Raw genomic sequence first — 72,089 nt, 5'->3', positions numbered from 1 at the left:
GGGACAACATCCCATGTATGATTATCCTGAAGAGCTTGAAGTTCATCAGCCATCGCCACACGCCAACAATCATGTTTAGCTGCCTCAGAATATTCGGACGGAATAGGAATGGAAGACAAAGTAGTATGAAGAGAGGTATGGGAGAAACCATACCGATCAGGCAGACGAGACACTCTGGTCGAACGGCGAGGAACTGTGAGAGTGTCCGGATCACCCGTAGAAGATGCAGTCAAAGCAGGCTCAGATGGCGGATCAGGCTCAAGAAGGGGCAAAGTAGGATGTTGTCTTTCATAGACAAGGCCAGATTTGAAGCGAACAGAAGAAGAAGCCAAGTCATCAAAATTAGGCAAGACATGCATCTCAGGCAAAGACTCAACATGAGAAGAAAAGAATGACTGATTTTCAAAGAAAACAACATGATGAGAAATGCGAAATCGGTTAGAGCATGGATCATAGCAAACATAACCTTTGCGCAAAGTACTATAATCCATAAAAGCGCATTTAACCGATTGAGCAAATAGTTTATGACGCTCATGGGAAAGTAAATGAACAAAACAAACACAGCCAAAAGTATGCATATCAAGGTAGATAGGATGTCGCTAATAAAGATGAAAGTAAGGAGTTTCAAAATTCAGGACACTCGACGGCAATCTATTAATTAAATAAACAGCCGTAGACAAGGCTTCGACCTAGAATTTAGAAGGAACAGATGATTGAAGCAATAAAGTACGAACAACATCCAACAAATGTCGATTTTTACATTCAGCGACACCATTCTGCTGAGGTGTATAAGGACAAGAACGTTGAGAAACAATGCCACGTTGTTGAAGAAAATCATGAAACTCACGAGACATATATTCACCACCTGAATCAGTCCTTAGAATTTTAATGCGAGAAGAAAATTGAGTCTCAACATAAGCAGTGAATTGTTGGAAAACAGAGAAGATCTCAGATTTAGAACGAAGAAAATAAATCCAGGTATACTTCGTATGATCATCAATGAAAGTAACAAAGTATTTATAATTGGCATGCGAGATAACAGGAGAAATGCCCCACACATCACTATGAATTAAATCGAAACAACGTTCAGTATGACTACCATGAGAAGGAAAAGAAAGAGATTTACTTTTACCTAATTTGCATGTGGAGCAATCAAAAGAAAGATGAGAAGAAAAATTATCTTTATTGCCCAACAAACCAGAATTTATTACATGGGATAAAACAACTGAATTAGGATGACCCAACCGTTTGTGCCATACTTCATACTTATTGTTCATAGTGTGACAAGAAAACGAAATAACAGCAGGAAGGGAAAAATGTAGAGGAAATAAATGTCTAACTTTAGGCCCCTTCGAGAGTATCTGGCTCGACACCTGATCCTGCACAAGACAACCATCACGAGAAAAACGAACATCATAGTTGTTATCAACCAACTGTCGAACAGATATAAGACTAGTAGAGAGCTGAGGTGATACAAAAACATCCCGAAGAGTAGAATCAACATCCCCAATAGCATGAATAGGTAACTGACTACCATTAGCAATCTGAATGTGTGATGAGCCATTATAAGGCCGAACATTGCTAAGAGTATCAGAAGAGCTAGTCATGTGATTAGACGCACCCGAATCAACAAGCCATGGGAAGGATGTAAGGGAACCATTACCTTACAGCCCTAAGGCTAAAAATGCTGAAATAATCATCTGCTGGACCATCTCTGTAGTAAGAGTAGAAGAATCTCCCGCATTAGCAGAAGAAGAGGAACCCACAGTAGCCTGATAAGCATTAGCCTGACGATTCTAGGGACGAGTAGGACAATATTTAATAATATGTCCCGGCTTCTTACAGTAGTTGCAAGATTTTCTTGCACAGTGGGCAGCAATATGTCCGTATTCCTTGCAGCTAAAGCATTGAACGTTCCGCATGTCCCGTCCCTTGCCTTTCCCGTGAGCAGCATAAGCCACAGCATTAGGTATCATTTTGTCATGCTGATAAGTGGCCTGGGTGGCAAGACACTACTCCTCACGAAGTAACTCCCCAAAACAAACATCCAAAGAGGGCACAGGATCACGGTTCATCAAATTGGAGCGAGTGGCCTCAAATTCAGGTTGTAACTTCATTAAAAACTTATCATGCTTGCTTTGCTCATGAACGGCCTGCACAACAGAGAGAGAAGCTTCCAGGACCTTGGCATAAATCATGTTAGTAAACTCTCCCCAAAGAGTATTAAAGCCAGAAAAATAATCTTGAATAGAGAGATTGCCCTGAGTGTAACTGGCAATCTCGTATTCTAATTGAAAACGCCGGGCAGTATTGTCCTGATTATATACTTTTCGTAAGTATTCCCACATAGATTGAGCAGTCTTATAAGGCCTTAGATTGAGAACAATAAGGGGATCAACAGAGCCTAAAATCCATGTCATCACCCTAGCATCTTTAATCATCCATTGAGCCAACTTAGGAAGCTCAATAGGAGCGGGATCACTACCATCAATATGACCCCATAAATCTTTCCCCAAAACAAATAAGCGAAATTGAAATTCCCAAGCAGAATAATTCTTACCCGTAAATTGCACAGTAAAAGAGTCTAAAGACATGATGCTCATAAAATGGAATCCAGCCAAGAAAAATACTGCACGTATCTACTAAGCACCAAAATTTGAAAATTGCCGAGAAGCAAAGAAAAGGAATTGCCGTGAATCAAACAAACCAAAGTTGTCCAGAAACCAAAAAAATAAACTCACAGAAACTGCCGAGAAGCCCAACTCCTACACAGAAACTGCTGAAAACTACCACAGAGATTTTCGAGAAGCACAAATCTGTCACAGAAACAACCGAAAGCTACAGAACTCCAAGAAATATCACAGGCCAGCGACAACGACAGCAAGAAAACCAGCACAGATAGTGCCGACGGGATGAAAACTGGCACCCACCACCGAGAAAAAAAATAATCGCAGCCCAGCCACAAGCAAACAACTCACAGAAAGTGCCGACAGAGTCAACACTAGCCTCCAACCAGAAAAAAAAAATCCCACGAGAATGAACCAGAAATATTTCTTAAGGTTTGGCTCTTGATACCATGTCAAGTGGATTCAATACCTCCTTAGTGTGGATTTCCTTTCATTATATAGGCACAAGTGTGCAAGATACAAGGCTGGAATCAAGGCTAAATTACAGGAATTAAATCTATTTACAAGAAAGGAAACTATGACTATGTACAAAATCTGTCTAAGTATGGAATGTCTGCTATCTAAATAAGGAAGTAGATATATACAACTCATAATAGATAAATAAGGCAAGTGGAAACGTATCATGCTATCAGAAATGATAATTTGGAGCAAGAAAACATCTATGTTAGTTGCTTTACATGTGAGAAACTAACCCCTCTATTCCAGTTTCTGTTTTGGTATCTTGCGTAGCAAATCATCTCATATTTCTCTGTTTTCTTCAATGTTTACCTTTATACTAGTTAGTCCTTTATATTTGGTTGTTAAACCACTCGAATATGTGAAGTGAAAGTGAGTCTCCGCCTTGCACATAATCATTTTTGTTCACCTCCTTAAGTCAACTATTCCATGTGTAAACCTTAGCTAAGGTACTGACTTTGGTATTTACCTTATATTCCATCTTGTATTGGTCTCCACTCCTAACCCTACTCCTTGGCCCTAATCGTCTCTAAATATAGAAAACCATGTCCAGCTAGTCCTATTATGTGCCTTTCTCTTTATTTCCTCCAAGCTGCCAAGTGCACTACCATATACACCAACCACTTTTATCTAGGTAACTCTCTCATCTAAGTTGTGGTTTGACTTTTGGCTGTCTCTATGCTATGAAGTTGATGGTAATGGACTGAAAGAAAAGGTGGGTTATAAGCAATAAGGCTCATGAATGGGACAATTGTTGGATTGGACAGATTTGATATGAATGATGTATTTTGGAGGAAGGGTATTGAGCATTTTGTGGTCAAGTTGAATGGATGCAGATGTTGTGACGGACCATGAAGTTGGATACTATGTTAGAAATGTGACCTCAAGAGGGTCACAAGCTGTGGCTCTTAAATTAAGGAAATGATGATAAAGGAAGTATAGAGGATGGACTCGGATCATAGAGCATGTCTTAGTGGAGGAAGTGTAAGTAAATGGTAGTATTATATAAATTCTAAGTTTAAGTTGCTTATGCACTTAAAAAGGAAATAAAAGGAAGTAGTTATGAATGAATGTAGGTTGTCATTTGACACGCACATGAATAGACTGCATGAAATGAAAATGACATGGAGTCCAGCCTTCCAGGTAAGTATTATGTTCATACTTATATAGAGTTTTCTAAATGATATGAAATGAAAATGAAAATTTTTTCTTATGATGCTTTATGAAATGAAATGAAATGATGTTTTATGCAAGTATGCTATGTGTGAATGTGTAAAGGTATAAGTATGTAAAGGCCTTCTTTGGCAGCCCCTATTTTTGCACCCAAAATAATAAGTTGTATGCATGTGAACGGATGTTATACATAGTATCTATTGTCTTTATTTTCATGAAAAGAAATGTTGAGATTTAAGCTTGGTGCTTTAAATTATGTTTAAAAGATGCGATGAAAGTGTATTTAAATAACGCCATAAAATGAATTTTAAATGATGCCATGAACTGATGTTTAAGACGATGCTTATGCGAATGCTTTAAAGGATGTTTTAAATGATGATGTTTAAGCTCATGCTTTTAAATGATATTTATGAAATGAATGGACTGATGAGTGTAAAGAATGAAAGGAAATGACTAAATGAATTAAAGGAAAGAAATGAATGTTTTAATATATGAAAATACATAACGGCTATGACTGAATGAATGATGGTACCAATGGACTAGATAGATTGCAATGTCGGGTAAGTAGTACTGGTAGTACATCCACTGTTACCCCTTGACTGAAATGGATTCCTAACCTGAGGCCCACGGGTGGAGTCGGGTCCAAAAGAATGCTAATTCCAAAAAAGCTATGTGGCAAACATTTATTGGAGGGTTGTTATTAGAGGGATAGTAGACTGACCGGTGGAAAGATATTCTCTTTAATTTTATAATATTTTTATTCAATTTTTTCTCCCATTTCTCAAAATCCCATAAAATATATGTACTCCAACTATTTCACTACTATTCACAAACTATCTCAATACTACTCACATATTTTTTGTCTTATCTTATCTTATATGTATAACCAAATGAGAATTTAGTCAAAGTTGGTAGGTGGTTTAGGACATCTTTTTACAACTTTTGAATAAAGTAATCTAGTTTAAAACATCATTTCTTAACTATCAAATACATTAATCAATTTAATGCGCAAGTTGCAAAGGCTCTCTGATCATAAACCTTCTGTTCATATTATAAATTATTATTTTCCTAATTGAACTTTTCACATTCAAACTATGTATCACCATTTTTGAAGTTTCAAATATAAATTACGAAAAAACTGAATTGGTCCAAATTGGTGAAATGGCACATTCTTGACAATAATTTTAAATAGAAGGTACAAAGTAATTAAAACGTTTGTGTACTTTATTTTCCTGTGTTTACTAAAATCTTTCGTTAGGAAAATTAAGATCTCCTACAATTTTTTTTATCCAAACACTTTTTACCATTTAAAAAGAGATCTTAGACATGATATCACGTGGACTCAACTTCATCAAATGTTTCACGTACTATTTAATATATATATTTATATATATAACAAGAATAAAGAAACCACCGAATAAAGAATGACGATTACATGATTAAACGTGCCTCATGTCCTACCAAGACTGTCATTTATTACATGATAGTAAAACTGTGCCCAGATCATGTTCGTATATATTTCTAAAGTAAGTCAAACTCATTTAATGTTTCTTTTTAATCTTTTTCATTGATAGGGATGAATCTAACTTCATAAAAAAGAACGTTCAAGAGGTTTCAAGGATGGTAAATTGTATGTACTTAAATGTTGCTTTGCATTCCGTTGGACTAGAGTCTTGTTAAGTACTCCCTGGACTACAAAGAGCTGTAACTACCGAAATCAAGACAACACCACTGTAAGATAAAGGATGGAAACCGAGAAACGATGGAAGAAAATGGAAAGCTCATTCATTCATAGCCATGGGTCTGTTCGAGGCAACCCTTCCTCCAAAAGTCTAGAATATTCTGATAATGTTTGTCTGAATGATGGCTCTGCCATTCCATTCTCCTTACATGTAGTGCTAACAGTCTAACGGAAATCGTCTCATATGAAAATAAAAGATAAAACAACAGTAAATGACAGAACAAAAGCAAATGTGATAAGCATCACAACATTCCCCAAACGCAGTGCTTCAACAGGTTCATGCGTGCGGTCTCCTATGTCCAGAGATGCATTCGGCTCCCCAAACGACGTCGTCCTGCAGCAGAGAGTTAAAGTGTTTCGGAACTCTCCAAATCACTCCATCTCCTTCGGTCTTCAGCTCCCTCGTCCAAGCCCCAACCCTCTCGGTCAATCACCACCTCGCTGTCCTCCATCCTGCCGATCGAGGGGTTCCTTACAAGTCTCCCCTCTTAGAGCACCTTGCCCACAAGGTGCGGGTATAGGTGCCTAAGATTCCACAGACTTTCCCAAGTACTATCTTCGATGGGTAGTCCATTCCATTTCACCAGGATCTCGGTGATGGGTCGGTTCCCGTGGCGTCGCATGCGGTGATCAAGGATGCTCTCCGGCTCCGGAAGGACTTCCCCATGTGTATCAATGGGAGGAAGTGTCGACAGAGGCTGAACGTGGGCACCCACTTTTTTCTTCAAGCATGAAACGTGAAAAGTGGGGTGGATCCGTGCTGTGGTGGGCAGATCCAGGCGGTACGCCACCGTTCCGATCTTTTTCGTGACTAGGAAAGGCCCGTACCATCTCGGTGAGAGGTTGAGGTTGCGTATGGATTTCTGTCGGTAAGGTTGTAGGCGCAGGTACACCCAGTCGCCCTCTGAAAATTGTCTTTCCACCTGTTTCTTATCTGCATAATGTTTCATGCGATGCTGTGCTTGTTGTAAATTTTGCTTGAGTAGTTGAAGGGTCTGTTCCCGTGTGCGTAGTAACTGGTCAACTGAATCATTAGCTGATGTACCTGGCACATAAGAACGGAGTGGGGGAGGGGGGTAGCCATACACGGCTTCAAAGGGGGTGAGTTTAGTAGATGCATGATATGACGTGTTATACCACCATTCGGCTAGGGCCAGCCACTGTGCCCATTTGGTTGGTTTCTGTCCTGCATAGCACCTGAGATATCCCTCCAAACACTTGTTAAGAGCTTCAGTTTGGCCGTCACTCTGGGGATGATAGGCTAAGCTATAATTGAGTGAGGACCCTTGGAAGGTAAAAAGAGCCTTCCAAAAACTACTCATAAAGACTGGATCCCTGTCAGATACGATAGACTTAGGTAGTCCATGCAACTTAAACACATTATTCATGAACAATTCAGCCAGCGTGGAAGCTGTGTACGGGTGGCTCACGGGTATGAAATGCCCAAATTTGGTGAGGCGATCAACCACCACCAATATCACCTCGAACCCCTTTGACTTCGACAACCCTTCAATGAAGTCCATTGAAATGTCCGTCCATGGCTGCTGTGGAATGGGCAGGGGTTGTAGTAACCCTGCTGGGTGAGTCGTCTCGTTCTTATTAGCTTGGCACACTAGGCATTCTCTCACCAGCTTCTTAATGTCGCGCTTCATGCCTTCCATAGGAAATCCCTTTTGGCCCTTTGGTACGTTTTTAGATACCCGGAATGCCCCGCTAAGGGGTCCGTGTGAATATAGTGCAAGATTTTGGTCTTAAAATCAAAGTCTGGAACAATTACAATTCTGCCCTTCTTTAGCAACAAGCCCTGTTTTAACTGGAAGCCCTTTGTTGGGTTTGAGTTGCTCGAAATTCTGGTAATCAGATCCACCATCTCCACTGAGTCTCTATAACTGGCTTTTAGATCCTCAATCCATTCAGGGTTAGGGAGTGAAATCATGGCCAGCACTCCCGCTGGGCTAAGCTGGTCTTCCATTTTTCGAGACAGGGCGTCGGCTACCTTATTCTCTTTTCCTTTCTTGTACGAAATAGTGAAGTCATAGCCGAGTAATTTGGTGAGCCACTTCTGCTGAGTTACCGTTGCCACTCTTTGTTCCAGGATATATTTCAAGGCCTGCTGGTCCGTCTTAATGATGAAGGCCTGGCCCAATAAATAAGGCCTCCATTTCTGAACTGCTGTAACCACCGCGAAAAATTCCTTCTCATAGGTGGAAAGCAATAGGGCCTTGCCTTTTAAAGCTTTGCTCATGAAGGCAATGGGCTGGTTGAATTGCATTAGAACTGCACCAACACCCTTTCCACTTGCATCACATTCAATAGTGAAAGGGTGTGAAAAATCTGGTAGCCTTAGGACTGGGGGCTCGGAAACAGCCTTTTTGAGCTCCCCAAAAGCCTTCTCTGCATCTTCAGTCCATATGAATGCATTCTTCTTAAGCAACTGAGTGAGTGGGGCTGCAATTAAGCCATAGTGTTTGATAAACTTACGATAATAGCCCGTTAAGCCCAAAAACCCACGCAGAGATTTCAGAGTAGTGGGTGCTGGCCAATCCAGCATTGCTGCCACTTTCGAAGCATCAGCTTTAACTCCCTTTGAACTGATAACATGCCCCAAGTAGTCAATCTCCTGTAACCCGAATTTGCATTTTGACATATTAGCATAAAGTTTGTGGCTGTTCAGCACCTCCAAAACCTGATGAAGGTGACCCAAGTGTTCCTTCCATGACCTGTTATAAACCAGAATGTCGTCGAAAAATACAAGCACAAATTGCCTCAAAAATGGACGAAATATGGTGTTCATAAGGCCCTAAAACGTGGATGGGGCGTTGGTCAATCCAAAGGGCATTACGAGGAACTCGTAGTGACCTTCATGTGTTCTAAAAGCTGTCTTAGATACGTCTTCCAGGGCGACTCGGATCTGGTGATAACCCGAGCGCAAATCCAGCTTAGAAAAAACTATTGAACCATATAACTCATCCAATAACTTGTCAATAACAGGGATGGGAAACTTGTCCTTAACTGTCTCCATGTTCAATGCCCTATAATCCACACAAAGACGCCAACTACCATCCGCCTTCCTTACTAACAAAACTGGTGATGAAAAAGGACTGTTACTGGGTCGTATTACCCCAGTAGAGAGTAATTCAGAAATGATTTTCTCTATCTCGGCCTTTTGATAATGCGGGTAGCGGTATGGTCTGGTTGAAATAGGCTGAGTGCCTTCTTTTAAGATGATTCTGTGGTCATGAGCTCTAAAGGGGGGCAACCCTTTAGGTGTCGCAAAGACTTGCTGAAAGTCATCCAAAATCTCCTGAACCTCCTGAGGAACTGTAATGGGCTGGTTATCCAGCGTATTACATACCAGTTTTAATAATATTCCCCGCCCACGCCTTAAGGATTGTAAGAGGACTTTATGACTACCCTCCAAAGATAACCCGGAAGGGCTCAGCCCCTTCAAACAGATTTTCTTCCCCTCATATTCGAACAACATTGTTAAAGCAAAAAAATCCCAAATAATAGGGCCCAACGTCATCAACCAACTCACTCCCAAGACAATGTCGCAACTCCCCAAAGATAAAACATAAAAAGAAGGGTTAATTTGTGTACCTTGCAGGTTGGTTCTCACACTACTACAGTAACCTTCAGTTTGGATGATGTCGCCATTAGCTATTCAAACTTTCAGCTGTTGGGTTGTATCTACCTCGATCTTTGCCTTCTCTGCTACTGATGTGTCAATAAAGTTATGAGTGCTCCCTGAATCGATTAGGATGACCACTTGTGCTTGACCGATTCTTCCTAGGAGCCGCATGGTATTATTACCCGGAGTGCCAAAAATGGCATTGAGTGATATCTCCGGTTCTTTTTCCACTGTTTCCAGTGGTGCTGTTGCTGAAGTTCCCCCTAACTCCGTTACCCCCAGCGCCTGTTCTTCTTCCAATACAGTCCCATCTACCTGGCCTTCCTCCTCAGCCTGCATTACGTAAACTCTTGGGGCTTTGCATACTTGAGTTGGATTCCATTTTTCATCGCAGTGATAGCAAAGGCCCTTCCGACGCTTCTCATCCATTGCGGCTGATTGGATTCTTCTCTTGGGAGTAATATAGCGAGAGTTTCTAGAAGTGGTGTCCACCGGTTGGCCAAATGATTGAAAATTTCCAGTTTGGGCAAACCCAGATCTGGGAATGTTTCTTGCAGCTGAGAGGTATTCCTCTTGTATCTTGGCCAAGCCAAAAGCGGCGCCCATATTAATGGGGTTGAGCATCCGTATCGGTAAACGGATCTCATCCTTTAATCCGCTCATAAAGCAACTGAGCTTATGATGTTCGGGCAAACCCCTTAAGCGATTTGACAAGGCTTCAAACTGTGACTTATAGGCAGCTACTGATGAGGTTTGCTTGAGGCGTGTGAGGGCCTCCATAGGGTCATCATATGACGTTGGTCCAAAACGCATTAACAAAGATCTCACAAAGGTTTCCCATGATGTAAATTGGCCTGATTCAACACCATCTTGATACCAAACCAAAGCCTCGCCCGCCATATTATGAGAGGCCATTAACAACCTTTGAGAAGGAGGTGTTTGATAAAAATCAAAATATTGTGTAGCTTTAAAAACCCAACCAGCTGGGTTATCCCCCCCAAAGTGGGGAAAATCCAAACGGACCCCCCTTGTGTTTAAGCCCCTATTAAGAAACTGGTCTTCCTCACGACCCATGAGGTGTCTATTGGCATGTTCATTCTGATGTTGTATTATTGTGCGTAGCATATCATTAAGTTGAGTTACTGTTTCATTTATTTGATCTAACCTGCCATTGACCTCGTGCATGGCTGCTTCTTGTGACTCAACCTGCCGTTGGAGGGCATCTTGCTGCTGCCTGGAGCGTGTATTCTCTGCCATCAGGATGAAGGCTCTGGATACCAAATGTTAAGTACTCCCTGGACTACAAAGAGCTGTAACTACCGAAATCAAGACAACACCACTGTAAGATAAAGGATGGAAACTGAGAAACGATGGAAGAAAATGGAAAGCTCATTCATTCATAGCCATGGGTCTGTTCGAGGCAACCCTTCCTCCAAAAGTCTAGAATATTCTGATAATGTTTGTCTGAATGATGGCTCTGCCATTCCATTCTCCTTACATGTAGTGCTAACAGTCTAACGGAAATTGTCTCATATGAAAATAAAAGATAAAACAACAGTAAATGACAGAACAAAAGCAAATGTGATAAGCATCACAGCATTCCCCAAACGCTGCGTTTCATTTATCTTCAACAGGTTCATGCGTGCGGTCTCCTACGTCCAGAGATGCATTCGGCTCCCCAAACGACGTCGTCCTACAGCAGAGAGTTAAAGTGTTTCGAAACTCTCCAGATCACTCCATCTCCTTCGGTCTTCAGCTCCCTCGTCCAAGCCCCAACCCTCTCGATCAATCACCACCCCGTTGTCCTCCATCCTGCCGATCGGGGGTTTCCTTACAAGTCTTGTGTAAACAACATCAATATGCTTTTTAAGTATTGGGATAAAGGATACACACGCATGGTAGGGATCTTTGGAATTGGCGGAATCTGTAAGATGACTATGCCAAAGAGACGTATAATCTCATTGCTGATCAGTTTGAAGGTAGTTGCTTTCTTGCAAATATTAGAGAAACTTCTAAATGGGAACTTGGTCTATCCGATTACAAGAGACAATTCTTTCTGAGATAATAGGAGATTCATGTTTGAAGATTCACAATGTTGATCAAGGGATCACTGTGATAAAATAGAGGCTACAATTAAAAAAAAATAGAAAAACTAATATTAATTTTAGCAAGTGTTGAACTATATTAGGAAACTTATCTACAGCATTTGATACAACACCTCTCACTAGGGTACAGAGCAAATAGAAGGCATACTGATAGATATGCCTCCAAGGGACCTACATAATGGGCCACATGAGTCCCAACGTGCTCGCAAAGATGAAGAAACTGAGAATATTTATAAACCGCAAGGCAAGTTTTTGCGGCATATTGAATTATCTCTCTAATGAGTACTTGATTGACACGAATGTTCTTTGCCATCCAATTTTCATGGATGGAAAATCTGTGATCTTAAGAATGGAAAGAAGCATGATTAGAGAGATTCTATGGTATGTATTTTTATTTTCAATGTGTAGATCTGTCTTCTTTTAAGGTATGCTGCAAATTTCCTTTAATAGTGTAATTTATTTGTTTAATTTTCTTCTTTTTAAACATAACTTAAAAAGTATGAATTTCCAGAACTGTAAATACTTGACAAAAATATCAGATCTTTCAAGGTGCCCAAATCTAAAGCAATTGATTCTCAAAGGATGTAAAAATATAGCTAAGGTTATTCATGATTAAGTTGGATTTATGGATAAACTTGTTAAATTGAATTTTGATAAATGTTCCAGCGTAAAGGATTTGCTAGAAAGCTTCAAGTTGAGATTTCTAGAATTATTTAAACTTGGACGTTGTACAAGCCTTAAAACTTTCCTGAAATTGAGTAAGAAAGAAAACATTTGAACAGTGTCCACTTAGAAAGCTCCTCGATACACAAACCTCATTGGGCTCCAATTGTTATATTTATGAATGGGTGCAAAAGCCTTGTGTGTCTTCCAATAAACATTTTTCAATTGGAACTTTTAGAGAAAGTTGGCGCCATTAATTGTCCAAATTTTGTAAATCTTGTAAAGGAGGTGGGGCATAACAGACAATCCATTCCATTTATACAGGAAAATGAAATTTCATCAAGTATGACATGTATACAGAGTATTGTTTCTGCATCTGCAAAATCAAATAATTTATTTAGGACCTATAATTTCTTCCATTGCCTTCCCAAGAGTCTCCACCTCCTCTTCTTTAACCTATCAATGGAGTTACGAAACATGCATGCTTGAGCTTCCGAGATAAGGATACCAGCAACAACTTTACTGCTCATCTTTACAGTGCTTTGCATAAAAAAATAAATAACCACTTACATAGATTATAAGATTAGAAGACGTGAAGAAATTTCACCTCAAAGTTTAAAAGCCATTAAAAAGCCAAGGCTTTCCATCATTTTATTTTTTAATAAATGTGGGCCCACATGGTATTTTGAAGAGCTGAGGAAGATCCTAGAGTATAAACAATCAAAGCAACAAATGGTTCTACTAGTATTTTACAAAGTCGAGCCAAGACAACAGGAAAAAAATAGTTTGGAAGAAGCGTTGGCTAAATATGAAGACAAGTTGAAGGGTACTGCGAGAGTCCAAAGGTGGAAGCTAGCCCTAAAATAAGTGACCGATCTATCCGTTGGCATTTAAGGATCAATGGGTAATTGTAACAACACTTATCCCTCTATCTATCTATTCATTTATTTACCCATTAAATTGCATAAATGGTGAAATTAAAGCGGGAGGTACAAATTAAGTAAAGTTTATCTATAGTACTTTAGAATGCAAATCAATACTTTCTGAAAACCGACCCTCGGTTTGGTTTTGTACAAAAATCGAAACCAATCGATCACCTCATTTTGGGGGAGGAAACCAGCCGGAACCGATCATCTAAGGGGGTGAAACTGGCCGAAGTAGTTGTAGGCTAGTTCACAGTTGGTTCATCAATTTTAAGTAGTTTGGGTCATTCATTTTGGGCCTTTTTAAAACCCAATTCAATCTCGTTTTGGGCTCAATTAATTAGTTAAGATCACCAAAATTTTGGGCTTTTTTTTACTGAATTTTTAAAATTAATTTTAAATATTCAATTTCATTTTAATTTTAACATCATTTATACTATTAGTAACTAATAACTAGTAATACTACTTATAGTCTTATATACTAATTACCAGATAACTAAAAATAAATAAATAAAAACTTAACTACATGTTTAATACACATTACAAACAAAACCAAATTGTCTTAAGCAAATAAGCAACAATTGTTCCAAATAGATTCCAAATAAAACCAAATTGGGTCTTGGATGGGAATTCCAAGACTCGCAGTTAGAATTCTGAATTAGGTCTCGAATTTAATTTCACAGTGCAAAAATTTGCTCCAAAAGTTTTTAGTCCCAGTCCATACACAATAAACAATTTAGACAACAAATTCAAATAAAATGGAACATAAAGTGATATAATGATAAATTAAAAACAACAAAACCGAATACACTAAAAATGGAAAAAAAAAATACTCTACCAGTGTGAGTAGATAAACTACAATGTGAAGGGACCCAAGTGAGAACAATGTGACAAAACGTCAAAAACTGAAAATCATACCTCAAAAACCAACAACTGAGGGTGGCAGACTCCATGGGGCTATTTTTTAAGACTTTGAAAATGACTGTTTGAGGGGGATAGAATTGGAGTGGACTTATATTTGTCGGGGTTGCGCCTTCTGACCACAGAATTGGAGTGGACTTATATTTGTCAGGGTTGCGCCGTTTGACCAAGGTTGGAACAGTGGGGAGGTGGAGGCTAGAGAGGGAAAGCTAGAGGTGGAGGGTTGGACTGTTGGAGGCTGCGACTTGAAATGAAGACGAGAAGAGAAGAGCCAAAGGAATAAGGATGCATGGGTACCCTAGGATGAAACGCGCCGTTTCATTTAGGTTTTTTTGGTCTTACAGACCTAAAACAACATTGTTTTAGATATGAATATATGAATATATCTTTATATAAGTAGTCGGCCGGTTCAACAGTTTTTTGCAGGGTCGAACTGTTGTTGGACCGACTAACGTTGGTTTTGGATAAATGGTACCACCGACCGACCGGTTCATTGCCAGTTTTGGCCAGTTCCTTGTGGTGGCGGTCGGTGGCAGTCGGCGACATCAGTTTTAGTATAGCCCTATTTTTTAACACAAAAATGCGAGGTATTGAAAAAAAATTACTACTGCTTAAAGAAAATAGTGAACAAAGAATGACAACATACATGGCTTTGCTTCTCCACTATTTTCAAAGTTCCATTTCTTGTCCCTTTCTTAAATCTTAAGTATAGAGTCTGATAAAAACTACTAAAGAAATAGGGAGGCCATTCATGTCAAAAGATTGGAATTTGAGAACAAAGACAGTTTGTAGTCCAATCCCTACCACCAATGGAAATTAAGAATGCAACAACTACTACCATGCAAGTTGTTACATTTTCAAAAGACAAATGCTACTATGTTGTTCTTGCTATGCCACTCACTTTGCTCCATTGACATTGTGCCACGTACTTTATTAAAAAAATATAAACATAAGCATAAAAGGGATAGATGAAATCTAGAGTTTCAATCTTTCTCTTTTTGTCTTTTCGAACTCTGTTTTGTTCTAAATATGTTTTTTTGTTTTTAATAAACCACATGGCACCTTGGTGCCAAGTCAATGGGTCAAAGTGAGCGGTAAAACTAGGGCAGCATAGTAGCATTCTGAAGTCGACAAGGATATGATTGTCTTTTCACAATTCATAAGTTTTTAAGCGTTGTTAGTGATCATTTCCTTTATGAATGTAACTTTCTTCATACCCGTCCAATAATTTCTTTTATTACATGAGAATAAAATTCTAAATCATCTGCCCATGTCTTTAACAAGAGCAATTCTAATTCATGATTTTTCTTTTAATCCTTTGCAATGGTAAAAGCGAATCTAAATTTATTCAAGAGCTTGGTCCAGAGGTCTTAGAAATATCGATCTTTCTAATTTATCAATATTTTGTGACCAAATCATTTCTGTCCCAAAAGATATCAACGCTAAAACTCATCTTTTGCAGCCAATTTTACCTCATTGCAACTTTTTGCCGCTAAGGGTGCGATTTAGGTAAGCAAACAATTGTATTTATTTTTGTAGAGACAATAAAATTCTTTTGCAGCATTTTATTCTCGACGCAATTAATTTAGACATAAGAAATCAATTTCGACACCTTTGTGTCTTTTACGACAATATTATTTTTGCTGCTAAATTTCATTTTTTATATTTAGTTATTTGCGATGATTATTTAACTATTTGCGGCAAAAATCACAATTAGTTATAAAACAGGGGGAAAACAATTATCCTAAAGTTTAAATCTTTTTCATTTCTTCATTGCCCCCTCTGAAACCCCGACTGTTCCCTCACTCCCTTTGCTCCTCTCATTCTCTCTCACCATCTCCTCTCTCTCTCTCTCTCTCTCTCTCTCTCAAATTGCCTTATGCTTCCCTACCCCAGCCAATTCCATGGGCCATTAGCCACAACCTTTCAAGCACCTTCGACCATATGAATGGATTGTTCCAAAGGTCTCAGAAATATCGATCTTTTTTATTTATTGATATTTTCATGGATGTTCGATCGACACTACAAGAATATGGTGTCGGGTAAGCGACCAAATCATTTCTATCCTCAAAGAAATCGACGCTAAAACTCCTCTTTTGAGGCCAATTTTACCTCGTTGTAACTTTCCACCGCTAAGCATGCAATTCAAGTAAGCAAATAGTTGTATTTATTTTTGTGGCGACAATAAAATCCTTTTGCAGTGTTTTATTCTCGACGCAAAACTTACCTCATTTACTATCATTTTATTTGCATCGATTAGGAATTTGTGACAAAATATACATTTTGCAACAAAAATAACATCGTTGCAATTAATTTAGACAATAAAAAAAAAATCAATTTCAACACCTTTGTGTCTTTTACAGAGAAATTATTTTTGCCATTAAATTTCATTTTTGTATTTGTGACGATTTTTTAACTATTTTCGTCAACACTAAATCGCTACAAAAAGATCACAATTAAATACGATGGAGTTTCATTACATACAATCAGTTTTATATATACTTTGTACACTTTATTTTTACATATATTTTGCATACTTCATTCGTATGATTATTTTTAATATAAAATAATTATTTTATATTAAAAAATTTGATGGAACTAATCGTATTAATAAAATATACAGAAAATACGTCGAGTTAGAGTTTTTGAATACAAACAATGGGAAAACCCTAAGTCCTAAAGTTTAAATTTTTTTCATTTCTTCTTCGCCCACCCTGAACCCCCGACGGTTCCCTCACTCTCATTTCTCCTCCCATTATCTCTTGCCATCTGCGCGCTCTCTCTCTCTCTCTCTCTCTCTCTCTCTCTCTCGGCCTCCCTGCACTGCCTTATGCTTCCTAATCCCAGCCAATCCCATGGGCCATCACTCACAACCTTTGAAGCAGCTCGACCCTATGAATGGAGAGCCAAAATTTCTTTCTTTTCCTGCTTTCCTGAAGTAGGGCAAAGGTTCCAAGACTCTCAAGGGGGAGATGCTTGAAGCCATTGCGCCTTTAGATCGCGGAGCAGATGCCACTGTCGAAGACCAGCAAAGCTGATCTGGTGGGATTGAATTCTTCTACTCTTACTTTTGGTTTGTTCTCTGGGTTATTGCTTTCTTTGGAAAAAGATTTTTGTGCTTTTTCGGTTACTTTGTTGTTTTTAATGTGTTAAAGTTGTGTTTTGGTTGCCGTTTGGAACTTGTTTTGATTATTGTTTGTTTGGAGATTTCGTCTATAAGGGTTTTGAGCTTTTTTGGTTCGTGTTGATTTTATTTTGTTTTGGAACAATTGTGGTTCCGGATGCTTAACTCCTATTACTTTGATATATAAGTTTACAGTTTAATTTGAAGACGTAGACATGTTATAGCATAACACAAGTCACCAACATTGTGCCCTTTCAAAAATGTTGCGAAATAAAGTCTAAATTTTTTCAAGTTCAATGGGTATTATAAGGCAATGGCCTGATTGGAATGCCCGTATTCTGTCTATTGCGTTGCGGGATAATGATTGAATTTTACTGACTTAGAACAGATTATACCATCTGTTCTTTGCTCTACAAGGCAGTGCATTGAAAAGCAATTCTTTTGTTATTTTTTTTTTAAAAATTTGATGCAGAGAAAGCAGGATGAAGTACCACTGGAAGCTACCCTCTGCAACAACAACAACATCAAAGCTTTTTGCCCTGGTCAGTGTTCCCATGATCCCGTGATTACAACTCTCTTCTCATCTTGCTTCTTTCCTTCCAATTTGATAACATCGGTTATTTATACCTATTGCCAACTTCCGGAGTGCTTGTTTTCTACTTTTTATGTTTTCTGGTTTCATTAGAGGTCGTGATAAATGCTTATGAGTTATCACCAAAGCATGGGAACCGATCTTTTCTAAACTGATTAGGTGGCATAGACTAGGCCAAAAAATAACATAATTGCTATTCTAACACAAGTGAAAATGTTTTCTATCACTAAAACGTACCCTTTTTGCTCCTTTTATCCCTGCATCTTCTAACACAAGTGGATTGTCATATATATCATCAAGGAAGCTTATGGATATCATTTAGTAAACTCTGATCAACATGGAAGATGCTTTGAGAAGCTTTAGTACACTATGACCCAATTTACTGATTGTTTTTTCTTAAAGCATTTCATACTTTCTGAAGAGCATGAGCACCTCTTTCCAAGAATATAATGATGCTTCCTCCTTCATTCCCCCCTCTGGAGAAAAGAATTTTCAGGAAAAATGTTTGCTTTAGAATTTCTTAGTTTGTTTTGCATAGCCAGAATGTTGCTTTCATTTTTAATGGTTTTTACATGTATGATAACAATGAGTTTTGTATAGTTATATTAATTTGAGCATTTTTTGAAAAGGTGAGGATTCGGTCTTGGATGAAATTGTGTGAACAAAATAGGCTAGGTATCCTTTGATGGAATAGTCTTTTTAGTTGAGGATGATTCACATTCTGTAAGTAGCAGTGAGCAAAGCATGCCAAATCAAATTTTTATGTTGTAATGTGAAATCGAATTGGGCAATTAATTATGTGATTCTACTCGAGGGATCAAATAATATAGCATATATTTGTGATTAGATATGTGATTAGATAATCTAGCACCATCTATGTGCATGCTAAATATGCTTTGAGATTCTGAAAAGATTTTGCTCTTTGCAAGTTGAGAGTCCCTGGATGCTGCGTTCATTGCAAAAGAATGTGGCAGCTATTGGAGTTGCACTCCAGGCTTTGTACTGGTTATGATGTTTGTAGGGTGCCTTTTGCGCAGGTGAACCATTCTCTCTCCTCTTGCTTCTTTCCTTCCAGTTGATAACATAGCTACATATGTGGTTTAAGAGATCTGAGTTTCTTGGATCCATATTCGTCTAAAACATCTGCCTAACTCAGGAAAATACCGTCTTTTCAGGAACTTTAAAGAAAGTATTAGGAGATAGAGTACCATTCTTGTCATGGGAATCGTGAGATCTTCATGAAAAAAAGTTTGCTTCTCCTAGAATAAGCTTTTTGAACTTTAAGCTAGATGTAATTGCATATTTGTAGAGAATATTACAAACCCAACCACACCTCCCCCCCAACCCCCCCCCCCCCCCAAAAAAAAACTCACAAGTTGGGGATGTTTCTCTGTAATTGTCATGTCTTGGTTTCTATGTAATTACTAATTATAAATTGTTTCTAATTTTTTTATATTTGTTATTGCGTGCTTCCTTTTATCAAAAGTAAAAAAAATCTTACAAATGGATATAGAAGAAATTTCTTTTATATTCATTTGTAAGATTTTTTTTTTTTTTAGTTTTCAAGGGTTTTTTTTGTGGCAAAATTATTTCGCCGCAAATTTTATTTGTGATAAAAAGGGGAGAAAATGTCTTTTTGGTCACATTTTTATTTGCCATGGTATATTCGCCACAAATAGGTTTTTTCCAACCAAAATTCAGTATTATAACTAAGATTTGCTAGTGAGAAAAACTAGCCCGAAAATTTTTTACCAGCAATAGTTAACCATGGTTGGTATACATTTGTGATAACAACGAAGACTATTTGTGGCAATATAAATAACTGCAAATTGTCAATGTTTTTGCGACATTATTACTATTCTAATTCCAAGATCATTACATGTTTTTGCAACATTATTACTATTACTATAATAATTCATGATTTTTCTAAACTCACAAAGATCGATCTTCAACCTTGAGCATTGTGGACTTGGAGGAGGCTGATAATGATATAAAATGAAGATTTGGATTTAGAACTTGGACTTGGATGTGCATAGTCATAGATGAGACCAACCTTTCTGCAGCATGGGTGGGATTTAGTTGGTGGTGGGCTCTTGGTGGGGTTTGTGTCATGGTGACGAGTGCAATTGACTTTGAAACTTCATTAAGTGGCGAAGAATCAGTCGCATTGCCACATTTGAATTATGAAGGTAGCCTCTTATCAAAATCAGGTCGCCTTATGGCACTATATTTCTTAATTTGTAGTTTGGAAGATCTATATCTATCGAGGAGTGACGTTATTAGTCTTCCCACATGCATCAAAAGTGTTGTTGGACTAAAGCACCTTGTGTTGACGGATTCCAAAAGCGTAAAAAAATTTCCAATTCAATACCAACAACTTAAGAGCACTTAAATGGATTGAATTGCTTGATTGCTATGAAATGTATGTGAATAAAGGGAATCATGTGGCAAATCCTTTGTTGACTGAGGTCTCTCTCTCTCTCTCTGTGTCTCTGATGTTTCTTTCTTTTGATACATGTTTGTGTATGTTTTGATTTATAATTTTATAGTTGAAGCTTTGTGACATATGTTTGGAATTGGCGGCGTTTTATTTCTGGGAAATACGATTCCTGAGTAGTTCATCCACCTTAAGGAGGCTTCAAATAATACTGAATCATGTGAAATAAATATTGATGGGAGTCTATATTTGGATGAGATAAGAGGAATTGCTCTGTGTCCTTCTCACTTGGACCTACTTATCTCTCAAATGAGCTAAAGAGTGCTTGATTAGCCTGAATATCCTATACATTTTTTGCCATTCAATTTCATGGGAAGAAATTCATTGTTGTTAGAATGCATCATTGTGTAATTACTAATTAAGGATCTGAGAGAGACTGAAGGTACAGTGGTCATTTTCAATATCTATTTATTTTTTGAAGTTTGAACCATGTACATTTCTTTTATGCTAATTATAAATTTCTATTTTTCTTTCTTCTTTTTTTTTTTAACAGGATTTTTAAAACTTGACAGTTACAGATTTCTCTGATTGTCAATTTCTAACAAGCATCTCGGACCTTTCAAAGAACTCACATTTGAAGGATAAGACTCATTTAGTTGAAGTTCACCATTCTATTGGATTGCTCAATGAGCTTGTTCCTTTCAATCATAATCAATGCAATAGCCTCAGGAATCTTCCCAGAAGACTGAAGTTGGATCTTTAAAATCACTTGACCTTGAAGGTTGCTCAAGCCTTCAAAGCGTTCTTGAATTTGAATGTTCAATGGAAACTTTAGAATACATTAACCTTTCCTACTCTGCGTTCAAAGAAATATCTCCATCTATCAGGCATATCATTGGTCTTCGGGTTTTATATCTAGGAGGTTGCCAAAACTTTTTGCATATCTCAAATTACATTCTTCAGTTGCAGCAGATGAAGACACTTTCTTTGGAGCTTGAATATGAAAGAAGGTGGAGGGTAAAGGACAGTGCGGTATGCATTTTGCTTTGTCTACAAATGAATATGAAACTTCATCAAGTGGAGAATCACTCTCGTTGCCACATTTGAATACAAATCAGGTCTCTTTAAGGCAATATAATACTTTCGTAGTTTGGAGGATACTATTAGTCTTCCCACATTCATCATAATTGTTGTTGGATTGAAGCACCTTGTTGACGGATTGGCTGCAACTTTAAGGAATTATAAAGCATCAATCCAATATAGAGCAGGTGTGTTAATGGATCGATGCATCTCATTGGAAAGCTTTCCAGAATATAAAGAAGTTCCAAGTCAAAATCAGCAACTTAAGAGCACTTGGATATATTGAATTGCTCAAATGTCATGACACGTCTGTGTTTTTTTTCTTTTTTACATGTTTGTGTGTGTTTTGATTTATAATTTTTTGGTTGAGACTTGTGATATATGTTTGACAGGGACATCTAAATGACTATTTTGGCGGCATTATTCTTTTGGGAGATACGATTCCTGAGTGGTTCAACCACTATAACGAGGCTTCAAATAATACTAAATCATGTGAAATAGATATCGATGGGAGTGATCTACATTTGGATGAGATCAGAGGAATAGCTCTTTGTGTTGTTATTAAAGCAGATTTTGAAAGCTCTACATTCCATCTCTTCCATTTTCGAGTGTTGAGATCATTATTAACTGTGCACAAATAATATAATAGCTCTTTGTGTTGTTATCATAGGGAGTTCTAATTTGCTCTAGAGGCTTTTAAGCCAAACAGGAAAGGTCTAAATCTTGACACAGGGATTTCAGAATCTGGAGATCATGTATGGTAGAAGTACTTTGCTCTAGATTAGCCTTTTAAGCTAATGGGTAAGATCTGAATGTTGAGTTTTATTGTAATTCAAGCTCATCATACATTAAGAGTCGCGGAGTCGATTTGCTACATAAGCATGCATGTAGAGAAAGCAAAAGATCATTAAGATGTCCTCTATCTATCAACATGATTACGACTTGAATCTAATTGCCATCAACAACACAACATGAATGATCAATCTACCAGTTTTTCTTCATTCATTACCTAAAATCCTTGTTTTGTTATTTATTAACTTTCAAATTGCGCTCTTAAAACTAAAATATACAAAGCTAGTTTTGATCTTCACATGGGACCCCGTAATAATTCCTCTTTTGCTCCAAAGTTGACAACTCAATATGGTGGTGTGAGGTCTATATGTGATCCTACTTTGTGTTGGCATGCATATTAAATCTGTATACAAAATACTAAAATAGATGCACTCTTTATTTTTCCTTATTTCTTAGGAATATTGCTTGTCATATATACCACCATTTGCTCAGAAGCACACAGCTTGATCTTGGCCATTTTTACTTGAGGATGGTGAAAGCTAATTAGTCTAGATAGGTGGCACGACCCTCTTGTATGGAAATTCTATTATTGAAGACGTAGTGTCATGTGGATATTGCGCATAATGTTATAGTGCAGGAACATGATCTCGAAGATATTGTTCTAATCAGAGATTAGGTAGGTTCAACTCTAAGATCTACAAATTGCCTTCATGGAACATGTACCATAACCAATAGGGTGTTGATCCTATTGGACTTTGATTCATTTTGAGCTTTTTATTTCAGCATGCTTTTGGGTCTAAATAATCATATAATGTTTCGTCTGTTGAATTTACATCATTTTATAAATTTAGTACTGATTTAAAAATTATCAAAACTAATGAAAATTCTTCTATTCCTTTCTATTCCATTCCCTCCTATACTCCCAAACGAAGTAGATATGATCATGATCTTCTAAAAATATTGTAAATAAAAATGTGATAAAAATTATGATTATCGTAAACAAAGTAGGACATATACATGGTTTTATTTTTCTTGAAGTGTTGAACCATTTCACTATTATTGATATAATTCTCATAGTATCTCATTATCCAAACATGTCCTAAATTTAAGAGAAATATAGTTCTTCCTCTTACATTTTTGCTCTAATCATACATGTTTCAAATTAAATGAGTAACTACTAAAAATGCATCACCTCAATATACACATGAAGTATGATGCACTTTCAATTAGAAAGTGATATCAATTGCAATGTTGGTGGAACAATCTAAGGTTTAAAATTGAAAGTTATTCAGATGAAGCAATCTTCAAAAGTGGTGGTCGGAGTCCATCTGATATACAATAATGACGATTTCATGGATCGTATTCAATCTTTAAAAAGATCGATGCCGAGATGATGGTGATCCACATATTCAACTTTCAAAGAGATATTGAGATTTGAAGCCACCTTCAAAAGTGTCAAATATATATATATATATAACTTTACTTGAATTTGCATCATAGATAGATGAGACCGACGTTCAACATTTTTTTCAATACTAGTCAAAATAAATGAAATTGCAAATTTTGAATAGATTAATATATGGTTATTAAACTCAATGTGAATGGTTCTTAATTTGTTTGTGGATCCATTTCTGGGTACACGAATATTTAGAGGAATATTGATGTGGAAGGGATGTTTATGGCTCAAACCAAACTAAAACATGAAGTTGGTGACATGAGGTGAGCGGTATAAATGTAAGTTTTAGCCATGATGAGATGATTGCATATGGCAATCCAGATCGGGATTGAGGAAAATTTTACATTATTTATTGGGCTTATAATTAGGAAATTCATATTTGGGCCTAAAAAACAACCCACCCAATAATAGTATAGGAACTTTGCTGATGAGTACATAACGTACCTTCAAGTTAGTGGGAGTGGAATTATTTCTTAAGATGATATTTTGCTTTCAAACAATAATTTAGATTTGCTTTCAAACAATATTTTCTTTTTCTTTTTTGTTTTCCTTATTGTTAATTAAAAAAAAAATTATCTCTCAGATATTTGTCTGTAGAGGTTGAGTCATTTCTATTTATAAAAGATGAGGTTGAGTCTCTATTTAGGCAGAGTAATGTCTCTTAAACTTTGTTTGTAAAGAATATCAATAATATTGAAAACCAAACTAATAAAAAAAAATAGTGTAAAATAAGAAAGTACGCGTTAACTAAGAGTTTAGCTTAACATTTATTTTTGTTCGATTCAATTGTTAGATTAATGTCTTTTATACCATTAAATAGATAAATAATAATAATAACAATAATAATTGAATGAATGATTGACTGACCTCAAGAAGCCGCCCACCACTATGATATATTTTTTTGATAGTGATAGGTTTATATTACCTGCATTTCAAGTTTTTTTTTTTAATTTTTTTTTTCATTTTCTTTTAAATATTTTTTTAACATCTTTAATTACTAAAAAAAATTAAAAAATATATAACTTTACTAATACTCACTTCTTTAATCATTAAGTAAAATTAAAAATTAAAAAAAAAATTAAATGTAATAATGGAGTAATAACTCCTATCATTTTTTTTTTTCCTTTTGATTGTTTTTATTTTATTTTTGATATTGAGAGATTTGGGGAAGGGGATGGAATCTAGGACCTCTTATAGAGGCCAGGTCTTATACATTTGAGCCACATACTCTTGACTTATAAGAAATCCTATAATTTATAAATTAATGCTGAAGAATTTTGTGGCCACCTTCTTTGACTAATGCATGGGTTGTTTGTAACAATTCGTTTGAAAGCAGATGAGGAAGTTGCTCATCATTTTCTTTCACTGAATTCTTTGTATTTGGCCCAATAAGATCACCATCGGGAAAACTGAAGTATTGTATATAGTCAAATTTATTAGGTCATGATTTAGACTATGATCTATTTTCTTAACAAAGGACTCAATTTTATACATGAAGAGAATTATCTAACTACTTTATCTATACCTAACCAAATTAAAAAAAAAAAAAAATCAGGATATTCCTATCGAAATTATAACAAATAATAAGAGGAAGTTCCCATGCCTCTAATTTTACTGTTATGAAAAGGCAGAAATATTAGGAGCTTCTTTTAACTCCAATATTAATTAATATATTAATTATGCCAATTCAAATGACAACCTTTTATTCTGATCTTTCCTTTTTCCACATATATATATATAATGCATGCTACTATATATTTCTAACTAAATATATATAGTTCGTCTCTAGTACTTTTGTCTGTAGAGATTGAGTCTACTTTTTTATAAAGAGTGAGATTGAGTCTCTATTTAAGTAAAAACTTATGTCTCTTAAACGTTTATCTGTAAAAACTATCAGTAATAGTGAAGACCAGACTAATCACAGAAGAAAATAGTGTGATAATGGTGCTTTAAATATAGTATTTTAATTTATGATGTCATATTTGATATGAAGAGATCTTAAAATGTATCCAATCAAATATATAATTTTTTAATCAATGAATAGTAACAGTTTTCACTCGTAAAAAGAATATATATGATTAGAAATGATTAAAAATAAAATTATATTTTTGTCAGATTAATATCTTTTATATCATTAAATGGATAAATAATAATAATAATAAGAATAATAATTGAATGATTGAAAGATTGACCTCGAGAAGCGGCCCACCACCATGACTATGGGTAAAACAAAAGGAAGTTGCTGATGAATTTTGTGGCCGCCCTCTTTGACCAACGCATAGGCTGTTTGTCTCTCCAAAAGCATTCTCGTTGGGCCGGGGCTAATGTAAATGTAAATGTAAATTTATCTAATAAGTTTTTTAAGTGATATATATTAAAATAAACCGTTTTATAGTTACGTAATAATAAAATAAGAAAGAAATTAATATAAATAAAATAAACCAGTTGTACCACTAATTATTATATATATATATAAATGTAATTGGGTTTATATAATTTATAATGGATTTGAATTGTAAAATATTTAAAAGGAAATTAGATAAAAAAAATTATAAAAGATTAAATTAATAATATTTTATTATTATTTTGGCTAATTGATGGATAATTCAATGTAAAATTCTTTTAATAATATTTTATTTAACTTTTATTTCATCTCATCTATATAATCAAACGAAACCTTGTTGTAAGTCTAAGAATTTAGGTGCCGCGTGTTAATCACAATCGTTTTTACACCTAAATTTTTTACTTCCTGATTGTTGCCTTCAAGTAGTAGAGAAATTTTATCTCAAGATAAAGTAGTACTTGTAGTCACACTAACATTTGCTGCTCATAAACACACTTGGTCTTGCCCATTTTCACTTGAGACTGGTTGTTGGAGGTAAAATTAGTGTTGTCCACCAAAAGCTTTGTAGAAATTAAAGTTGAAGAAAAAGAGGAGAAGGCTTGCTAAACATACATGATCAACAATGGTGAAAGCTAATCAATTTAGATAGGTGGCACGACCTTGATAATACATGGAAATTCTATTATAGGAGATGTATTGTCAAATGCAGGATATTGCACATAACGTTTCAGTGCAAGGACAACTCAAAGATATTATTATGGAAATTACATTGCAGTGCAGGGACAACTCAATAGCGTTCAAGACGTAAAATAAGGGGAAGACTTGTAGACTTGAAGAAAAAGAGGGGATAGAAATTACATGAAAATTCTATTATCAGAGATTTATTGTCGGATGCAAGATATTGCACATAACATTCCAATGTAGGGACAACTCAATAGCATACAAAACGTAAAATAAGGGGAAGACTTGTAGACTTGAAGAAAAAGAGAGGATGAAAATTACATGGAAATTCTATTATTAGAGATGTATTATCGAATGCAAGATATTGCACATAACATTTCAATGCAGAAACAACTCAATAGCGTACAAGACGTAAATTAAGGGGAAGACTTGTAGACTTAAAAAAAAAAAAAAGAATGGAAATTACATGGAAATTATATTAACGGAGACGTATTGTCGGATGCAGAATATTGCATAAAACATTCCAGTGCAAGGACATCTCAGAGATATTATATAGAAATTACATTCTAGTGCAGGGCAACTCAATAATGTACAAGACGTAAAATAAGGTGAAGACTTAAAGAAAAAAAGTGGATGAAAATTACATAGAAATTCTATTATTAGAGATGTATTGTCGGATGCAGAATATTGCACAGAACATTCCAATGCAGGGACAGCTCAATAAAATATAAGACGTAAAATAATGGGAAGACTTGTAGACTTGAAGAAAAAGAGAGGATGGAAATTACATGGAAATTCTATTATCGGAGATGTATTGTAGATGCAGGATATTGCACATAACATTCCAATACATGGATAATTCAATAGCGTACAAGACGTAAAATAAGGGGAAGACTTGTAAACTTGAAGAAAAAGAGAGGATAAAAATTACATGAAAATTCTATTATCGGAAATGTATTATTGGATGTAGGATATTGCACATAACATTCCAATCAAGGACAGCTCGAAGATATTATTATAAAAATTACATTCCAGGTACAACTCAATAGTGTACAAGACGTAAAATAATGAAAGACTTGAAGAAAAAGAGGAGATGAAAATTACAAGGAAATTCTATTATCGGAGATTTATTGACGGATGTAGGATATTGCAATTTGCACGTAACATTTTAGTGCAGGGACAACTTGGAGATATTATTATGCATGGACTTCGATTCACTTGAAAAGCAACCAAGGAAGTTGCTCATCATTTTCTTCCACTGAATTCTTTATATTTGACCCAATGAGATCACCACCAGGAAAATTGAAGTATTGTTTATAGTTAAATTTATTAGGTCATAATTTAGGATGTGATCTATTTTCTTAACAAAGGATTCAATTTCCAACTTTACACACCAAGAGAATTATCTAACTAGTTTAGCTATAGTACCCTAATCAAATAAAGTACATCAGGAGTTGTTTGATTTCATGATGATATTATAAATTTGTAAATAATAGTAAAATATATAAACTATTTAATTTCATAAAGTTTTAAAACTATCTTCAATTTCACGTAGAGTTATAAAATAGATATAAAAGAGTTATAAAGGAATTCTTTTTCATTAACAATATATGATTAGAAATTAAAATAAATAAAAATATTTCACTTGTTTTAATGTCCTTTTCAACGTCGAATATATCGATGATGAAATATATATATATATATATAATATAAAAGAAAAGAATGAAAAAAATAAAGAGAGAGAATGATTGGCCTCGGGAAGAGACCCACCTTCGTGTAAAAATTAGGAAGTCGCCAGGAGAAGTCTGTAGTCATCTTCTTTGCAAGATTGATAAGACTCGGACAATGATACATCACCAACTATTCTATAATTTATCTATAATTTTATGTTAAAAAATTATTATTATTTTTTAATTCAAAATGATTGTCTTAGCAACAATTTAAAGTACAATAAAAAAATAATTTTTTAATATACAGTTGTAGACCAATTGTAATATAGTTGGAATTATATCATTTTCCTTAAAGACTCGTACCGTATCGATCGGAAGGGCTGAAATTTATTGTGTTGGAATAATAACTAGTATAGCAGAGATTTGCATTTTGTATCAACTTGTTGGTAAAAGAAGACAAAGGACTGATTTATATTAATGCAGGCTGATACGGACGTATTTTGTACACTGGCCTGCAAATGGCCCCTACCAACCTGCACCACAAAGATAAGGGAGATTCTATGTGGTGAGAGAGACTTTTAACACAAAGATAATGAATGATGGACCCCGAGAAGAGGCCCACCACAGTGTGTACTGGAGAAGTTTGGCCGTGTTAATCTTTCAACAAGCCATACGTTTTCTTGTACAACTGTCACGCATTCTTTACGCCAACAAAAGGGAGTATTTTTGGGTTTGTAGTTTTCTCAAATGGCCCCTACCAACCTGCAACACAAAGTTAAGGGAGGTTCTATGTGGAGAGAGAGACCTCTAATGTCTAAAGTCATTGATCAGGATTATGTATAGAATTAATAATTAATATTTCAAAATATAATTTAAAAAACAACCTAATTCCCGATAAAAAAAGAAAAAAAAACAAAGATTAAAAAGTAAAAGGAGCAACAATATTTCTCCTAAATTCAAAATCATGTCCTTGACCACAAGAAGTGGCCGACCACAATGGACGGATAAAAAGGAAGTACTTGCTGAAGCCTGAAGAAGTTTGTGGCCGCGTTCCTTTTATGAATTGGAGATGTATTGTAGGATGCAGGATATTACACATAATATTCCAATATAAAGACAACTCAATAGTATACAAGATGTAAAATAATGGGAAGACTTGTAGGCTTGAAGAAAAAGAGAGGATGGAAATTACATAAAAATTCTATTATCAGAGATATATTGTCGAATGTAGGATATTGCACATAATATTCCAATGTAGGAACAACTCAATAGCTTACAAGACGTAAAATAAGGAGAAGACTTGTAGACTTAAAGAAAAAGAGAAAATGGAAATTACATGAAAATTCTATTAATGGAGATGTATTGTCGGATGCAGAATATTGCATATAACATTCCAGTGCAAGGGACAACTCAATAGCATATAAGACGTAAAATAAGGGGAAGACTTGTAGACTGAAGAAAAAGAGAGGATGAAAATTACATGAAAATTTCATTATTAGAGATGTATTGTCGAATGCAGGATATTGCACATAACATTCTAATGCAGGAACAACTCAATAGCGTACAAGACATAAAATAAGGGGAAGACTTGTAGACTTAAAGAAAAAGAGAGAATGGAAATTACATGGAAATTCTATTAACGGAGATGTATTGTCGGATGCAGAATATTGCATATAACATTCCAGTGCAAGGACAACTCAGAGATATTATATAGAAATTACATTCCAGTGCAGGGCAACTCAATAGTGTACAAGACGTAAAATGATGGGAAGACTTGAAGAAAAAGAGGGAATGAAAATTACATGAAAATTCTATTATTAGAGATGTATTATCGGATGCAGGATATTGCACATAATATTCCAATGCAGGAACAGCTCAATAGCATACAAGACGTAAAATAATGGGAAGACTTGTAGACTTGAAGAAAAATAGAGGATGGAAATTACATAAAAATTCTATTATCGGAGATGTATTGTCGGATGCAGGATATTGCACATAACATTCCAATGCAGGGACAACTCAATAGCATACAAGACACAAAATAAGGGGAAGACTTGTAGACTTGAAGAAAAAGAGAGGATGAAAATTATATGGAAATTCTATTATCGTAGATGTATTGTCCGATGCAGGATATTGCACATAACATTCCAATGCAAGGACAACTCAATAGCATACAAGACATAAAATAAGGGGAAGACTTGTAGACTTGAAGAAAAAAAGAGGATGAAAATTACATGAAAATTATATTATCATAGATGTATTGTCGAATGCAGGATATTGCACATAACATTCCAATGCAGGGACAACTCAATAGCATACAAGACATAAAATAAGGGGAAGACTTGTAGACTTGAAGAAAAAGAGAGGATGAAAATTACATGGAAATTCTATTATCGTAGATGTATTGTCGGATGCAGGATATTGCACGTAACATTCCGGTCAATGACAGCTCGAAGATATTATTATAAAAATTACATTCTAGGGACAACTCAATAGTGTACAAGACGTAAAATAAAGAAAAGACTTGAAGACTTGAAGAAAAAGAGGGGATGGAAATTACAAGGAAATTCTATTATCGGAGATTTATTGACGGATGTAGGATATTGCAATTTACACATAACATTTTAGTGCAGGGATAGCTTGGAGATATTATTATGCATGGACTTTAATTCACTTGAAAAGCAACCGAGGAAGTTGCGCATCATTTTCTTCCATTGAATTTTTTATATTTGGCCCAATGAGATTACCACCAGGAAAATTGAAGTACTGTTTATATATAGTCAAATAATAAGAGGAAGTATTGTGTCATATGTATATTGTGACGCCCCCAAATTCCGTTTGGGATCGGACGGACATTTGAAGCGTCGAGACATGCAACACAAGGTTATCTGCCCCCGTTCATGACATATAAGATGCAATAATCCTAACATGCATCTAACATTATGCAATATTCGCAGCGGATAATTTTTTTCTTTAGCAATACTATGCACCAAACTAAAAATATCCCAATACTTAAAACATACTTCATACATAAAGATCCATTGAATAACTAAGATCTCAGCACTATTCCAAAATAGTTATGATCCAAAAGTACTGGAGATGCAACTCCATCGTACAAGTAGTAATTTAACTACTATATTAACATTAACGACGCACCGTCGTTCAGTCGACTGTGTCTAGTTGGTCAGCTCCTGATCCTCCTTCAGGTCCTGTAACAAGATCTACCATTCGGGGGGAATGGTAGTTGGGACTACCACAGTGAGATTTGATTACAAATCTCAGCAAGTTAACAAAAAACTTCCATACAGACTAATGATACATGTATGACAGTAAAAGCATAAATGCATAATCAAATTCATAAGTAATTAAAGCATAACTTAGTGTACAACATAGCATAATTGACATAGCTTAAATTGAATCATGAACTGAACTTGACTTGACATGAACTTGATCTGAAACTTGACTTAGCATGAACTTGCTCTGAAACTTGAATTAACATGAAAAATACATACTCCACAGTTGTTGTGGCCCCATGTATTCTACGTGTAAATACATACTCCACAGTTGTTGTGGCCCCATGTATTCTACACAAACTTGACTTAACATTAAAAATACATACTCCACAGTTGTTGTGGTCCCATGTATTCTACACAAACTTGACTTAACATGAAAAATACATACTCCACAGTTGTTGTAGCTCCATGTATTTTACGCATCACAATTGTAGTTAAATACATACTCCACAGTTGTTGTGGCCCCATGTATTCTACATAAACTTGACTTAACATGAAAAATACATACTCCACAGTTGTTGTGGCCCCATGTATTCTACGTGTAAATACATACTCCACAGTTGTTGTGGCCCCATGTATTCTACACAAACTCAATGCAGTTAAATACATACTCCACAGTTGTTGTGGCCCCATGTATTCTATATAAAGTTGACTTGAACATAACTTGAAATACATGACCAACTTGAGAGAGAAACATTTCGTAACATGGCATAACATATAATAAACAACATATTTAACATGACATACTTGCAACAATGAATATTACATGACTTGACATACATGTAATAGATGGCATACTTAGCATGACGTACTTGTAACGTACAATGATACATGACAGAATATATTATGTAACAGATAAAAACTGATGACAGAATAAATTCTGTATAATAGACAATTACATGATAACTTGGCATGGCATGACATATATGATAACATACATACATACACTGTAATTCTTTTACTTAGCACACATACACAGTAGACTGCTAGTAAGTTAAAAGCTAACTTACCTCGATCTCCGCGTTTCTTATAAAACTTCAAGTGCGATCACGAGGAACTGTAATTAGTGATTCTAAAAGTTAGAACTAAATCACTAATAATTTGAAATATGGAAAATACTAACTTAAAGAGTAAAATTTTTATTTTACTCTCTACATGTGGGAAAATGACCGTTTTACCCATAACTTAAGGATTTTGCATACTAACTCTAAAAGTTTCCAACCAATCAATTACTTTAAACGTTAATAACTATAGATAGAGGTTTATACCATCACGATGCACATCACACGGTGCATCGCCATACAACACGGAGTACACTCCACGTATACTCCCTTCCTTCTACGCCACACATCACTAGAGCACACGTCACACGACGCGTCTCTGCACTACACAGAATACGCTCCACGCGTACTCTCTTCACACATCATGCCATATCACAACTACAGCATCCATCTCATATCCACACTTCATGGTACAATCCACAATACTATAATTCAAGCCCAACATTTCACAACTACATTTCGCTTCACAACTACGCAGCGAACTCCACAATTATTAATTACGCATTCTACAATCCAATCAATCAACTATTTTAAACGTAAATAATTAGAGATAGAGGGTTATACCATCGACGGGCTAACCCGTGCGTCGCTCGCTGCTCGTCACGGTTATGCGTCGGAGGAGCGTACGTGGCGGTAACACCGCGTACGGTGGCTGTCCACCACGTAAAGTGGTAGTTTGGGCTTGAGAAAAGCTAGGCGTGGCCTTGGAAGGCTCATGGTGGCCTCGTGGTGGTCGAAGGTGGCGGAGCACGTCGGCATCATGCTGTGAACAGTAAATACGAAATGCTAGGTGTTCGCTTGAGGTGGATGAAAGCCATAGAACTTCATGGGAAGCTAGGGAAAGGTAGAGGAACATGTGGTGAAGCTGTGGTGGCGAGGTGGTGGCCATACGGTGGCTGACGGCGGCGGATCGGCCGTTTGAAGCCATTTTCGGCCTTGGAGAGTGAGGGAGAGTGAGAGCTCCACATAGCTCCGTTGGCCATGGAATTTCTTGGGGAAGTTCATGGTGATGAGAGGAACAAAGTGGTGGTAGTGAAACACCATGGGTGGCCGTGTACGGTGGTGCACGGCGGTGCAACCGAACGTGTGTGTGTGAAGACCCATCGGAGAAAAAGTGAGAGTTAGGGGAAAAGAAGGACATGGGGAGGAAGCCCTTGACATGGTGGTTCTAATGGTGGTGCTTGGTGGCCGTTTCAACCGTGTATGGTGGTCCAAAGAGGTGAAAAAAGGTTGAGGACCCATTTCTTTGAAGGAGAAAAGAGAGAGACTCGGTGGTCGGAAAAGCACACCACCGGTGCAGTTGTGGTCGCCGGTGAGAGAGGGTCACGCCGGTGTGGGAGGTGAGGCACGGCGGCCGGGGGTGGCGCCGGCTGGAAGCTTGGACCGGACGGTGGAGGAAATGCATGCATAGTGAGGAGCACGGCTGGACGTGTACGAGGGAGAGAGAAGAGAAAAAAGAAAGAAAAGAAAAAGAGAAAAGACTAAAGGGAAAGAGTAGGGGCCTGGGTATTTAATCTCAGTCCTACACTTCGGAATCTTCGAAAGGATCTAACGATGAATTAAAACACTGATTTGAAAACGTGTAAGTATTTTATTTAAAATAAACACTTTAATAAAACACTAAGAGAAATTAAGATAGAATATTATTTTATAAACTAAGGTTTATAAAATAATATTTTCTTCATCATTAAATAAAATGATAAAATATCATTAATTAATTAAAGTGCATAAAACACTTAAACAAAACACTGAGAGGAATTAAGATAGAATATTATTTTATAAACTAAAGTTTATAAAATAATATTTCTTCATCATTATCTAAATTGATAATGTATCATTAATCACTCAAAGAGGATAAAACCATTTAATTTAAATAAGAGTTTTCAACGTAAAGTTAAACCTCTTAATATTTTAAAATAACTAAAATATTTACTATAAGATATTATCCACAATTATAATATTTTCAAAGCTCATTAAAATATTATAATTGTGCTACATTAAAACATACTTATCTAATAATAATACTGAAAATATATTCTATAGATATTTTCAAAATATTTAAAATATTCGTAAGCATTAAAATATCTATCTTACTTTGAAATCCACAAGATAGCTTTCAGAATACGCCATCGAGATACAGTACGTAGAATAAGTTTCAATACGTAGATCGAGGCTCATAAAGAAGAAGAAGAAAGAAGCGGATATTACAATAAGCTAACTTATAGAGTTTTCACGGGATTTCCAATAGAAATTCCTTAAATTAAATTTCTAACGGGTTGTTACATATATATTTCAAATGCCCCTAATTTTACCGTTCTGAAAAAGGCAGAAATATTAGGAGCTTCTTTTAACTCCAATATTAATTAATTTATTAATTATGCCAATTCAGATGACAACCTTTTATTCTGACCTTTCCTTTTTCACATATATATAATGCATGTTACTATATACTTCTAACATAATATATATAGTCAATAAGACAAAAGGTAAAATAATAATAATAATAATAATTAAACAAAACTGAGTAATAATAAAAACCAAAAACACATTCTATTTGAACACTGGTAAGGCTTGCCTTACCGCTTAATTCTCCCGAAAGTTGCCAAGAAGGAGCCCCTAATTCTTTGCTGTATACGAGACTCGATGCCAAATATTTGGTTGCAAAATATTAATATTTTATCAAACAAAGTTTCCTCGCACAAGTGACTTTTTTTCAATAAGATATCATGATCTTCTTTCTTGGACATGATATACGTGGTGTTATTTATTTGAATTTTTAAGTTTATAAAAAAAAAATCTCTATTCTTAAATTAATATGATTTGATGTGATAAGTTAAAATTTTATTAAATTAAAACTAAAGTAAAAGATACTATATAATTTCATATCCAACAAAAAATTATATATTTTAGTTTGTAAACTTTATTATTATGAGATTTATATCTTAACTATATATATATATATATATATATTTTTAAAATTTTTTATATTAAATGAATTTAATTTTGATCTAGAAAAAACTTATTTTTGATTTAAATTTTATCATTTAATGTCATACATTTTGATGAAATGCATTGAAGATTATTCATTTAATTAGAAACATATATGATTAGAAAAGATTAAAAATAAAAAGAAGAACAATATTTCAAATTTTAAAATATCCTTTACATCATTAAATAGATTAAAAAATAAATAATAAATGATCAACCTCGAGAAGTGGCCCACCACCGTGCGTACAGAAGAAGTTTGGCCGTGTTTATCTTTGACCAAGGCATACGCTTTCTTGTACAGTTGTCACGCGGTCTTTACGCCAATAAAAGGGCGTTTTATGGTTGTTGCCAAGAAGTTGCCAGGAAGTTTCTCTTCTCTGACCCACTTTTGAGATACTTATGTATGAGGAATCAAATTGAGACGAAGATCTGACATCGGAAAAATTGGTGAAGCCTAGTGTGTCCCATTCGACATGCACGTAATTACCGATAAAATGAGTGATGCATGAATAATAAGTAAAAAAATTAATTAGTTTAAAAAATAATAAAATGAAAAAATAATAATAAAAATAAGGATAATGTATCGTTTAAGATAAAAAATAAAAATAAAAAATAAAAAAAAATGATTTCTCTTAGATTTATGAAGTAATTGCTGAAGAAGTTTGTGGCCGCGTTCCTTCTATGACCAATGCACTTACGCTTTTTTGTAAAGAATTAGCTGTCATGTGAGAAGAGGCCCACCACCAGAAGTTGCTGAATAAGTTTGTGGCCAATCCTTAGAGCATTGATAATGACTTATTCATCTTCATATTTATCTTTATATTTACATAATATTCTTTTAAATTGGTCTATATTAGATTATGTATCTTCAAAATTTTACATAACTATGAATAATGTTTATTCAAGTTTGAAGAACCATAATTCACTTTTCAAATATTATTTTATTATTTTTTTTCTCTCCTACCCATTAAAATCAATTTTGTGAAATTGGTATTAATATGATTTTGAAATATTAAGTTTATATTAAGATAATGATACAAAATGTTTTTTTTAGTACATATTAATATTTATTGATAAAAGTAATCATTTTGATATATAAAATTGATAATATTTAGATATATGAAATTTATATTTTTGAGCACATTATATTAATTGTAAAATATATAAAAATAATAATTTTAAGAAAAAGATAAAAAAAAATAATAATATTTTATTATTATTTGATTCAAAAATACATAATTCAATGTAGGATTTTTTTTTTATATACAAAATCAACTTCAAAAGTTATGATTTTGAAAATGTAAAGAAACTAATCCTAGTTCTCGGTTTTACTTTTTGTAAAGCTGTTACGCGTTATTACTGTACACTCCTTGTTACGATGGTTTTACCTTTTGATTTGTCATTGTCTTTCATTTCAGCTTTCTCAACTCTTATGGATATTATATTTTTATATATAGTAATTAAAAATTTTACGGATTATAATTTAAAGGATTTGGGTTTTTATTTTTTTATTTTTTCATATAAATTAATATAATTTTATATGACATATTAATTTACTTTATCATAAAAATAACTTATTATATAAAATATTATATAAAATCAGGTATATTTACAAATTTGTTTTTATGAAATCTTTTTATCTTAAGTCATTTATCTATTTATTTATTCACAAATATGCTTTAAACGCTTTCATCTAACTGTTTGACAACTATTTAATTGGCTGATTCAACTTTGTTAAGCTTCATTACATAATATTTTAGTTTATATTTGTGAGGATAGGAAAGGAAATGAGCAGGAGACATGGAGACAACGGGAGCAGGCAAGTGACATGACGGGTAAAATGAAGTCAGAAAAGAAGTGGGAAAAGAAAAGAACCTGATGCACTCAAGGGAGACTGGTCACCTCATGGCAGGCTGGCATGCGCAGTAAATAGCAAATAAAAGCAGTTTTGGAGGTAAAAAATTTTATCTGAAATTTAAAATTTTTATCTCATTATTATAATTTTTTTAAATTTTTATATAAAATATAATAAATAATTTAATTTTTTTAAATCGTAATACAATTTTTTTAAATTTTAAAATATTAATAATATTAAAAATAAAAATAATATTTTAAACTCTCATATTAAATTCAAAATTTTATATCTCCTTCAAACCTCCCAATTTCAAAGTTCAAGCTCTCGATAAAGAGCGCCAGGGAAACTTTAGCACATTTGTAACTTTTTTTTTTTTTTTTTTTTAAGTAAGAGATGAGGGTGAGAGGCTGTAAATAAAAATATCATAATAAATTTTAAATTTTTTCTCCTCAAATATCCGTAGACATTGTCAATAATAATATCTTTATCTAGACTTATTTTTATAAACAATAATTTTTTTTTTGTCATATTAGCTAAATAGACTAACACTAGTGGGCAAGTGGCCACTTGCATTCATCTCCTTGAATTAATTGATCCCCATAAACAAATTGAGATGAAGATCTGACATTGGAAAAATTGGTGAAGCCCACTAGTCATGCGAATCGGTGTGTCCTATTCGACATGCACGTAATTGCCAAGAAGTTGCCGACAAGTTTTTACATAATTTTATGATGCTCTGTGATGATATATCCAATCATGATGAAACTCGTGATATCATTTATATCAAATCCTACTCCATACAATTACTTTTTATACTTCTTATATACTTCACAACAATTATTTTATGTTAAAAAAATAATTCAGTAAATTAATAAAATGTATAAAAAATACGAAAAAAAAAGTAATACAATTTTTTGATATCCGAATATTGAACAGAAACAATGGGAACTTGTTTATGTAAAGTAAGGGCAGGGGTGCTCATGTGTGGACTCAAACCCACATTATATGCCGTTTCTGAACAATAATTACTATCAATGTCTAGTAGTGTCAACTGTAGACTTTGGATTCCTCTTTATTGATTCCCTGAAGTGAAGATTTACCACGTTCCAATCTCTCCTTTCTTTACCCACATTTCTATAATTGCACATCTGTTGTGATCATTTATCCCACATACAAAGGAGAAGACCAATTCTTCCATGGCCTTACAAGGAGTTTCTTTCTCGCTCTCTTCCGCTTCAACTTCTTCCATCCATCAACAGATTCATGATGTATTCTTGAACTTTAGAGATAAAAATATTTGCTAAAATTTTATTTCTCATCTATATAATACTTTGAAAAAAAAAGCGGAATCAATACTTACATAGATGACGAGGAGGACAAAAGAGGAGAAGAAATTTTGCAAGCACTTTTTCAAGCTATTGAGGGATCAATGATTTTCATCATTATACTCTTTAAAAATTATACTGAATCAAAATGGTGTTTGAATGAATTGTTGAAGATCCTTGAGTGTAGGGGCACAACAAAACAAATTGTTCTACTACTATTTTATGAAGTAGATCCATCATATGTAAGACATCAAAAAGAAAGTTTTGGAAAAGCGTTCACAAAACTTAAAAATAGGTTGAAGAGCAAGGTAGAAGTCCAGAAGTGGGAGGCAACATTAGAAGAACTAGCCAATATATTGGGGTTGGAATTAAAGAAGAATAATGATAGGATTATTACCTTCTTACTATCCATTTATTACTTATTTTGTATATGATTTTTTTTTTTTTTTTACTTAATGGTTTAAGGAAGTGATTATTAGTAAAATTATATATATTTTTTTAATTTTTTCTTAATGATTAAAAATGTTAAAAAAATACTTAAAAGAAAATGGGTAGTAACCCTATCACTACCTATTAAAAAATTATAGGTACTTCTGATTTCTTTGACTATATAACTATATATGTATATATGCATGCATGCATGCATGTGTGTTTGTCTATATGATGTTAAAGCGAACTTTATGAAGAAAATTGAGATAATTATGGCAACGATAAAGATATCATACCACCATATTAAATTCACCTAAAATTTATTGGAGAAACTGAGAACATTAAAAATTCAAATCTAAATCTAAGAATAGATAAAAAACTTTAAATAAGTAGTAATTTTTAGTTTCAATTTGTTTATAGATATAAAGACACACAAATACTCTTCAATTATAAGTTTCAATTTTCACATATATATATATATTAATGCATGCTGATACGGACGTATTTTGTACCCTGGCCTGCAAATGGTCCCTACCAACCTGCAACACAAAGATAAGGGGAAAGACGACAACTTTTTATGATGCAACGCGGAAGTTGCCAGGAAGTTCTTCCTCATGCAACGAGACTTATATAAGGAGCTCCATCATCTTCCCTGATCCATCTCCAATTAATTTTACTTTACATTCATAATGACTAATCACGATGTATTCTTAAGCTTTCGCGGAGAGGATACTCGCCATAATTTTACTAATCATCTTTATCATGCTTTGATTCAAAAGGGAATCAACACTTATAAAGATGACAAGGAGCTGAGAAAAGGTGAAAAAATCTCACCGGCACTTTCAAATGCCATTGAAGAGTCAAAGATTTCGATCGTAATATTTTCTAAAAATTATGCGTCATCTACATGGTGTTTGGATGAGCTGTTGAAGATCCTAGAGTGTAAAGAATCAAAACAACAGAAGGTTCTAGCAGTGTATTACAAAGTCGAGCCATCGACAGTACGACACCAAAAAGAAAGTTTTGAAGCAGCGTTCGCTAAACATGAAGAAAAGTTCGATGATGCTAAAGTTCAGATGTGGAAGACTGCCTTAAATCAAACTGCCGGGCTATGCGGTTTTCCTTTGAAGATCAACGAGTAATTTCAACTACCTTTATCCCTCTTATCTATTCATATATTTTTTTAGTTTTGATCTGATTACATCCTTTGACAATAATATATATATATATATATTGAGAAGTTGTAATTCAGTAGAAGGGAGGGAAATTTCCGGCACACATTCACAAGTTGTAAATCCGTACCATAATCAGAAATTCCAATACTCCTAACTGAACAACAGTGTGAACGAGAAAAAAAAAATCCCCTCAATAAGACATGACAATAACAAGATTTATAGAAAACACAACACTTACGAAGCATAATGAACAATTGGACAGAATTCTTCCAACACTCCATGAGGCACTCGCCCACATAATTTACACAATTCATCCAAATACTTCTCAGGGCACTCGACCACATCCACAAGACAAAATTTCATGTGCATCCACAACACACACTTCACATATTTTATTTATTTATTTTATTCTTGATTAATTGAGTTGTTTTCCTAGTAAATAGTAATCCATTCACCACATGCTTGTTTGAAAAAAAATTAAAAAAAAAATTAAAAGAAGAGTGATGCGAGGTAATTGGAGATGATAAGTGATAAATTATTCGAATTTCACTTATCATAATTCACAATTTACATCACAAATTATTTTCAACGTTGGTCCGAGAGCTACTTACACACGAAGGGGAGAATCTCTGGATGATCACTGGCGTCCCGAGCTCTGCTGCTTCCTGTGGTCATTCCCGTCCCGTCAGCTGAGGGCGCAGTGGTCTCTTGAATGGGTGTGGTGGGTCTCAGGTAGAAAGAAACAGATCATGTGTGTTGCGGAGCTAGAGAGGGAGAGGGAGAGAGAGAGAGAGAGAGGAGAAACCGAGAGGGTGAGATAGAGTGTGAGGAGGGATGGCGGAGGTGGGTAGTCGTCCGCCTGAGAGAGTGTGACGGAGACAGAGAGAGTGAGAGGGATAGAGAGTGACGGAGACAGAGGCGGAAGGAGGGAAAGTGAGAGACGGCAGAAGGAGGAGAAGTACGCTGGTGAGAGGTAGTGGGGTGGTCGGCGGGTGGAAAATTTCAGAGAGAGACAGACAGGCGGAGACAGAAAGAGAGAATGAGAGAGAAAGTGAGAGATTGAGTGAGTGTGAAAACACAGAGAGTAAGGGCTCACCGTGGCTGGCATCTGGCGGACATGGAACGGCGAGGTGGCGGCAGATAGGGTTTTCGAACCCGGGTTTCGTGTTACAGAGGGAGAGGCACAGAGAGCGACGATCGAGAGAGATGGAGAGCGAGGATTACTGGAGATGCGGTGTCGAGGCATGGAGGATAGTGGCAGCAGATGGAACAAAACAGAGAGATAAGAGAAATCTGAGGGGGGAGAGTTGAGACCGAGAGATGAGAGGGAGATAGAGAGACAACGAGAAGCCGAGGGAGAGAAGAGAGAGGTGGTCGGAGGGGGAGGTGGCTCATGCTAGTTATAGAACTAGAAACCACTTCACGAGCAACATAGTTCTCGTTCGTGATTGATGGAGGTGTGGCAGAGAAGGGATGACACTCGGCTACGTGTGTGTTTGTGGTCACGAGAGGGGGAGGAAGGCGACAGTGGATGAGGGAAAAGAGATCAGCGAGAACGAGAAAGACGGATGACTGGGGAAGGAGAGAGGGATGGGCTGGCCTTCTCCTAAGGTTTTGGGGCCTTAGTTGTGGTCTGGGCTTGAGATTTTGGATCTGGCTTCACATTACGTATGACCAAAATGCAGATGTCCTCGGTTCATAAAAATTTGTGTTCATATCAATGTTTTTTAAACAATAGTATTTTTCAATTTTCCCAATCGAACTACGGTCTTTTTTCAATTTTTAACATAAATTAATATATATATATATAATTTCTACCTTAAGTAATTGCATATATTATGATTAGCAGCACATTCTCGATATATATTGTTAAATTAAATTGGAATGTACAAAGTAAAATCTATCCTTACTTCAGCTCACTACTCGTCTTCCATCCTCTCTCTAGGTAAAAGAAATCAAGTAACCGTCCGAGGGAGGTGGAGCTTCGGCTCCTCCCTCCCTCCCCCCAACCTTTTCTGTTTTCTTTTATGTTTTTCAATGCTTTTTCCTGAAATAAGATCGGCTCCGGAGGCCTCCACCAGAAGCTGTGACCCGAGACCTTTACTTCTTTTTTTACACCCAGCTGGGCGGAGAGTTTTTCTTTTGGGGTGGAGGTTCTCGGTTGCGGTTTTGGGCGAGATCCCTGACTGTTATGAATAGTCTTCTGTGGGATGTTCATCAGAGGGTTACGGCGTGAGTTTGAATCGGATGACTTGCTCCTGGGGATGATGGTTTGCTTGTTGGCTCGGGGTGCTTCCCGCGGGGTTAAGGATCTCTGTTTTACCATGGAAAACAGAGGGTGGTTACGGGGTGCAAGCCGAGCTGCATGGAGGTTTTAAAGGGGTTGGGGTGGAGTCCGGAAGCTTCTCATGGTGGTTACTCTTCTGGTTGGTGGCGGAACTCAGGGGTCACAGTTTTGATGGTTTTTTCTTAGTTCTTCTTTATTTTCGATTTGGTTGTTAGATCTGTTTAGATCTGGTGTTTTGAATAGGGGTTGGGAATAAGCCTCGGGTGGCTCTGTGTCCGTTTAGTCTCTGTATGGTTTTCGTCTCTGTGTGGTTTTGGATTTGGATTTGGCTCTGTGTCCGTTTAATCTAGCTGCAGTAGTTTGGTGATTGTGGCCGGGCGACGGAGACGGTGATGTAATCCGTGAGCAGGGAGTACGCCGCATCCTCCATGGAGCGGCCAAACTTTCTGTCGAAACCTGTAGGGATGAAGGGCTGAGCAGGAGCCGGACGGGGGAAGGATGCAGAGGCTTGTGGGGAGGAAGATGGGTGGCGGCGGCTTGTGTTGAGATGAAACCCTAATTGGGTTGGGCCCCCATGGCCCTACGGGCTGGATCTTTAGCTCGGGCAGGGCCTGTAGTTCTGGCTGGGCTATTTTGTTTTACCGGCCCTTAGTTTTATGTTTAGTTTTTTTGTAGTAAATATGCTTTAGTTTTTATAAATAATAAAATAGGCTTATGTCCCACTCCTCTTTTGGAGGAATGTGGGTGTTAGTCCTACTCCTCTTTTGGAGGAAGGTAGGTGTTAGTACTCTTCCTCTTTTAGAGGAGAGAGTTTGGTTATTCTCCTCCTCCTTGGGAGGATGGAGCGGATGTGTACCTCTCTTCTTCGGAAGGAAGGTTGTTTAAGCTCTGGTTTTGACAGAGCGCTTTCTCTTTTGACTTGTTGTCAGGAGAGAAGGTGTAGAAGTTTAGACAATGTCCGTCACAAAGAAATTTGTTGACGGGGAAGCTCCTGAGCAGTTGCGTTAGTTGACTTATAGTCGGGTCTCCTGTATTGATAAGTCACAGTTGTAACTTCGATTATGAATGAATGCAGATGCATTTCCCCCTTAAAAAAAAAAAATCTATCCTTACTTCAGGTTGCAAATTCATACCTTACCAAACTTACGATATAAATTGGGTGACATTTTTTTTTAACACATAAATGTCACGTACTGAAAAACTTTACTGCAATGATTAAAGAGAACAGTGAACAAAGAATGACAACGTACATGGCTTTGCTTCTCCACTATTTTTAAAGTTCCATTTCTTTTACCTTTTTTTAAGTCTTCAATTTGATAAAGACCATCTGATCTGCACCTTCTTCGATCAGTAGATTCAGCACTTATGATGATAGTTTTGGTATGATACTTATACAGCCATGCGAATTGTTACACTTTCAAAAAAAAAATTCATATGTTTATAACTATTGTTAGTATAGAACATGTGCACTCATTTTGAAAAAAATTGGATAAGTTTGAGATTTATATAAAAATAATTATTTTTTTAATAGTGGGCTTCACTTTTTATAAAATATGCAAAACTAGCACAACCTAAAATTGTATCTATCATATATCTATTTCAAATGGTAGGGTTCATTTTCCTGCATTTAGTGCATAACTTGTGCCCTGCCAATAACCTCATTTATAACATGAGAATAAAATTGTGCCTAAATCATGTTCTCATGTCTTTTAAGTTGATTAAGTCAAATTCATGAATCTTCTTTAAATCTTTTTGCTTTGGTAGGGACGAATATGAGTTTATCCAGAACATTGTTCAAGAGGTCTCAACAACCTTACCAAATAGTTTTGACTTGCATGTTGCTGAGTTTCCGGTGGGATTAAAGTCTCGAGTAGAAGATATTAACATGCTATTATGTATTGAGGAGAATGACATACGCATGATAGGGATTTTCGGTGTTGGTGGAATTGGAAAAACAACTATTGCAAAAGAGATGTATAACCGCATTACTAATCAATTTGAAGGAAGTTGTTTTCTTGCAAATGTTAGAGAATCTTCAAAACAAGATCAAGGTGGTCTTGTAAAGTTGCAACAAACAATTCTTTCTGACATTCTTAAAGATTCAAGTTTGAAAGTTAGTAATGTCGATCGAGGAATCAATTTAATAATGGAGAGAGTTTGCCACAAAAGAATTCTTTTGGTTCTTGATGATGTTGATTGTTTGGACCAATTAAAAAAATTATGTGGAAGATGCGATTGGTTTGGCTCTGGTAGTCGAATCATCATAACAACAAGGGATGAGAGTTTACTAACTAAGCATAGTGTTAGTTTGAATTATCCTATGAAGGAAATGGATCACGATGAAGCCCTCCAGCTCTTTACCCAGCATGCCTTCAAAAGTGACAAACCTGTTGATGGTTTTGCGGATCTCATAAAGGATGCACTACGTTATGCTAGTGGCCTTCCACTCGCCTTAAAAGTGGTAGGCTCAAATCTACGCGGAAGAGATGTACGTTTTTGGGAAAGTGAATTGAAAAAGTACAAAAGAATTCCAAGTAAAAAGATCTATGATATACTCAAAATAAGTTTCGATGGATTAGAGGATTGGGAGCAAAATATTTTCCTCGACATTGCATGTTTCTTCAAAGGAGACGAAAGAAAATATGTCACTAAAATACTGGACAATTGTGGTTTCTTTCCCGATGCCAGTATCGAAGTGCTCAAGGATAAATGTCTCATAACTATTGATCAATTTGACCGATTGTGGATGCATGACTTACTAGAAGATATGGGTAAAGAAATTGTTCGACAGGAATCACCCAAAGAACCTGGCAAGCGTAGTAGATTATGGTTTCACGAAGATGTTCGTGAAGTACTTGAGAAAAATAAGGTAAGATTTTCCCTAGAAATATAATTTTACTTCCAAGTTCTCTTTTTTCTCAATTGAAGCTACTTTTAAATTAAAAGAAATGGATCCATAAATACATATAAATTAATATAGATACGTACGTACCCTACACATGAAATATTTTCTCATGAATGTTGTAAAAAAAATAATTGTAGTAAATATGTATAAATAAAATCATCAAAACCAATTCCCCTTTTCCCATATTTTTCCTATAAAGGCAAAATGCTATGATTATCTTACCCATTTTTTAATATTTTAAACTGAGTAATATGTATTAAAAGAAAGAAGTATACATGACTTTGACATTTGAACGTATCACTTATTTCTAGAAATCTGCATAATAAAAATAAGGCTATCCTTTTTGAAATCTAAAATAGAAGCACCATATGAAGAAAGATGTGGCTTATGTTTGTTGTTTCATTCTTTAAAAAAAATGGGATAGTGATGTATACACGTATTTTAAAAAAAATGAAATATAATCTTGGCATGTTAAACTTGTAGTTCAACACTTGCGCAAGTGTTTAATTCTAGGGGATTTATCTTTGATTTTTGATAGAACAATTGTGCCTTCTTACATTAGGGAACAAAGAAAATTGAAGGCATATTGATAGATCTGCCTTCGGAGGACCGCAAGACACAATTGAGTACTAAGGCGTTTGCAGAATTGAAAAATCTCAGAATATTTATAAACCGTAATGCAAGTTTTTGTGGCAAATTGGAATATCTCTTTGAATCTGATAAGTTAAGAGTTTTTGATTGGTTCATATTCCCTTTGGAGTTTTTGCCATCTACTTTCCATGGAGAGAAACTCATTGTTTTAAAAATGCAAGGAAGCAAGATTAGAGATTTAGGCACGAGATCGCCATATAAGGTAAGTATCTTTATTTTTAATATGTCAATCTGTCTTACTTTAAATGTATGCTGCAAATTTCCTTTAACAATTAATATATTTTCTTTGTTTTCTTCTTTTTCAAACAGAACTTCACAAGTATAGATTTCAGTGGATCTGAATACTTGACAAAAATATCGGATCTTTCAAGTTGCTCAAATCTAAAGGAGTTGATTCTTAATGAATGTGATACTTTAGTTGAGGTTCATGACTCTGTTGGATTTTTGGATAAGCTTGTTGAATTAAGATTTTATAATTGCTCCAATCTAAAGTATTTACCAAGAAGCTTTAAGTTGCAATCTCTAGAATTACTTGAACTTAGAGGTTGTACAAGCCTCGAATACTTTCCTGAAATCATGGGTGAAATGGAATATTTGAAGCGTCTCTGGTTAGAAAGCACGGTAATACAAGAGCTTCCTTCATCCATTACATACCTCATTGGGCTCGAGAAATTATATTTGAGATGGTGCGAAAGCCTTGTGCATCTTCCAATGGACATTTTTCAGATGGAACGTCTAGAGGAAGTTGATGTCCTTTATTGTCCAAATCTTGTAAATTTTGGAAAGGAGGTGGGGCAAAATGGACAATCCATGCTATGTACACAGGCATTGCTCCTATTGCCGCCTCCAAAATCAAATTTTAGTTTGAGGAAATTAAGTTTATCTCGTAGTGGTATTGTCAGCCTTCCTCCATGGATAAAAGGACTTGTTGGATTGTCTCGCCTTGATTTGGAAGGCTGCAAGCAACTTAAAGAAATTCGACAACTTCCACCAAATATAGAAGTGGTACATGCTCCAAAATGTATAAGATTATTTGAGATTCATGATTCTGTTGGACTTTTAGATAAGCTTGTTGAATTGAGATTGAAAGGATGTTCCAGGCTAAAGAATTTGCCAAGAAGCTTCAAGTTGAGATCTCTAAAAGTACTTGAACTTGAAGGTTGTACAAGCCTTGAATACTTTCCTGAAATTGAGTGTGAAATGGGACATTTGAAATGTGTCCGGTTACAAAGCACTATAATACAGGAGCTACATTCATCCATTACATACCTCACTAGCCTCAAGGAGTTATATTTGAGAGGGTGCAAAAGCCTTGTGCGTCTTCCAATAAACGTTTTTCAGTTGGAAAGTCTATGGGCAGTTAACATCACTAAATGTCCAAATCTTGTAAATTTTGAAAATGAGGTGGGGCAAAATGGACAATCCATGCCATGTACACATGAAAATGAAATTTCATTAAGTATGGAGTTGTTCCCATTACTGCCTCCCGAATCAAATTTATCTCGGACATTTAATTTCTCATCTAGTTTGAGTTATTTAACTCTATCTAATAGTGGTATTGTTAGGCTTCCTCAATGCATCGAAGGACTTGTTGGATTATGTGAACTTGATTTGGAAGATTGCATGCAACTTGAAGAAATTCTACACCTTCCACCAAATATAGAAGATGTAAATGCTCGACGATGTGTGTTATTGGAACGCTTTTATCATTTATCAACAAAATCTTCATTCGGTACACCCGACTTAGAACGGCTAAGCAGGATTGACTTATCGGAGTGCAATAAAGTGCATGTGGATGTAGGGAATTATGCGCCAAATCCATTATTGGTTCAGGTATACATGTCTGATCTATTTGATCTCTAATTTCTTTTTGTTTCGTATATATGCCATACTTGATAGCTTGTATTTGTTTTCTAACATATATATACTTGGTTTAATAGGAACGTTTTTGGGAGAAAGATTCAAGTATGATTATATATCCAGGAAGTAGGATTCCAAAGTGGTTCAAGTATTCGAAGGAGACAACTTCATATAGTAATTCTTGCGAAATAGACATTCTTGATCATAATGCGTCCATGTGTGGGCATGATCAAATCGTGGCATTAGTTTTGTCTTTTGTTGTAAGACCTCTTCCGGAAAGAACTTCTATTACAATAAAGTACGGCCAACAGAAAATTACAAATGATACGTGGCTACGGCCTTCAATGGACCCACATGATCGTGCATGTCTACAATACATAGTTGGGAATTCTTTTGATCAGATGCTGTCAAGAAGTTACAGGGAGGGGAATAATATGAGGTTTACATTTGGAAGTGATTCAAAGGAAGCAATCTTCAAAAGTGCGGGAGTCCATCTAATATACAGGAATGAAAGTTCTTCTAACGCATCGCCGGGAGCCCTCTCCTCTGCTTCCTCCTCCAATTCCTCTTCTTTACCCTCTCAATGGAGTTATGATGTATTCTTGAGCTTTCGAGGTGATGATATCCATTATGGTTTTATTAGTCATCTTTATAGTGCTTTGAATCGAAAGGGAATCAGCACTTGCATAGGTGACAAGCTTAGAAGAGGTGAAGAAATTTCACCTGCACTTTTTAAGACGATTGAAGAGTCAAAGATTTCGATTGTTCTATTTTCTAAAAACTATGCATCACCTATATGGTGTTTGGATGAGCTGATGAAGATCCTACAGTGTAAAGAATCAAAGCAACATAAGGTTTTACTGGTATTTTACAAAGTCAAGCCATCGACAGTACAACACCAAATAAATAGATTCAAAGATGCGTTGGATAAACATGAAGACAGGTTCAAGGATAATGCTAAGGTTCAGAGGTGGAAGGCTGCCTTAAAACAAGCTGCCGATATATTTGGTTTGCATTTAACTTGCGATGAGTAAGTCCAACATGAACTCTTATCCCTCTATTGATTCATATATTTTTTGAGTTTTGATATGACGATATATGTATGTGTATATATATATATCGTGGGTGTGCATTCGTTAGAATTAAATCCTTGACTTGAGACTAGGCTTCAACAACTTTTGTTTCCATATATTCTTAATTTGAAAAACAAAAAAATTTAAGATAAATTACAAAATTAATATAACTTAAATCAATAAAATGCTAATGAAAGCCATGTTCTGAGACTAAGATGTCAATCATGTTGTATATGTATGTCAAGTTGGAACATTACCAAAAAAATCAAGATAAATTGAACTGCTTTAGTCAAAATTACTAGGTGTATTTTCAACAGCCAACTTTACCCACCAAAATGTAGAAGCCCTCAGTTCAGAAAAATTTGTGTCCATATTGATCATGTTTTTTATTTTACATAATAACATTTTTCAAACTCAAACTGCTGTCTTTTTTATTTTACATCATAAATTAAAAAAAATCTAATTTATACCCTAAGATATTGCATATATTTACCCGTTAAATTGGTCATTTGGCACATTCTTCATATATATATATATATGTATACATATAGTCAAATTAAATTGGAAGGTACAAATTACTTTAGAATGCAAATCATTACCTTTTTAAATTTATGGTATAAATTAAAAATGGTGATAGTTTGGTGGTGGAAAATATTATTTTCTTATATTTTATTACACATAAAAGTCAGGTACTGAAAAATAAAAAATTACTGCAACAATTACAGAAAATAGGGAACATGATTAATGACAGTTGTTAGTCCAATCCCTATCACCAATACAAATTAAGACCGCATTTAGTACGTACTTGACTTATGGTCAACCCATAGGAGGATTGGGATTCAGGTCGACACGGATATGAATTGTACATGCTTGCGCGCGCCATTTATTACATGAGAATAAAATTGTGCCTAAATCATGTCCCCATGTCTTTAAAGAAGAGGAAGTCAAATTCATGATTTTCTTTTAATCTTTTTGCATTGGTAGGAACACATGTGAATTTATCAAGAAGATTGTTCAGGAGGTCTCAATCATGCTACCAAATCATACATGCTTCCATGTTGCCAATTATCCGGTTGGGTTAGAGTCTCGTATAAAAGATATTGATATGCTCTTACAGATTGAGATGGTTAATGAGACCCGCATGATAGGGATCTTCGGTATTGGGGGAATTGGTAAGACCACTATTGCAAAAAAGATGTATAACCTCATTGCTGATCAGTTTGAAGGGAGTTGTTTTCTCGGAGATGTTAGAGGAAAGTCAAAACGAGGTAAGAGTGGTCTCATCCAACTTCAAGAGAAAATTCTTCATGATATCCTAAGAGATCCAAATGTTGAGGTTGGTCATGTTGATCAAGGAATCAATTTGATACAGGAGAAACTTTGCCGTAAAAAGATCCTTTTGGTTCTTGATGACGTTGATGATCCGGACCAATTAAAATATCTAAGTGGGAGATCCAATTGGTTTGGATTGGGAAGTCGAATAATCATAACAACAAGAGATAAGCGTCTACTAGTGCAGCTTGATTTTGGTAATTGGAAAACATATTCTATGAATACATTGGATCCTAAAGATGCTCTTAAGCTCTTTTCTTGGCATGCCTTCAGGCGTGACCAACCGGATAATGGTTTTGTGAAACTCACAAAACTTGCACTGCAATATGCTGGTGGCCTTCCACTCGCTTTGATTGTCGTGGGCTCAAATCTACGTGGAAGAGATATACGTTTTTGGGAAAGCGAATTGAAAAAGTATAAAAGAATTCCAACTGGAAAGATCTATGAAATACTCAAAATAAGTTTCGATGGATTAGAGGATTGTGAACAAAAATTTTTCCTCAAAATTGCACGTTTCTTCAAAGGAGTCGAAAGAGAATATGCCACTAGACCGGACAATCATTATTTCTTGTCTAATGCCGGTATCGAAGTGCTCAAGGATAAATGTCTCATTACTATTGATCAATTTGACCGATTGATGATGCATGACCTGCTAGAAGATATGGGTAAAAAAATTCTTCGACAGAAACGCAAGCGCAATATATTATACTTACACGAAGATGTTCATGATGTACTTGAAGAAAATACGTACGGTAAGATCATTTGTCTTGGAAATATAATTCTACTTCCAAGTTATCTTTTTTCTCAATTGAAGCTACTTTCAAATTAAAAGAAATAGAAAAACTAATAATTTTAGCAAGTGTTGAACTATATTAGGAAACTTTTCTTCAATATTTGATAGAAGGCTTGTGAATTCTCTCACTAGGGTACAGAGAAAATACGTATTTAAAGAAAGAAGTATGCATGACTTAGACATATGAACGTACTCAATTATTCCTAGAAACACCATATGAAGAAAGATGTGACTTATGTTTGTTGTTTCCTTCTTAATAAATGAAATAGTGATTTACAAACGTATTGTACAAAATATATATATAATCTTAGCTTGTTAAACTTATATATAGATCATGAACATTTGTGCAAGTGTTGAATTATAGGTAATTTATCTTTGATTTTTGATAGAAAACTTGTGCATTCTGACATTAGGGAACAGAGCAAGTTGAAGGCATATTGATAAATATACCTTGGTGGGACAGCATGATACTATGGATTCTGAGGTGTTGGCAAAAATAGAAAGACTCAGAATATTAATAATCAATGAAGATTTCTCAAATAGGTTAAGAGGTCTTGATTTGCCATGTTCTTTTCATGGAGAGAAACTCAATGAAAGTGTTTGTGGCATTTTGAAGTATCTCTCTAATGAGTTGAGAGTTCTTAATTGGTACAAATGCCCTTTGGAGTGTTTGCCATCTAACTTTCATGGAGAGAAACTCACTGTTTTAAAAATGCAAACAAGCATGATTAGAGATTTAGGCACAACATTGCTATCTAAGGTACGTATTTTTATTTTTCATATGTCGATCTGTCTTACTTTTAAGGTATGCTGCAAATTTCCTTTAACAATTAATATATATTTCATTTGTTTTCTGCTTTTTAAACAGAAATTAACAAGTATAGATTTCAGTGGATCTAAATACTTGACAAAAATATCGGATCTTTCAAGTTGCTCAAATCTAGAGAAGTTGATTTTTGATGAATGTGAAAGTTTAGTTGAGGTTGATGATTCTGTTGGATATTTGGATAAGCTTGTTGAATTGAGATTGGCACGATGTTCCGGCCTAAAGAATTTTCCAAGAAGCTTCAAGTTGATATCTCTAAAAGTACTTGAACTTAAAGGTTGTACAAGCCTTGAATACTTTCCTGAAATTGAGTGTGAAATGGAACATTTGAAATGTGTCCGGCTACATAGCACTGTAATACAGGAGTTACCTTCTTCCATTACATACCTCACTGGGCTCGAGGAATTATATTTGGGATGGAGTGAAAGCCTCTTCCATTAAACATTTTTCAGTTGAAACGACTAGAGAGAGTTAACATTAAATTTTGTCAAGAGTTTGTAAATTTTGGAGAGGAGGTGGGGCAAAATGGACAATCCATGCCATGTACATAGGAAAATGAAATTTCATCAAGTATGGAATTGCTCAAATTGCCGCCTCCAGAATCAAATTCCAGTTTGAGGTATTTAAGTCTATTTTGCTGTGGTATCGTTAACCTTCCTCCATGCATTGAAGGACATGTTGGATTGTGTGAGCTTGATTTGGAAAACTGCAAGCAACTTGAAGAAATTCTACACCTTCCACCAAATATAGAAGAGTTAAATGCTTTTGGATGCGGGTTATTGGAATGCTTTTCTCATGTATCGACAGAATCTTCATTCGGTACACCGGACTTAAATGGCTAAGAAGGATTAACTTATCAGAGTGCAATAAAGTGGATGTGAATGTAGGGAATCATGCGCCAAATCCATTATTGCTTCTGGTATATAAGTCTCATTGTCTATTTCTCTAATTTATTTCTCTCTGTTTGGTATATATGCCTTATTTTATAGTTTGTATTTGTTATCTAACATATATATAGTTGATTTAATAGGAACGCTTTCGGGAGAAAGATTCAAGTATGATTTTATATCCAGGAAGTAGGATTCCAGAGTGGTTCAAGTATTGCATGGAGACTACTTCATATAGTAGTTGTATTGAAATAGAAATTGATCATAATGCGTCCACCCGTGGGCATCAGATCGTGGCATTAGTTTTGTGTTTTGTTGTGGGTCCTCTTCAGGAAAGAACTTCTATCACAATAAACGGCCAGCAGATAATGAGGTTATGGACTTCAATGGATCATCATCGTGTATGTCTAAAATACATGGCTGCAAATTCTATTGATAAGATGCTGTCAAGAAGTGACAGGGAGGGGAACAATATGAGGTTTACATTTGGAAGTGATTCAGAGGAAGCAATCTTCAAAAGACCAGCAATCTTCAAAAGATCAGCAATCTTCAAAAGTGTTGGAGTCCATCTAATATACAGGAATCAACTTTCAAAGACAACATATAATGAGGTTATGGACTTCAATGGATCATCATCGTGTATGTCTAAAATACGTGGCTACAAATTCTATCGATAAGATGCTGTCAAGAAGTGACAGGGAGGGGAACAATATGAGGTTTACATTTGGAAGTGATTCAGAAGAAGCAATCTTCAAAAGATCAGCAATCTTCAAAAGTGTTGGATTCCATCTAATATACGGGGAATCAACTTTCAAAGAGATACTAAGATGATGGTGAGAATGACTTGGAACCCGATTGGAACCCACAACAGAAGAGGCGGGGGATCTTCAAACAGCTCTAGCATTATGAAAATTCAGGGATGCTAATGATGATTTAAGTAATGAAGATTTGGATTTAGAACTTCGACTTGGGTATGTGATAATAGCCTAATTGTGCAAAATTTTACTAAATTAAATAAAGCATTATTGCAATTTTATACTGTTAATTCTTATATTTTTATTAGTTTTGAAATATTTATTTTTTTTACTTAAATTTGAACTTTATCTTAATGGAGGAATTGAAGTTCGGAAAGGAATCAAAGTTGCAGAAGGAATCAAAGTTGGGAAAGAACTATAACCATAACAGAGTTTAAAGGTAACAAGCTTGTAGCTATTTTTACATTTCGAAAGCAGTGTAATTTTTATTTTTCTTTAGTTTCATTTTAAATATTGCTTTGATATTTATTTACATTCATATTTTAGAATTTATTTTCGTGAATATGCCTAGCTAAATTTTCAACTAAGGTTAAGGATGAAATCTCATTAAAGATTAGTAATATTATTTATGAGATTAAGTTTTTTTGCAATTATTGATTCGTTCAACAATTTATTGTTCCTGTTTCATGTCAATTAAAAGGGATAAAATTCTTGATGTCAATTCAATCATATTTTTCTCATGATCTAGAATAATATTAATCAGTTGAGAGCCTGGTTCATAATTTTATTAAAAATAAAATTCTCTGTTAATAGTTCATAATTTTGGGTTTCTCGGATTTGATAAAAGTCCTCTTAGGTAAGAGCCTGTATTCAGTTCTAAAGTGATATTTGGTCAAGCTATTATGGTGTTAATGATCTAGAACAGAAAATGGGTTAAAAAATAAATGTTTGAAGATAGGCTGATTTTCCTTTAAAGAAGCATGATTATGTCATATTACTAGACATCATGAGGCATGAGTGCTCAGGGCAATTTTAAAAGTATTGCATGCATATTTATCAATCAAAACCAGATATGAAAAAAGTTTGTTGAATAAATCCTTTCACCATTAGCATATTTAGAACTTCAATTGCATTATCTCATGGTGACTCGTGAATAAGCATCCATTGATATTCAATGTATCTTAGAAAACATTTTCATGGGAAATTAGTACTCTTTTAAAGGTATTTTTTTAGTTTAAGCGACACATAATGAACCTATCTCGAATTGTTTTGCAATGGCTCAAACCTTGCATTCACAGGATGTTTGTGCAATTTGTAGCAAAGTAATCTCCTCGACCACTTTACTAAAATTTCAATACATATATACACCAGGAATATTGAAACAGGTTCAAAGGCCTCAAAGAATATGTTTTTAGACCAAGACTAGATCTGTAAAGGGAGATTTAAGTGCCTTGAAAGCTATGTTTTACAGACCTAATGACCATAAGAAGGGTAAGTTGAATAAGGTTAGAATTGTACAGCATAACATAAAAGGAATGAGAAGTGCTACTTTAACTACGGTCTTTTTTATTTTGCACCATAAATTAAAAAAATTAAAATCTAATTTATACCCAAAGAAATTGCATGTATTTACCCATTAAATTGCATATATTTACTCATTAAGTAAAGTTTATCTATAGTACTTTAGAATGCAAATCAATACTTTTTGAAGCATATGTTATAAATTAAAAATGGTGGTGGTGGGCACTTGTTGGGGTTTGTATCATGTTGCTTCTTTATCAAAATCAAGTCTCCTTACGGCACTTATTACTTTTGTATTTTGGAAGATCTATATCTATCGAGGAGTGATATTATTAGTCTTCCCACATGCATCAAAAGTGTTTTTGGACAAAACCACCTTGTGTTGACGGATTGCCTGCATCTTAAAGAAATTCTAAGCTTCCACCCAATATAGAGCAAGTGCATGCTAATGGATGCACCTCACTGGAAAGCTTTCCAGAAGCAAAAAAATGTTCCAATTCAAGTCTTCTCTCTCTCTTCCCTTGCCCCTTTCTCTGTGTCTCTGATGTTTGTTTCTTTTGCTACATGTTTGTGTGTGTTTTGATTTATAATTTTATTGTTGAGACTTTGTGATATATATTTGGAATTGGTAGGGACATCTAAATGACTATGTTGGCGGCGTTATATTTTAGGGAAATACGATTCCTGAGCTGAATCATGTGAAATAAATATTGATGAGAGTCTCTGTTTGGATGAGAACAGAGGAATTGCTCTGTGTGCTTCATCGTTGTTAGCATGCATCATAGTGTAATTACTAATTAAGGATCTAAGAGAGACTGAATGTACAGTGGTCATTTTCAATATCTATTTATTTTTTGAAGTTTGAACCATGTTGTACTTTTCAATATCTATTTATTTTTTGAAGTTTGAACCATGTTGTACATTTCCTTTATGCTAATATCTAAATGTTGAGGATTTCTCTGATTGTCATTCAATTGGATTGCTCGATGAGCTTGTTCCTTTCAATCTTAATCAATGCAATAGCCTCAGGAATCTTCCCAGAAGGCTCAAGTTGAGATCTTTAAAATCATTTGACCTTGAAGGTTACTCAGCCTTCAAAGCGTTCTTGAATTTGATTATTCAATGAAAACTTTAGAATACATTAGCCTTCCCTACTCTGCTTTCAAAGAAATATCTCCATCCATCGGGCATCTCACTGGGCTTCGGGTTTTATATTTATGAAGTTGCCAAAACCTTATGCATATCTCAAATTACATTCTTCAGTTGGAGCAGCTAGAGACACTCTCTCTTGGAGCTTGTTCAGGGCTTGGTGAGCTTAGAAAGAAGGTGGAGGGTAAAGGACAGTGCAGTATGCATTTTTTTAAAGAAGCATGATTATGTCATATTACTTGACATCATGAGGCATGGGTGCTCAGCGCATGTTTTAAAGTATTGCATGCATATTTATCAATCAAAACCAGATACGAAAAAAGATTGTGGAATAAATCCTTTCACTGATAGCATGTTTAGAACTTCAATTGCATTATCTCATGGTGACTCGTGAATAAGCATCCATTGATATTCCATGTATCTTAGAAAACATTTTCATGGGAAATTAGTACTCTTTTAAAGGTATTTTTTAGTTTAAGTGACACAAAATGAACCTATCTCGAATTGTTATGCAATGGCTAAAATCTTGCATTCACAGTATGCTTGTGGAATTTGCAGCAAATTAATCTCCACAACCACTTTACTGGAATTTCAGTACATATATACACCAGGAATATTGAAACGGGTTCAAGGCCCCAAAGACTATGTTTTTAGACCAAGACCAGATCTGTAAAGGGAGATTTAAGTGCCTTGAAAACTATGTTTTACAGACCTAATGACCATAAGAAGGGTAAGTTGAATAAGGTTAGTTGTTTAGGCTAGTTGAATAAGGTTAGAATTGTACAGCATAACGTAAAAGGAATTATAATTTTCTTAGTCTTTTCGGGTTAACCAAATAGGATATCTATTGGACCTGATTTCTTATCACTTTTTTTACCTTTTCAGCTTTCTATGAGACTATGATCACCTCTTCCCATACTGGAAAGGATGCTGGATGAATTGTTATACTAGGCATTTGAAGGTCACCATTAAAAGGTTGAAATTAATGACCAAATTTATGTGTGGAGGGAAGAAAGGTAATGTGCGTGGAGCTGGTCTTCTTAACATTTGTGGCAAATGCATGCATTGAGATGAAATTAATAAATTCTATGCAAGTTAAGGGAATCTGAACTGTTGTTGATGTTCTTTTTCATCATACTGTAATTGTTGATCTTCTTGGGCTGCATTTGTCAAAATACAGGGTAAATGCTTAAGGTCTCTAGTTTGAGAAATGACACAAATCAAAGATCCTAAAGCTCTAGATGGGATTATTATCATATTTTTTACTCGTCTCAAAATTCGAATGAAGTCTTGAGGAAATAATAATCCCTGCCATGAAAACATTCCAATTCCTTAAATTCCAGCAAATCTGCCCCTGCTTACTGGTTACCAATCAGGTCATGGACTAATGCATAATGAAAGACTTCTATATTAGTATCACCAATATTGGCCTGTCATTTTGTGGTTATCTTGCTAGAGCTCTTGTATCTAATCGCGCCTAACTTGATGGCTAACCGTATGTGGTAAAGGCAGTGACAGAGGTAGGACTTTATTTCAGTAGGTGCAAAATCTAAATGAAATAAAAAAAAGTATGAACAATTTTTCTTTTGTAGAACATTTCTTCAATTATAATGACGATAAGTTCTTTACACTTCTTCAGATGAGGATGCATTGCTACATGTAATGGATGCCAACTGCAGAACATGCCACTATTCAATATCAATACTGTTTCATTCCAAAAGATTGAATTTATTATCAATACCATAAACACAAACATTAAGAGCCTAGATTGTTAAATGGGTTTCTGCAACTGAAGATCTGTCAGGTAGGGTAGAGTTTTATTAATCACTTTTCCTCTAGAAAATCCTACATATTTATTTTTTTTATAATTTTTTTTTTTTTTATTCTTGTTCTATCAGAAAATGTGCACAATGGATGAATCGGTTAGTTATTAATGCTTGCTAAATATGTTATAATTATAACAAAATATGTGTAATTAGTTAGTAATTGGTGATTTGTATTTAAGCATTCTAATATTGTGTATTCCGTTCTTGCCTGAATGGCAAAAAAAAAAAGTTGAATTTGCTAATTCCTTACAAGTAATCAATTACTAATTGGTGATTTCTACAAGCAAGTGCATTCTAATGTTGAGTTTGTAAATACCCCACAATTAAAGGGTCTTGCCCAAAGTGAACATGAATTAATGTTCTTTTTAAAAAAATCTGACCCCGAATTAATCTTTAGAAAAAATACTTCAGCTACAAAATGATTTCATAAAAGTAAATTTACAAACTAATATAACTTGATGTGGTACGTTATGTATCTACTTTTATTATAAAGTAGATCTAACATATCGTAGTCATATCAATTTATATAGTTATTTTTATAGGATATTTTTGTGACCGTAGCATTTCTCACTTCTATAATCCGCCGCTTTGCAATAGTAAATCTATGATATTTACAATTTCATCGAGCTTTGGGACAGACCCAACATTTAAGTGTTTAAATAAACAAAAATTTCAACTTCCTTTCCTTTTCTTTTTTTTTCCCCCGTTTGTTTCAAGAAATAATGTCACAATGAGTTGCCTAGATACCAGTTAAAAGGCCTGCCAAATTAGTGAATAAATTTTATTTATGAAGTCCAATATTTTCCAAAAAAAAAGAAATAGAAAATTTAATCAAGACCTATATTTGAGTGCTGTAAAAGTTGATGGTCATGGTTATTCATCTTGCTCTACAGCTTATCTGTTTGCAACAAAAACTCTTACATACTTTCTGTACCAGAACTAGGATCGCTTCTCACTTAGCTGGAAAGCAAAAATTAAAGTGATTCTCAAGGGTTTTCTTTCCAATTTGAAGGTCGGCCGGATATATAGTTCTCATCTAATACATACATGTACATCTCATGCAAATAAAGACTTTGTCAACCTCTAAACCCATTAATTCCTGTGTCCCCTAACAGCCTCGCAATCTCCTATTCTTAGCACCCCCCTGTCTCTCTCTCTCTCATGTCATCAACCTTTCCACCATTCTTCCAGGCCTTCCTAACCCTTCTGTAGCACCCATTGTCATTGCAGCAACCCGCTCCAAGGGCGTGCATGCCGCCCCGAGCTAAGGCGAGTGCTATCCTACGAAATGGGGGCACGCACGGATACGCCATCGTTGCATGCTACTAACATGTTTTTGCATGTCATATTTGTGGTCTCTTCTTCTGAGGCATCAGAATTAGAAGCCCTCCTAAAGCTCAAGGCCTCCCTTCACCCCAGTGACGCATTAATCAGCTGGAATGGCTCAACACCACCATGTTCTGAGCATAATGTAAATTGGGTTGGTGTTAATTGTGGGGAAGCAAAAGTTAAGGGTTTACGACTCGAGAATATGGGACTAAATGGTTTCATGGATGTGGACTTGCTCGCGTTACTGTCGAATTTTAGAACCATAAGATTCATGAAGAACACCTTTGATGGTCCATTGCTGGATTTAAAGAAGCTCAGTGCATTAAGGTCTGTGTATTTATCAAACAACCATTTTTCTGGGGAGATTCCTTATGATGCTTTTTCGGGTATGTTGCGGTTGAAGAAAGTGCATCTGGCGCATAATCAGTTTGCTGGCAGTATTCCTACATCATTGATAACTTTGCCAAAGCTTTTGGAGTTAAGGCTTGAGGATAGCCATTTTGATGGTCAGATACCAGATTTTCAATTGAAGTCATTGAGTTCTTTTAACGTATCCGGCAATGAATTGGAGGGTCCAATTCAAAGAGCCTTAGTGGGATGGATTCAAGCTCCTTCTCTGGTGAGTCAACTTTTTATGAGATCATCTGTGTATATATATCTGTATATGTAATGTATCATGTGCATGTACATGTATATGTACTTACACAAACATGTTTCTTCAGTTGTATTTATTCTTCAGAGTTATCAGAAAATGGCTGCTTCTAACAAACTCTAAGGTACAAAGTAATAGTTACAAATCTTTAGTCTTATGTTTTGAACTAAAATATTGATTAAGCCTATAAGTGATCTGTTGGATTCTATATTGTTTTGGTAATTAAAATAGAGAGTATTGTTTCCTATAAGATTAATTGTAAGATCTATATCTATATACTCAACTTTTCAGTTGAATATAATTTCTGAACATATATGATCATCTCAAGGCTTCATTGGCATCTAGCACTTTCCACTCTAATATTGGACATTGATTAGCCAAGTACTTAAGCCTCCAAAGAACTGAAAACCCACATGAAACAATGCCTAAAGCCCACATGTGAATATATACAAAGGTAAATATGTTTGAAAACATTCAGGCAGTGATGGTTTGTCCCATCAATGGCAGGAAATTTAGAGCTATGTGGAAAGCTTATGGGTAATTGCAACGAAGGCTCAATTCCAAGTATCCTAGTGATTGTTATACTTGCAACGATGGCAACAGTCTGCATAGGTATAGTGGTCTTCATCAACCACAAGAGGCAACCATCTGCTCCAGTACAACCATCAAACTTGCAAAAGAAATTAGGCATAAAGGAATCGAACGAATCAGGGCAAGACTCAACAAACCGCAGAAATACCAACAAGGTTGAGAATGTGAAGCTGACCTTTGTCAGGGAAGATAGGGAAAGGTTTGATATGCAGGAATTGCTTAAAGCCTCAGCTAAGATATTGAGCGGTGGATCCTTTGGGTCTTTACAAGGCTGCCTTGCACAATGGACAGGTGATGGTTGTGAAGCGGTACAAACAAATGAATAATCTGGGGAAAGAGGATTTTCAAGAGCATATGAGCAAGCTAGGGAGGTTGGGACACCCGAATCTGCTTCCTCTGGTGGCTTACTACCATAGATAGGAAGGAAGAGAAGCTCTTGGCATTTTGACTATGTGCAAAAGGCCAGCTTGGACGTTCATCTATATGCTACACTGATCTCCTTTCTAAAATATGTTTGCTCACATGTGCATGTATATTAGTTCATGAATTGGTAGGTCCTCTGTATATGTTTCTTTATAAACAAAGAATTTTTGTCATGCATATACACATACATACATACATACATACATATATATCATATCTGCCTCTGTTGTGTAATCACTTTCAATGTGTTCACTGACATCATTTTCAATGCAAAGAAGCACTATCACATTGTCCAATAATACCAATAGTCCTTCTAATTATAAGCCAGTTTGGAGGAAAACTTTGTCATTCTTCAATTTACTGTTTATAATTAGAAAGCAATACTCAATCTGGTTGAACAAAGTCCGCAATTTTTTATTTTATTGTTCATAGCCCCGAGACAACCTACATAGCCCTTTGTTCATGCCTCTTGCTTTTCCATTCCTCCTCTGTTTTGTTCAAACCACAAGTCGGCAACTTATGGCCATTAATTGGTCTCTCTCTGCCACATATTGAAGATGTTCAACCACACCGAATGCTAAACTCTTGGCCACGATATTCAGTAACTGTTTAACTCTCTACCTCACTCTTGTATGGACTATTATATTCATTTGGTTAGATGATGTTGTGTTTTGAGTGTTTAAACACGGTTTGTCAAGGGGCTTATGAGTTTGAACTTATGAAATCACGAAAATGCTTTGTCAAGGGGCTCATGAGTTTGAGAAAATATTTTTGAACGTAGAAACAAGAGAAATTAGTTCAACCTGCTACTTGATGAGGTAGAATAAAATTCTGCTCTGTTTTTGGTCTAGGCAATTCGGTTTCTATTATAGTTTCTACTATAGATTTAGCTCTATCAATTCCTTTACCTGAATCCCTTTTTAATAGGTTTAAACCCTCCATTTTATACTTCAAACCATTAGAAATCAGTGTTTATTTGTGAGCCACCTTAAACCAACGTGAACAACCATAGATTACACCAAACCAGTAAAATCTGCAGCAGTGAACTAACAACCTATTTCACCTCTTCCTCAACTACTCAACTCAAGCCTCTTGTAGCTATTGAACTTGCCTCATTCTAGACCACCTCAAGAGGTAGCACAACCACCATAGAAACACCAAAGACGCAGGTAAGTTCCCTCTTTTAATTCTGTCCAAAACTGTAGCATAGCAGCAAACTCTTTCTGCAATGCGTTTCCTCCTCTAAATTTATGTAATTAATTCTTTCCTATTAGTTTCTGTTTGGTTGACTCTCTAGCTTGTTTATCTCCTTTTGATCACTTCTAAATACTTGCTTGTGTAATTAGGAATGTATTAGAAAGAGGGAAGGTTTGAAAACAAGAAAATACACAAGCTCTTGGCTGTCCTTCCAGTGCAGAAAAAATTCAGCAACTTCAACCCTTGATTCCTATTAAGTTTTAGCACCTTAGTTTGCTTTTATTTCATCTCTTCAACTCAGCCTCAATATGTGACATTAGGACTACCAAATGACCTTAAAATCTCAGACCAAAACCAACACTTAAGTAGCTGAAACTGAGGGGAACAGCAACACACACAACAACAGCAGAGAGTTGTAAGAGACAGCAGCAGTAACAGTTTCTCATTTTGTTTTCCCTCTCCTTCTCACATGTAATCTCTTCTTACTCCAAGGATCCTCATCTATACAATATATTGTAGTCCAGTGGATAAAATATTTGAGCTCAGAATGAAGCAAAACAGAAAACAAAAACATCCTATCTGCAGCAGCAGTTTTCATATTTGAACCCCTCATTGTTTACTCTAATTTCTAATGCTTTTACCTCTCAGTTCCTCTTAACTCAAGCCTCCTCGCCTCTAACTTCATTTGGTTGAGTAGTAGAAAGTATGGTGGAGGAAATGATAATTTGGAGCAAGAAAACATCTATGTTAGTTGCAATTTTATAGTGTTAATTCTTATATTTTTATTAGTTTTGAAATATTTATTTTTCTTACTTAAATTTGAACTTTATCTTAATGAAGGAATTGAAGTTTGGAAATGAATCAAAGTTGCGGAAGGAATCAAAGAAGGAAAAGAATTGTAACCATAACAAACTTCAACGGTAATAGACTTGTAGCTATTTTTACGTTTTGAAAGCAGTGTAATTTTTAATTTTCTTTAGCTTCATTTTAAATATGGATTTAATATTTATTTACGTTCATATTTTAGAATTTATTTTCATGAATATGCCTAGCTAAATTTTCAACAAAGGTTAAAGATGAAACCTCAATAAATATTAGTAATATTATTTATGAGATCAATTTTTTTTTTTCAATTATTGATGCGTTCAACGATTTATTATTCTTGCTTCATATCAATTGAGAACGATAAAATTCTTGATATAAATTCTTGATATAAATTCAATCATATTTTCATGATCTAGAATAATTTTAATAAGTTGAGATCCCAATTCATAATTTTATTAAAAATAAAATTATCTGTTAATAGTTTTTTCATTGTTTAGATTAATTTGCATATTTAAAATTTATGAATTTTAATTTTCATTGTGGGGACAGAGAGAAGATTTTGCTTTTGAGTTGTTGGTTTTTCACTGTTTGAACTGTATAGCAAGTTGTGGCTTGATTTCTCAGGATTAGGAACATTCATGGTGGATAAGACAATTTGTGAATTGTAACAATTTATTGCTCATTATGACGTAACCAGGATATTGCTCCTTATGGTGTAACCAGGATATTGTTCTTTTTTGTATAACCAGGAAGTTGCCTTTGGTTGGATTGTTCATTTTAATGTAACCAGTTGTTAATTGCAAAGCAGTGTCAAATGCAATGGTCTTTGTCTTTTTACCAAGTTTTGTATTAGTATCTGGCTATGTTTTACTGTGAAGGATTAAATATGTAGAGACATAGCATGCATGCAGTCTTGGAGAGTCTGATGGGCATAGTTCACAAAAGGAGACCAATAGGCATGCAATCTTGAAGTGGTGCTGCTCATCACTTCCACCACTCACTAAGTTTTTCCTTGGCTCCTTCATTCTTGGTGGCTCAAATCATTCGGCAGTTCCTCTTCTGTGCGCAAATGGCAAAATCAATAAGAATATTGGCTCATTGAAAAACAAAAAAGAGCAAATGGAAGTGTATTTTTCACAAGATGGCCTAAGCCATGAATTTCAAGGCAGTATATTTAACCAAATCTACCAAAAAATATAAAGGAGAATGCTATACCAGACTTCCGAGGAAAGGGTCAATTTTTTCTGTTTCATCATCTGCAAATTTCTTCTTCATGTCCTCTGTTTCTTGAAATATGCCTTAATATTATATACCCATATCTGACTAACTCAAGAAAATTAAAGCCATGCATAAAGACTAATAAGGCTAGCCAAGACCTCATAAACCCCCAAAAAACAAAAAATCACAGTAAATAAAATTCGAAAGAGCGAAAGGAAAATAAATACAGGACAAATTTTTAACATACACAGAAAATTATGTTGTGTGGTTCCCTCTTATGTGGAGGATGGCCCGTGTAGGTCCATTAAGCCCACATGGAGAGAAGGTTTAGACCCAGTTTAATTAGGTTTATTAAAACTTAAGTACTGCTGCTGCTATTAGCAGAAAGGAGTGTGTGAAAAAAAAAAGGAAAAAAAAAAAGAAAAAGAAGAAGAAGTAGAAAGACGTGTGAGAGATTGGGGAGAGGAAGAGACAGTCAAAAACAGGGAAGTTCGTCCAGTTTCAATCAAACACTTTGATCAGGGTCGTTTGTGGTCCGATTGAGTTGAAGTTTTTCAGTCACGTTTAAAACTCAAGGTTCTATAATTTGAACGGTGGAGATCGGATTCGTAGCAGTATTTATGGTGTTCGAGATCATGAACAGTAACAAATTTCTTTGGTGAAATTTCTTCTATCACACTGTTTGGTTGCCAAGAAAGTGTTTTCTTGAGATTATTGTTAATTGTATGCCTCTAGTGTTATCTAGAGAGAACATTTGTGTACACATCATTGTTGATAGTGGAAGGTTTAACTGAACTCGGTCCCGTGGTTTTTCCCTTTTGCATTAAAGGGTTTTCGACGCAAAAAAAAATTCTTAACTCTTTGTATGTGTGTGTGATTTTGTTTTAAATTATTCTTTTTTACATTACTTTCTAACAGATTCACACAAAGTATGAGAGAATTATTTTCGCTATTTGGTAATTGATTTAATTATTCCAAGTTGCTATTAAAATTTCTCCCAACAAAATATAGGGATATAAGAAAAACTAAATAAAAATGAAGAGAAAAACAAACAAATTTTAATAGACAATACACCCAAACCAGGGAAAAATATGATTGAACTCATGACATTACTATATACCTTCAGTTTCGCCCCCCAACAGGCTCGTCTGGACAATGGGAAAGGTTGGAACACAGCGGAGACTAAGATATGAACCCACATTTGTTTCAATACAAGTCAAAATAAATGAAATCTTCTAAATTTTGAATAGATCAATGGTGATTACACTTAATCTGAATGGTGCTTAATTTGTTTGTGGATCTTTGGCAATTTATCTCTAGTGGACCTAAGCGATTTAGAGGAATCTTGAGGTGGGAGGGATGCTTATGGCTCTAAGAAAACCAGAACGTGAAATGAATGATCAAGTAATCATTAGCCATGGTGAGAGGATTACAGATGGCAATCCAAATAGGAATTGGGGAGATAATTACAGTACTTGGTGAGCTTACAAAGATGGTGAAGGGTAAAGGACAGTGTTGTATGCCCTCTGTTTTTTGTTCAACGCAACTAAAAGTATTTCTGAATTGTCTTTGTTTCGCTTTTGTTCAAAGTTTCTAGAAAATTTAGGATAAGAATCGATAACTTGAGTGAGGAAGATGGTTTGTAGGGATCTGTCAAGAAGGTTATCTGCAGAGCAAGTCTTGAGTAAGTTCTGTTCTGTTTTGTGCTTGCATAGAAGGTAATGTTTATCACAAATTAATAAAATATTGGAAGTAGAATTGGAGTTTTCACAACATTTACCATCTCTTATTTAACAATATATATATATATATAATCATTTGATCTCTTATGTGAGTGATTTATTTCCATTGAAATCTTGTGTAAAAAGCTTTACTCACGGCTTTTCCACTCATGGTTATCACAGGAAAACATGACAAATATTTGTGTCCAGTCATTTCATTGGATTGGATTAATGACAAATATTTTTCATTACACTTAGAAACAAATATTTTTTTTCTTTGCCAGTTGCTGTTCTTCAGTCCCAGTTGATATTCTTGATCTAGATGAATTAGAAACTTCAAGAAAAATTGCTATATATGTTTCATTTGTCAGCATATAATGCTCTTCAACTTCATGCAGGAATTCCTTTGATGGGGATAGAAATTGTCAAACTGATAACAATTGTTTGTTTGTGCAGCAATAAGCTCTTAGTGGGGAAGGCTTGAGGGGATTTCTGAAAGGAGTCATACAAGGAGTAGGTGTGGTGGATATATATATTTTGATGGAGTTGGATATATAGCCATTTTTATTCTTGTATCAATTCTATTATTGCTGTCATTCTTGTGTGCTTCTACTTTGCAATTTGTAAATATTTACTGTTATTGAATTAATTTTTAATTTTTATTAATTTTAGGATGATTATTAATTTCAAAGCAGTTCAAATATCAATGTTAAAATCAGTAGTTTCCCGATAAAACAGTTCGGTAAAGCACTAAGCAGTACTCCAAAAAAGAAAAAAAGACAATTTTAACCCAACCCGAATTGAGTGGGTCGGGTTGGGTTATTTTGTTACATATGATCCCCGGGCCAGGTCGGGCCCAAATCAGCCTTAGGCAGGCCGGGTTGCAGGCCTACAATCTGTTGTGTCTACAAATGGATATGAAACTTTGTCTAGTGCATAATCACTCTCATTGCCACGTTCGAAATACGAAGGTAGCCTCTTATAAAAATCAGGTCTCCTTGGTAAAGAAAAAAGTACCAATTCAATATCAGCAACTCAAGTGTTTATTATCTTTAAAGATTCATTGAAGATTCCATGTTTTGTCAAGCAAATTGTAAGTAATTTATTATCTTTCACTTCATCAAACTCAAATCACATTTTTTTTCCAACTAGCTCATCATGATTCGAGTGGTGGTGGATTGTTGTGACAACGGCCTAAGAGATCAGAGCTATAGATGCGGGAGACTTTATCAAATGTTTCTTCTTTGAAAATATTGATTTTACCCCATGTAAGCACATGGGAATACCACCTGATCATGGCATTATTGCCACTAGAAGTGTTACAGGGGAGTTGTTCTAGTGTTTCTTTCAAAATTTTTCAACATGATAGCTAAATTTTTTTACACGGTAGTTTGGGTATGGGGGACCCGATCCTCTCATGCATGGTATCTTTCATGAGAAACAAACAAATACCATAGACTAGTACTAGACCATTGCCGACATTATTAAACTATTCATAATCATTAGTTCTTGTTCGTTGAAATGATATATTGCATCAGTTTTTATATTATATGATAGTGAGAACTTAAAACTTAGAAAGTATTCTTGTCCTTCCTCAATGCATAGAAGGATTTGTTGGATTGTATAAGCAAATATAGAAGCAGCAATTGCTTGAGGATGCGTGTCATTGGAACGCTTTCCTCATGTATAAGCAAATTCTTCCTTTGGTAACCCCAACTTAAAAAGGCTAAAATCAATTGGCTTATCGGATTGCAATAAAATGCATGTAAATAAAAGGAATCAAGCGCCAAATCCATTATTGCTTCTGTATATATTTCTAATCTATTTCTTTAATTTCTCCTTGTTTGATATGCCTTATGTTATAGCTCGTATTTACTATGTCCTTATAGTGCTACAGAGATTCACTACGCTCATCGTGCTTCTTGTACAACAGGTATGGTCTCTCTCCAACGATGAACAATGTTTGTCAAGCAACTCCTTCTCCTGACGGAGATAGTTAACGTTCAAGTTTGTGTCATTGCTTTCTATTTCATCTTCTTCCTAAGCTATTATCCGTTTCTGTTTAAAATGTGAGCAACAGTTAGAAAGTAAGCGTCGTAACTTAATTTATATAAGTAATTAACTAATTAGGTTGTAAGATATATTGATAATTTTATTAGATTAAGTGTTTGGACATATCTTTGACTCTTTGTAGGTTCATTTTGGGTTTGCTGGCTCTTTTTCCCTGCATTTCTCAAACAGGAAATAGTTTTCGTGTATTCCTATTCAGATGGCTGGTGAAATAATATTTTTCATTTAGAAGTAACATATTGCTGATTAATATATGGACTTCACGCTATATGCTTTGGAAAATCAATGTTTCTCGATTTTTTTTGGCTGGTTATCCTTTTATTTTTCTTTTCATTCGTTTTTCGGTTTATATTATAATTTATTGATTGGCTACAAATTGCAGCGAACAGGTGTGATAGTAGATATGTCTGTTCCATTGACACCTTCTAAAAGACCACATGACCGGAACCTTTCAGAGTCGAATGGAAAAGGAAAGTGGCAGAAGGTACAGAATCAACCCGTGAAATCCTCTCTTGGAAGTGCTGTCTTCCGTTTGTTATGTCCTGCTTTCAAAACCGGTGGCGTTATTGGAAAGGGGGGCACCATCATATCTGAAATTCGACAACAAACTGGGGCAAAGGTCAGAGTTGAGGATACTGTACCTGGTTGTGACGAGAGGGTAGTTTTTATCTCAGGTTCTGATAAAGAGACTGAGGTGGCTACCGACCTGAGCCAGGAGGATGGTAGTGAAGAGACAAACAAGGATAAAGAGAAAAATGATGAAATGGAACAGAGTCAGAACAATGAAGATAAAGAGTCTGATACTGTGGGAGATTCTAAATCTGATAAGGGAACTTCATCTGTGCAAAAGGCCCTTTTACTTGTTTTTGAGAGAATAATAGAAGGAGAAGCAGAGGCAGGTGGAGGGGAGGAAGACACTCAAGACAGCAGTAAGTCTTCAATTGTTTTGAGGTTACTCGTGTTTTCCAGTCAAGTAGGCTGCCTTTTGGGAAAGGGTGGCAGTGTAATCAAGCAGATGTCATCTGAAAGCAGGGCACAAATACGGATCCTTCCCAGAGACAAACTTCCTCTGTGTGCATCAGTTACTGATGAATTAGTTCAGGTAGTTTTGGATGACATTATTGTTATTTAGTACATTTTTTTTGGGCTATGCCTAATTACTCGTTCTACTAAAATTTTATTTTACTTATTAAAAATAAATTTAGTATATTTTAATGGGTAACCAGGGCTATTTCACATACTCATCTACATTTTATAAGTTTAGCTAATTCTACTTTTAATTGGTTTTTTGCTATTTGTTTTTATGATCGATAGTTTTCTGCTATTTGTCAATTCAACTTTTTATTATTACGCTGTCTCTGGGCTTTTACCTGAAGTTGGTGAGGTTTTTATGGTGCTCGATAGTTTTTTATGTTTTTTAATTTTATTTATTTATTTATTTATTTTGTCGTTTTGTTTATTTGACAGAACGGACATGCTAGGCCTTTAAGCTCCAGTGGTGATTTACTGTAATATATATCTTCTTGAAGCCCTAGTTTTGCCTAAATTTTGACAAACTCAAATTAATAGTGGAGAGCTGACAATCTTTTTCAGAAAATCTTCTGGCCTTTGGGAGGTTAAGCAGTAATATAAATCCAATATGTAATACTATCTGTCCTTTTAAATCCTTGGTTATTTTTTGCTGCCTGCAGGCGCTTTCTGGCTGTATCAGAAGAGTTTGTAGCTTTATTTGCATTTGTCTGCTTGAAAAGCATATCCAGCTTTATCAGTACCAAAAATAACAGCTATGATTTCCAGATTACAGATATTCTTATATTGGAAATACTTAGCCACAAAGGAATTATACAATAGTAAATCTACAAACTGACGTGGTTTGATATGGTACGTTAGCTTGTAAAGTTACTTTTAGGGTGTGTTTGGGTAGTGAGGTGATATCTGATGATCTTTGAATAGTAGTGAAAAAGTAATAATAAAATATTGAATAACAATGAATAGTAGTAAAAAGTAAGTGAAAAGTAATAAAAAAATAATGAATAGCAGATCACTCCACTACCCACACCCTTATTATTAAGTAGATCTGATGGATCCTATAAAGCCACTTCAGTTTGTGGTTTTACTTTTGTGTAATCTCTGTGTCAATAGTAGTTCTCTTCTTATAATTGGGAAGGAGACATATCTCATGGATTGTACTTACCTGATCTATATGGTAAACCAAAAGGAGGGATAGCCTTGAAATAAAAACTGAAAATCACATTCTTTAAGACGTAGTTGTCAACTCTGTAGATTTGTTCTAATTGTTCAGTCATCCCTTTATCTGAGTGGCAAACCATCATTGGCACCTTGCATCTTCATTACTTTTTTGTCTAATTTCTAAATACTGCTTAGTGAATTTGGAGGACTTCTAGAAATCCAAGTTTAACAGTAGCAGTCATGGATACTGCCTTGGTTTTCGGAAATAAGTCCACATTTGGGGTTTATTTCTAGGCAATTTTGTCTTGTTTGAATGAAATTGATGCATGAGATCTTATGTCCCATGTATTCTCTAAACTCACTGCAGATAAGTGGGGAAGCTGATGCAGTTAGGAAAGCTCTCCAATCTGTTTCTCAGCAGCTTTTGGAGAATCCGCCTAAGGATCATGACCCTTCCCCTGTCAGCTCTTCAGGGCCTCCAGCACATTCATTTGGCCATCCACCTCCAAGGCCTGACGTACATCCACCACCTAACCGATCTTTTGCTTCTGGACCACGTGATGTTTCTGACTATCATTCTGCTGTTCCCCCCCTGTTTGCTAAATATCATGAAAGTGGCATCTCTGGTCGAATTAAGCCTTCACAGGATATGCTAACCTTCCGATTAATGTGCCATAATGAAAGAGTAGGAGGTGTGATTGGCAAGGAAGAGTTTTAATGGAAATATTTTGGGCCAAATGTAACTTTTGGCATGAGTTGGAAAATGAATTATTTTTGGGCCAAATGTGACTTTTGGTGTGAGTTAGAAAATGAATTATTTTTTGGCCAAATGTGATTTTTGGCATGAGTTGGAAATGAAATATTTTTGAGAAAGATTATTTTTAGATCTCATGCATATGGCATCCTGTTCATGCATATTGTTGAGTTTAATATATTTTTATCTTGTGGTGTTTGGATCATTACTTACCTGAGGCACCATCTTTAATATCGTAGATTTTGATGCAGAGTTTGAGGAGGAGGAGGCTGAGCCTGAGAAGGCAGGTCCGCCAGATTATTGATTTGTAGTTGTTTTACTTTTAAAAACTATTTTACTTGCTTTTATATTATGTAATTTGGATTTGAAACAATGTTGAAACTTGTAATATTTTATTACGCTTGTTTTAAGCAAATTTGTATTTAAACAAAATTCTAGTATTTAGTTGAAAGACTTTTTATTACCGCTGCGTTATTTTTATATACATGTGTTACATGTACACACACTTAGCACTCGGCGATGAGATGTGTGACCGTGTTGTCATCATCCCGACGCCTCGATTTCCCTGTGTCCGTATGTAGGAGTTTGGGGCTTCACAGACATGGCACATAGGACAGTAAAAAGGAAGTTTTAACCCATGAGAGAAAGCAAG

At 35.3% G+C, this 72,089-nt stretch overlaps 3 protein-coding genes and 2 long non-coding RNA genes across 29 annotated transcripts; 4 read left to right on the top strand and 1 right to left on the bottom strand.

Moving 5' to 3' along the window:
* The first annotated feature begins 16,997 nt into the window (after positions 1 to 16,997).
* Positions 16,998 to 22,485, top strand: LOC122296460. Of its 12 annotated transcripts, XR_006238559.1 has the most exons (6): positions 16,998 to 17,342; positions 17,897 to 17,966; positions 18,946 to 19,053; positions 19,192 to 19,264; positions 19,957 to 21,721; positions 21,926 to 22,485. It is a non-coding gene; the product is annotated as an uncharacterized LOC122296460 (long non-coding RNA). The 12 variants fall into 12 exon arrangements; XR_006238557.1 differs by lacking the exon at positions 19,192 to 19,264; XR_006238552.1 differs by having other exon boundaries at positions 19,192 to 21,721.
* A 9,199-nt stretch (positions 22,486 to 31,684) lies between these two features.
* Positions 31,685 to 33,754, bottom strand: LOC122296462. Its single transcript, XR_006238565.1, has 3 exons — positions 33,395 to 33,754; positions 32,780 to 32,826; positions 31,685 to 31,697 (listed from the first exon to the last, which is right to left on the bottom strand). It is a non-coding gene; the product is annotated as an uncharacterized LOC122296462 (long non-coding RNA).
* A 6,171-nt stretch (positions 33,755 to 39,925) lies between these two features.
* On the top strand, positions 39,926 to 47,108 carry LOC122296931 (disease resistance protein RUN1-like; the record flags this gene model as incomplete). The annotated part of the gene is made up of 4 exons (XM_043106724.1): positions 39,926 to 40,565; positions 44,654 to 45,758; positions 46,357 to 46,647; positions 46,755 to 47,108. Coding segments are annotated over exons 1-4 (2,199 nt in total), but the record flags the coding sequence as incomplete, so codon positions are not given.
* Positions 47,075 to 67,068, top strand: LOC122296454 (TMV resistance protein N-like). 14 transcript variants are annotated; one of them, XM_043106193.1, is made up of 10 exons: positions 47,075 to 48,278; positions 48,386 to 49,335; positions 50,363 to 51,462; positions 52,372 to 53,248; positions 53,360 to 54,187; positions 54,340 to 54,410; positions 55,343 to 57,657; positions 58,281 to 60,415; positions 60,956 to 62,063; positions 66,880 to 67,068. In XM_043106193.1, the coding sequence occupies exons 1-4, from the start codon at positions 47,157 to 47,159 to the stop codon at positions 52,401 to 52,403; spliced, it is 3,204 nt and encodes a 1,067-aa protein (XP_042962127.1). In that variant the 5' UTR covers positions 47,075 to 47,156; the 3' UTR covers positions 52,404 to 53,248; positions 53,360 to 54,187; positions 54,340 to 54,410; positions 55,343 to 57,657; positions 58,281 to 60,415; positions 60,956 to 62,063; positions 66,880 to 67,068. The 14 variants fall into 14 exon arrangements, with proteins under 14 accessions (XP_042962127.1, XP_042962129.1, XP_042962116.1 ...); XM_043106195.1 differs by lacking the exons at positions 58,281 to 60,415; positions 60,956 to 62,063; positions 66,880 to 67,068 and having other exon boundaries at positions 55,343 to 55,462; positions 57,527 to 57,899; XM_043106182.1 differs by lacking the exons at positions 58,281 to 60,415; positions 60,956 to 62,063; positions 66,880 to 67,068 and having other exon boundaries at positions 55,343 to 57,371; positions 57,527 to 57,899.
* Positions 67,069 to 68,881: 1,813 nt separating this feature from the next.
* LOC122296456 (KH domain-containing protein HEN4-like) lies at positions 68,882 to 71,416 on the top strand. The gene is made up of 2 exons (XM_043106197.1): positions 68,882 to 69,595; positions 71,051 to 71,416. The coding sequence occupies exons 1-2, from the start codon at positions 68,897 to 68,899 to the stop codon at positions 71,399 to 71,401; spliced, it is 1,050 nt and encodes a 349-aa protein (XP_042962131.1). The 5' UTR covers positions 68,882 to 68,896; the 3' UTR covers positions 71,402 to 71,416.
* Positions 71,417 to 72,089: the final 673 nt, after the last annotated feature.

Source organism: Carya illinoinensis, chromosome 15, assembly GCF_018687715.1.
Source record: "Carya illinoinensis cultivar Pawnee chromosome 15, C.illinoinensisPawnee_v1, whole genome shotgun sequence".
Taxonomy (NCBI): domain Eukaryota; kingdom Viridiplantae; phylum Streptophyta; class Magnoliopsida; order Fagales; family Juglandaceae; genus Carya; species Carya illinoinensis.
This window is presented reverse-complemented; position numbering and strand designations above follow the sequence as displayed.

What these genes read in the sequence shown, in the direction of transcription:
- LOC122296454 (XM_043106193.1), top strand. Translation starts at nt 47,157, where the DNA reads ATGGACATTTTTCAGATGGAACGTCTAGAGGAAGTTGATGTCCTTTAT. An exon ending in TTGCATTTAACTTGCGATGA is followed by an intron (nt 49,336 to 50,362) that starts GTAAGTCCAACA and finishes TTGCATTGGTAG; the next exon opens with GAACACATGTGAATTTATCA. An exon ending in ACTTGAAGAAAATACGTACG is followed by an intron (nt 51,463 to 52,371) that starts GTAAGATCATTT and finishes CTTTTTAAACAG; the next exon opens with AAATTAACAAGTATAGATTT.
- LOC122296456 (XM_043106197.1), top strand. Translation starts at nt 68,897, where the DNA reads ATGTCTGTTCCATTGACACCTTCTAAAAGACCACATGACCGGAACCTT. An exon ending in TTACTGATGAATTAGTTCAG is followed by an intron (nt 69,596 to 71,050) that starts GTAGTTTTGGAT and finishes AACTCACTGCAG; the next exon opens with ATAAGTGGGGAAGCTGATGC.